Genomic DNA, 57,463 nt, shown 5'->3' with positions numbered 1-57,463 from the left:
TTTTAGGCTACAATATCTTGTTTTCTAGTGCATGTGCTTCTACTAAAATCTAATCAAGTTAGATATACCATGAGTGCTTTTTTTTAGCTTCTACTGTTTTAATGGGGAATAAAAGAATATTCAGTCTGGTTGAGAGGTATCGAGTCCAGTTACTGTTGTGACCAAAAAGTCAAGAACATAAAAGGTTCGCATTAGATTAATTTGAATTTGTCTCGGTGGTTCATAGCTTATGATGACTCAAACTCTAGCTCCTAAACGAATATATCAAAGTCTCTAAAGTTTTTTTCGGTGGTATAACATGCATAGTTTAAATTGAAGGCAAATTTTCAACCAATAACAAATATATCAAAGTCTCTAAAGTTTTTTTTTTCGGTGGTATAACATGCATAGTTTAAATTGAAGGCAAATTTTCACCCAATAACAAATATATCAAAGTCTCTAAAGTTTTTAGAGATCAGTGTAAGAATCTTGGTGAACCATGCCATATCAAATTAGTGAGGAAAATTCGTTGGATTATAGAAATTATAGTCTATTACTTCAAGGCTCACAAAGCAAGTAAAACGAGCATACACCTAGACTATAACTGGAAGAGAAGAAAACATAACAAAAGCTTATTATTTCCATTGGATCAGACATCAGCTTAGAGTAGCCAAAAGATTCAGTTGTATATCTTTACTGTGTCGTTCTATACATCAGGTATCATTCACAGAAGGGGGAAAAAGGGTTGAAAAATGAAAAACTGCATGACTTGCCCTCCTAGACCCTGTAATCTATTTTGACATTGGCCAAAGAGTGCAAATCTACAAACTTGTGAAACATCCTAGAAGATTTGTAATTCTAGGAAATTTTGATGTGGATAAGGTTAGGAAAATATAGGCTGACTATTAAGAACTCACGCCTATTACATCCTCTTAAACTTCAAAGTTTCTAATGCTTCCAACTAAATGACCCGAGTCTATGGCGAGGTGGCTCACAACTGGAAATGCTTCAAGGGTAATGCAAGACCTAGAGCCTGATGGGCAATCCATAGTTGTGGAATGTAACTTCGAGCAAAACAGATTGGCTATCAGTACTATTTCCATCACCACTCAAAACCAAAAATGATTTCCATAACCACCATGAAAACTCCATATATCATGCTTTTGAGAATATGTTCTTCAATTAAATCAGTAGAATAACACATGCTATTTTCTGATTTGTAAGTCATGGACTATTTTGAAAGACAAAAGTACCATCATTAGACATTCTTTCTCATGATCTGAATCATGTCTAATAGGTATTACTGAGATGGACACTGTCTTTTCCGTGTTCTTTTTTTATTTTTTTTAATGATATGCTACAACATGGTGATTTAAATCCTATACTCCATCAATGGAAAGTTGAAACAATAAAAGAAAAACTCATCCTAGCTAGCCAATATGTCAAACACATCATAGGCCAAAATGAAAACCACCCAAAACCCATATCACTTCAACAAATCTTTTGACTATATTGACAACCCATTACTTAGTATACGACAAGGACTCCAAACCCCTAGGTTTTAACAACCAATGAGCCACATTTCCAATGCCCGAAGCCCACACATGGACACAAAAGAGAGAGGAAAGATAGTTGCTGACCTCCAAGAGCGAGATTGAAGATCAAGAAGAAACGCCAAACGGGCTTGTACCGCCTAATGAGCGACTCTGTTGAAGGTAAAGGTGGAGGCGGTGGCGGTGGCTTCGATTCTCTCTCGCACCCAACTCAAACCTCTCTCTCCACAAAATTTCCACCAAACCCAATTTCAGCACAAACCCAACAGAGAAAGCCTGAGAGAGAGATTCGACAGGGACATGAGAGAGAGAGAGAGAGAGACGTGAGAGTGGACGAGAGAGAGAGCTTGAGAGAGACGTCTAAAAATGCTGAAGAAAGGGGAGAAAATGAAAGTGAAGAAAGTGGAGAATATTAATTATTTAGAGAATAGGGAATTAAAAATTTCATTTGAAAAAATTCCATAGCGCCAAGAACACCCGCCTAAATGTTTTTTTATCAAAACGTTGTGGTTTACATATCGACATCAAGAAATTATTAGCGGCCACTTATCTGGCCGCTAAGAGTTTTGTTATTAGTGGCAACTAATGGCGCCGCTAATAGCTTCCCGAAATTTCTCGCGACTTCCCACCAAGTTATTAGTGGTGACCTGAATTTCGACGCTAATATTAATATTTTGTGTATTAGCGTCCATTTTTAGCGGCTACAATTAGGTGGCCGCTAATAGTTTACAAATAGTAGCAACTATTAGCGGCCACTTTTGAAAGTGGCCGCTAATAATTTGATCATTAGCGGCCAGTGCATACTGGCCGCTAATAATGTGGCCGCTAATGATCAAATTTCTTGTAGTGAGATGTTTAGTTGACAAGTATCTCCTGTGCCCCATATAGCAAAATTTCTTTCCGTTCTTCAAATATTTAGAACATGTCGAATGCATACAGCAAGGACATGCCTTCACACCCCTGTTAGGCCAACCAGATAAATCTGCATATACCGGCAAGTCGTTTATTGTCCATATCAACTGAGCTCGCATATTAAAATTTTTCATCTTTGAAGCATCAAATATCTGTATCCCTACATTCCACAGTTCCTGCAACTCATCAATCAATGACTGAAGGTAGACATCGATATCCATACCAGGTGAGCTCGGTCCAGGGAGAACCAGTGACAGGATGAACGACGTCTGTTTCATGCACATCCAATGAGGCAAATTGTACGGTACAAGCATTACGGGCCATATGCTGTTGGATGTGCTCATGTTCCCAAAAGGATTAAATCCATCTACTATCAAACCAAGCCGCACATTCCTATTGTCTACCATAAAATCTGGATGTAGAATGTCGAATGATCTCCATGCCTCACTGTCGGCCGGGTGCCTCAATACGCCATCCTTGGTGCGGCCTTCTGCATGTCATCTCATATAGGGCGCAGTATGCTCCGACATGAATAACCTCTGTAGCCATGGGATGAGCGGAAACCACCTCAACACCTTCGCTGGACGTTTTTTCCCCGATGATATGACATCACCATCTTCATCTAAATGTGCATCAGCCCTCCACTTAGATTCTCCACATACGGTACATGAATCTAAGTCCTTGTTGTCTTTCCAGAATAACATACAGTCATTACGGCATGCCGGAATCTTCTCATACCCGAGACCCATGGAACTAAGGAACTTCTTCGCCTCGTATGTATTAACTGGAAAGGTCTCATTGCAAGGAGGCAACAACTGATTGATAAGCTCGAGAATATCAAAAAAAAATTTGTTACTAATACTTCCAACACACTTTAAGTTATACATGTGGACAGTAACACTCAATTTACTATGCTTAGTACCAGGGTGGAGTGGCTTCTCGGCAGTCTTTAATAGCTCGTGGTACTTCAATGCGTCCCCTTCAGAGGTTCCTTCATTAACTTCTTATGGCTGGCTACTGACGGCTTCACCAACATCGTGCACGCCGAAGGCTTCACGCAACATGGCGCGCATGTCAACACCCTGTTCCAGGCCTCCGCCCTGTTCTGTGCATTCACCCTGTTCAGTGCTACCGGCAGCCGAATCTGTGACATTGGGATGACTCAAACACCGACCAGGAACAGCAGACCCACTCGTGGTCTCACCGTGCATATACCACAAACTGTATCCCGGACCCATTCCTCTACCCCCTGTCAGGTGGGCAAGAACGTAATCTGGGGCGTGGCATTGGTTATTTCGATAGTACTTACATGGATAGTAAATTTTGTCATTGGCGGCCGTACAGTTACTAACAGTAAATTCCACGAACGCTCTACGCCCTTCGTTATATTGTGTCAAACCCCTACGTGCTGACATCTAAGACTTGTCCATATTTTTCTATATAATTTTTAAGAGACCGAAACAAATTAAGATATTTGATTTCAGCAATTAAAGTGCTTAAATTCCTTAGAGTATAAACTTATAAAAAAAATAACGTGGTCGTTGCTCTTATTTTAATTTAATGTTTGTTTTAAACTGTTGATGCCGAGTATTGTTTTAGTATTTTTAGAACCTTTCGACATTAGCCCCGTTTTATTTTTGCCCTTTTTTTTTTTTTTTTTTTTTTTTTTTTTTCCGAATATAGTAAAAGTCATCTATATTCATAGCAAGGTTGAAATTTTTATAATGTTCTCGCATCTAACAATTAAACTTAGATTAAAGGGAAAAAAAAATATTAATAGCGTGACCATTTTTTAAAGTGTTTGAATTTAGCGTTTGTTTCAAACTGTGGACTCCATATTTTTTTTTTTAATTTGCATGGTAAAAAAGAAAATGTTTTTACATTATGGACAGTAAAATTCATATATATTCATAGCACCATGCAATTGTTAGAACATTCGCTCATCTACAGTTAAACTTAAATTAAATAAAAAAAATATTAGTAACATGGCCAATTAAATTGTTTAATAAATAGGGTTTAAGATTTAGGGTTTAGGTTTTGGGGTTTAGGGTTTAGGGTTGTTTAGCGTTTAGGATTTAGGGTTTAGGGTTGTTTAAGGCTTTGGGTTTAGGGTTAGGGTTTTTGTTTTGTTTTAGGTTTAGGATTTATTGTTTAGGGTTAGGGTTTTTGTTTTGTTTTAGGGTTTAGGGTTTAGGGTTGTTTATGGTTGTTTAGGGTTTAAGGTTTATTGTTTAGGGTTGTTTAGGGTTTAGGGTTGTGGGTTGTGGGTTGTTTATGGTTGTTTAGGGTTGTGGGTTTATTGTTTAGGGTTGTTTAGGTTCAGGGTTTAGGGTTTAGGGTTTAGGGTTTTGACCTTTGCTATAATTTGTTTAATAAATTATATTATTGTAAATGGTAGACGGTGGCAAATTTGTTTAAAATTTGTTTCAAAAAATACATAACAATTTATAAATATTAGTAGCACAATATTTATTATTTTTACAGTTTATATATATTCAAACACAAATTATTGATTATAATTATTGATTTTAATTTTGGTTGAAATTGTTGGTTACGATCATTTTATTATAAAGTTAAAATGATGGCGAGTTTGTTTATTCTGTTTTTTTTAAAAAAATTGCCAAAAATGATAATAGCAACACAAATTCGTAGCACAGTAAAATATATCACAAAAGTGCTCATATCAACAATTAAGCTGAAAAAAAAAAAAGCACATAAACAAAATAGCATATTTCCCATGCATAATGACCAACCGCAGAAAACTCAAAAAAATACACAACAATATATATATAAACCCAACAAAATCAGTGGCATTGCATGGAAAAAAACAAAAAATAGTTCATGGTTAATTGCTAAATCCACGTATTGGAAAAGAAAAACAATTAGGAAAATATCTAAACAAATACATTAAAATGTACCAAGTTTATTATAGCCAAAAAATAAAGAAAAAAAAAATGTGAAAATTACTCATAATGAATTTTGTGGTGTAATTTATGCTTCTTATATTTTTTGTACCTGCATTTTTGGGGAGAAAAAAAAAACGTTAGATTACACTGTATGTACAAACCGAGAGAGAGAGAGAGAGAGAGAGAGAGAGAGAGAGAGATACTATAGAGAGAGGGAACTGAACTTCTCTACTGTGCACTACCGGAAAGAGTGGCACCGGCCGGAGTTTACCTCCTTTAGGTTAGAGAGAGAGAGAGAGAGGGAGAGAGAGAGATATTAGAGAGAGAGGGGGATATTAGGCCGAGAGAGCTAGAGAGAGAGTACACCGTGGACGGTGGAGGAAACACGTTGGAGGGAAGGTCGGACGAGTGGTGGTGGGGCTGCTGGCCGGTGGTGCTGTGACGGAGAGAGAGAGAGAGAGAGAGAGAGAGAGAGAGAGAGAGAGAGAGAGAGAGAGAGAGAGAGAGAGAGAGAGAGAGAGAGAGAGAGAGAAGCTCGAAATGGGTAGCTTTCATTTAAGAATTATTATTATTATTTTTTTAAAATGTAATTTTGTTTTTAGTTTTTTTTCTTTGAAATAAGTGGCCAAGTGGCGCGCGAGAATTTTCCCGCGCAACGTACCTGGCCAAATTTTGGCCACGTGGAATAATTCCACGTCCCAATTGGGCGATGTGTAATTGTACTCCACGTCGCCATTTGTTTTAAATTTTTCGGAAAAAAATAAAAATTATATATATATATATATATATATATATATATATATATATATATATATATATATATATATATATATATATATATATATATATATATATATATACACACAAACACAAACACAAACCCTAACCCGACCCTAAGTGTATGTACTATACATAGTGCTAAACCCTAAGCCCTAAAACATATATGTTTTAGGGTTTATATAAACTTTAACCCAAAAACTAACTCATATAACTAAACCCTAAACCCTAACCCTAAAACTAACCCATAAAATTAAACCCTAAACCTAAAACTAAATCTCAAACCCTAACCTAAGTATATATACTGTATATATAAGTTTTTTAACGTGAATACTGTATATATATTATATTTGTATTTAGCCACTTCACAAACTGTATAATATTTTATGTAAATTTAAAGTATTATATATAAATATATATTTTTTGTGTTATTTGTAAAACGCAAATACGAACCCTAACCCAGAGAGTATGTATTATACATAGTACAAATTAAGCCATAAGCCCTAAAGCATAAACCATATATAAGGAACTCAACCTGTAAACCCTACTATTTACATATAGCACATAGCCCTAAAACCAGGGGTGGAGCCAGGAAATTCCTGGAGGGGGGGGGGGGCTGAACTTAAATAATATATATATATATATATATATATATATATATAGTCCCTTTATATGTGCGTTCGCTTGTAAAATAAAAGAAAAAAAATTTAAAACTTAACTTATAATAATTCTTATTAACATTAACAAGCGAAAAAGTAACAAATAATTAACCAAATCAAACCCATCAAATTAGGAAAAAAAAATTCCAATAATCAAAGTAAGTTAATATCTATTAAAAATCTTAATCTAGCAAAAATAGCAAATACAGAAAAATATAAATTACGTGACAAATAAATTATGCACAGTTAATAGGGTCTAATAAAAATGCGTACCTTTCAATGAATCAACGTTATCTTGAGTTTGAGGGATTTCTTGAAAACAAACCAAAGACAATAATGTACTAGATTAATGCTGCAAACCAATAAAAACAAATAATAAATTAGAAAAAAAAAATGATGAACACAATTAAAAAGAAAATGAAAAAGTTATCTTCCAAATTGTCTTCTAAATTGATTACTTATTTTAAAGACAAATATTAATTTAATAGAATAATTTAAAAAAAGAAGAAGTCCAATCTAATTTGGTTGAGATTTTTCCATCTAAAATCAAAGTGTTGCATTTTAATTAGTACTTCTGCTGAAAAAGACATACCTAGTTTCATTTTTTTTTTTTTTGTGTATTTATTTTGTGAGCTTTTTGAGAATTCTATCTAAACTAAATACTGAAAAAATTAAATAATAAATATAAATATAAAAAATTCTATTAATCATATTTGAGGAAGTCTTTCATTTCAATTTTCATTTGTCACCACCCTCAAATATCATTTCTCTCCCTCATCAGCCATGGTCCCACACTCTTGCCCACTCCCAAGTCCCACCACGCCCCCATTCATTTCCATATGCAATCTTCTAATCTCAAGAAAGAGTCAAGAGTCTTGACTCTTTGAGATTCTGAATTTTATGAGAAGATGGGAAACAATCCACTCAATTACATCTATTAAAAAAAAAAAAAAAATCTACTCACTCAATTACTCGAAGCCTCTAGATTCCACTAAAAGCTTCAATTGAAACTATTGCCTATTGAGTCAATTCTTTCTCCCACCCATGGTTCCACGCCCTTACACCCTGGCCCCCTCATCTTTTCATTTCTTTTTTTCTTTTTTTTGAAAAAAAGGATAAAACCGTTCGGTGGTCCTTGTTTCTTGTACTTATCTTTTTATTTCTCTCTTCAACCTCACGCCTCCCTGCCTCTTTCTGTGCTTCAAGTCTTTCATGAATCTTCCTTTTCTAGTTGTCTTCAACCCATCTCAAAGAAATCACATAATCAAAGACAGACTATACAGTGAACACTCAAATTTTTCTTTTAGAAAAGCCCAAATTTCAAAGAAAAATCATATTAAAGATTTAGAGCTTGCAGAAAAATAAGAGCAAATAACTCACTGTGATGAGTGTTTTTTGCTGGTGGTGGTGCTTGAGCTGGTGGACAGACGGCCGATGGTGGATGCACAGCCAGATCTCAGTCTCTCAGACTCAGTTCTCTCGCCTCTCAGTATTTTCAAGCTCTACGTTTTTTTTTTTTCTTTTTTTTCTTTTTTTTTTTTTTTTTTTTTTCTTGGATTTGAATGTGAGATTGAGGGTTTGAGGGAAGTTTAAAAGGTATTGTAAAGTAAATTTTGTCTCCTTTTTTTTCCTTATGCAATGTGATTTTTTTATTGACATTGGGTTGCCGTGTTGAAGAGGATTTGCTGCTGATTATTATTATTATTATTTTTTTATCTGCTGCGTCTGGTTTTTTCTTATTCTTTTTTTCTTTTGTTCTTTCTAGTTTAATATCCGCTGCCTTGCTGGGTTTTTAATATTATTTTTTTTATGGAAGAGAAAAAATATTATAGTAGTAGAGAGTAGATTAAATTTTTTTGGGGGGGCCTGAATTTTATTTTTGCCGGGGCCATAGGTGCCTAACCTAAATAAAAAAAAAAATAAAATAAAATTAGAAGGCTTTGAAAATTTTGGAGGGGGCCATGGACCCCCCAAGCTTGTACGTGCCTCTGCCCCTGCCTAAAACCTAACCCTAAGTGTATATACTATATATAGTCATAAATCCTAACTATATATATATATATATATATATATATATATATATATATATATATATAGCACAAATCTATATACGAGTCATTATGCATGTATATAGTATTAATCATAGGTTTTTTAATTTTTATTTTTAATTTTTAATTTTTATATTTTTTTATTTATACAAGGATTGTTAAGGCGATAGTGTACAAAACTAAAACTAATTGGGTCCTATATATACATATAGCACCAAATTATGGTTTAGTTTTGTATAATATGCATGTAGCACTAAACTAGGGTTATGGTTCTATTAGTAAAATATATCATTAACACTTGTATGTGTATATATATATAAAGGACTTAAATGAGATTTGACTAAATGAGGAGAGTTGAAATAAATTAGTACTAAATTGTTAAAGAATAAAATAAAGCAAAATTTATTTGTAATACGTCCACAAATGTAAACACTAACCCTAATTAGGGTTAGAGTTTACTTATAAATATACCATATATAAGGAATTCAACCCGTAAACCCTAAGTATACTATTTACATATAACACATAGTCCTAAAACCTAACCCTAAGTGTATATACTATATATAGCCATAAACCCTATATATATATATTGCACAAATCTAAGGTTATGGTATATACGAGTTATTATGCATGTATATGGTTTTTAAACCGCTTACGTGAATTATGCATGTATATAGTATTAATTATAGGTTTTATATATATTTTTTTTTATATATTTTTCCTTTATAAAAGGATTGTTAAGGCGATAGTGTACAAAACTAAAACTAATTGGGTGCTATATATATATAGTAATATATAGTATATATATAGCACCAAATTAGGGTTTAGTTTTGTAGAATATAATATGCATATAGCACTAAACTAGGGTTAGGGTTCTATTAGTAAAGTATACCATTAACACTTGTATATATACATGTATTATATATACACACACACACACACACAAGGACTTATACGAGATTTGACTAAATGACGTGAGTTGAAATAAATTAGTTATAAATTGTTAAAGTATAAAATAAAGCAAAATTTATTTGTAATACGTCCACAAATGTAAACGCTAACCCTAATTAGAGTTAGGATTTACTTATAAGTATACCATATGTAAGGAACTCAACACATAAACCCTAAGTATACTATTTACATATAGCACATAGCCCATAAACCCTAACCCTATGTGTATATACTATATATAGCCATAAACCTTAACCTTAAGTGTATATACTATACATAACCATAAACCCTAATCCTAAGTGTATATATTATATATAGTTATAAACCCTAACTACATATATATACACACATACTATATATAGTACAAATCTAAGGTTAGGATATATACGAGTCATTATTCATGTATATAGTAATAATAATAAGATTTTATTTTATTTTTTTTAAAAAAAAAAATTAAATACAAGAATTTATATGCATAGTGTACAAAACGAGTCATTATGCATGTATATAGTAATATTATTATGCATAGTGTACAAAATCCTAACTATATATATATATATATATATATATATATAAATTTTGGAAAAAAAAAGAAAGAAGTTGGCCACGTGGCATATTGACACGTGGCGCACATATGGCCATGTGCCCAAATTCTAAGTACAAGTGGCCACATGGCCGCGTGTCAATAATCCACGTGGCTATGTGGGCACATGTAATAAATACACGTGTCCGAACGTCTTCCAGCTGCATGCCGCCACGTTGTCAGTAAGACACGTGGCTATCTGGCCATCTGGCTACAGTAACCGCTATTGTAGCCACGTGGCGAATAGCAACTTTTTTTGTAGTAACAGAATGCTGCAAATCTGCTCAACTCATCTTTCACAAAGATAGGCTCAATAAGGGAGTAATTCCATCACCCCGACTCTATATCAATAAGCAAACTGACCTTTGCATCAAGTTGAAGGACACTGATAGGGGAAATTACCAGATGAGGGGAGGGGGAGAGCAGCCATTTATCTCCCCATATACAAATCTGTTCACCATTCCCAAGTCTCCATCCCATCCCTAGCTCAACAAATTCCTTGGACTTGAAGATACTCCTCCATGCATAGGATGGGTGATGTCCCAGTTGAGATTGCATAAAGGAGCTGTGAGGGCAATACTTTTCTTTTAAAAATTTTGCAGCTAACGATTTTGGATTCTGAATGAGGCACCAATCTTGCTTGGCCAAAAGGGCTAGGTTGAAAATGTGCAAATCTCTAAAGCCCAACCCCCCGTTCCTTTTTTATGTCCCCAAACTAGTCCAACTTTTCCATAAAATTCCTTTATTGCTTGACTGATTCCCCCACCAATATTGATTCATCATCACATTCAACTCACGGCAAAGTGATCTAGGTAATAGAAATACACTCATGCAGTACGAGGGTATAGCATGAGCCACTACTTTAATAAGAACTTCCTTGCCTGCTTGGGACAACAGTTTTTCTTTCCAACCATCTAGTTTGTGCAGTACTTGGCTCTTGATAGCATCAAAAGTTTAGACTTTGGAGCGGCCGACCATAGTCGGCAACCCCAAGTACTTGTCAAAACTTTGAGAAGCAGCAATGCTCGACGAGGAGGTGATGAAGTCTATGAAACCCGACCCTATGTTACGACTGTAGAAAATGGAGGTCTTCTGAGAGTTTAATTTTTGCCCTGAAGCAAACTCATACTTCTTTAGGATACACACCACATTCCCCTATTCCGTAAAGTTGGCACGACAAAACAGGAGGCTGTCGTCTACAAAGAATAGGTGGCTTAATTGAGAGCCCCGAGCAGCAATAGGAACACCCGTAAGAGCCCCGTCAATCTCAGCCCTCTTCAGCATACAACTTAAACCCTCGACACACAAGAGGAACAAGTAAGAGGAGAGAGGACCCCCTTGCCTAATTCCTCTCGCTGGGGTGAAGTGTCCATAAGGGGTTCCATTCACCAAGATGGAGTAGGAGACGGTCTTCACACAGGACAAACCCAAGCCTATCTAATGCTCTGCAAAACCCAGCTTCCTCATCATTGCTTCAAGGAAATCTCACTTAACCCTATCATATGCCTTAGACATATCAAGTTTTAAAGCCATATATCCCTTCTTCTCCTGCATCCTTGGGTTCATGGTGTGAAGAGTCTCATCAGCCAGGAGGACATTGTCCGAGATTAGTCTCCCAGGTACGAAAGCACTTTGATGCTGTGAAATAATTCGAGGAAGGACTTTCTTGACGCCGGACAGAATAACGATTATTCTGCAGGCTATTCAACAAGCAGTTTGCAAGGAAGAAGACAGATAAATTATCCCAAAACACAGAAAGAAACTCTGAGAAAATATCAATATTCAATTCATTCATTGTTCCATTACAAACGTTTCCTATTTATAATAAAGCCCTAATGGCTACTAAAGAAAATAAAATTTCCTAAGACTTGAAATAAATACAAATAAGCATATTATAGAAATACTTGGTGCCAAAGAATATCTCCAAATTAATGGGAAATACTTGGTGCCAAAGAATTACCATATTAGGGAAAATATATATAATAACTATAATATTACTTGACGACAATGTAAATATAAATATGGGAAAGATGAATGAAGAGATTTGTCGATAGTCTCTTCTTTCCTTCTTGGTCTTTCCCTTGATGGATGTTGACAACTCGGTAGAGAATATCTTTTAAATCATAATTTGCCAAAGGTCTCTTTTTTCCTTCTTAAGTAGTTGACCATTTCCTTTCTTGCTTAAGTCAAATCAATCTCATCGCCACATCATAGACCAATTAATTCTATATTTGTGTTTGATTTTCTCCTGCATCAGTCTCATCGGGTTGGAAAGAATTCGTCCTCGAATTCAAATCTTCTTTACCTCGATCTTTTGGATCGCCGATCAATTCATTCCATCCCGTATTTTTCCATACCAAAGTAACTTGAAACCAGAAGATAAGCAAGTTGCAACCCATCACAACGACTAGCCTCACACTAAATTGAAATAAATTAATCTTCTCATGTCTTTCATTTATTTTCTCCAATTCACGCTCCATAAAAGTCTTCAAAGAATTATCAATTCTTTCTTCACCACAAAAATTAAAATTGTCAGCTAACACGCCGAAACCAACTTCCAACTTATTACTAGGTGAATTTGATAGAAATCTTTCAATCCTAATGAAATCAACATAACTAATTTCCTCATTACTCAACTGAAATCCCTCGTTATGTGGACTTTCATCAAACACATGGTAATCATTATTTTCTTCAATAAATTTTATTGCATCAACCAGAAAACTTACCTCATTCAATAAATCCTCTTCGTCAGGATAGATGTCGTCATAAATTGTTGGAGAGACCCAATCTAATTCTACTATAGATTTTTTTTTTCTTGATTATATGACAAAGAATCTGCCACAAGATCTTCATCCTTGATATCAATATTATAAATTGGTGGAGAATTCCAATTCACGAATCCTTATGCAGGATCTTCAATATATTCATGTTCAATATCATCATGAACATCTCAATGTATGAACTCCTCATCAACGAACTCTTCTTCTTGGACCTCTTCATCAAGAAATTCTTTATCCCGACCACGCTGTTCCCGGTATGGAGCAGGATTGTGATACGGGTTGTCGAAGGTGGAATCGGAATCGGAATCGGAGTTCTCCATCTCACGATTGCCGACTTCCTGCGCCGCTAGGCGCTGAGTTAACTCTGCAACTTGCCTCTGCAAATCCTCAATCATCACATCCTGAACGTTACGATCACGGTGCAGAGCTTCCTCATTCGGAACCTACCCACGACGACCACCACGACCACGACTACCAGCCATCGAAATTGATGAAGAACTCGTCTTAAGAAAGTGCTGAAGCTTTGATACCAATTGACGCTGGACAGAATAGCGATTATTCTGCAGGCTATTCAACAGACAGTTTGCAAGGAAGAAGACAAATCAATTATCCCAAAACACAAAGAGAAACTCTGAGAAAATATCAATATTCAATTCATTCATTGTTCCATTACAAACGTTTCCTATTTATAATAAAGCCCTAATGGCTATTAAAGGAAATAAAATTTCCTAAGACTTGAAATAAATACAAATAAGCATATTATAGAAATACTTGGTGCCGAAGAATATCTCCAAATTAATGGGAAATACTTGGTGCCAAAGAATTACCATATTAGGGAAAATATATATAATAACTATAATATTACTTGACGACAACGTAAATATAAATATGGGAAAGATGAATAAAGAGATTTGTCGATAGTCTCTTCTTTTCTTCTTGGTCTTTCCCTTGATGGATGTTGACAACTCGGTATAGAATATCTTCTAAATCACAATTTGCCAAAGGTCTCTTCTTTCCTTCTTGAATAGTTGACCATTTCCTTTCTTGATTAAGCCAAATCAATCTCATCGCCACATCATAGACCAATTAATTATATATTTGTGCATGTCTGATTTTCTCCTGCATCACTTCTTGAGCCTGTTTGCAAGAACTTTTGCCACTATTTTGTAGAGCACATTACAAAGACTTATGAGCTTATAATCAGTAACATAACAAGCAGGGAAAGCCTTTGGTATAAGTACAGAATTCAGAAACTCTAGGGCTGCCTCCTTGACCGAATCTCCCACAATGTGCCAATGCTTCTGAAAAACAGACACCATAACCATTAGGTCCTGGTACTTTCATAGGGTGCATATGACTAAGTGCTGTGTCGATTTCTTCAGGGAGGAATGGTTTCAAGAGCCCATCATTCATTTCCCAGAAAACTCTTTGTTGCACTGCTTCCAGGACCTCCTCCATGCCCACAGACCCTTCTGTTGTGAACAAATTATGGAAATAAGCAGAGAAAGCATTACCTACGTCCACTGGGGCAGTTCACTTATTACCCTCCAAATCCTGCACCTGGGAAATGGCGTTATGCCTTCTTCTCTGAGACACCCATGCATGAAAAAAATTCTGTATTCCTGTCCCCATTAACATATCAGTTACGTTTGGCCCTCTGCCTCCATTTAATGTCTTCCATCTCCAGTAAATAATCAATCTCGTCTTGTACATGTGCATTTACATGATCAAATAGCAAGAGGAGTATTTGAATATTTATATGACCTTAATTTGTCACCACGCTCCTGGGGTGTTGCATGGGTGGAGCTAGCATTGCTCTGGGGAGTTTTTGGCAATTTCATTTTTTTTTTTTAAAAAAAAATGCTTATAAAAATATTATTTTTATACTATGGTCCAAGTCCCATATGATATAAATAATTTTAGATTGTAATATCGAAAGTAATGTTCAATAGTTCCATAGTTAAACCCCTTTTTTACTGAAATTGGGGGAATGGGTTCCAAAAATTCGGAGGGTAAGTTTATTTGTTACTTGAGCAAAATTCAAGGATTTTTATGGAAATTTCCTCCTTTTTTTTTTTTTTTTTTTTTTCCTAGTCCGTTAATTTATCTCTATACTTCAATATTTATTATTAGTTGTGTAGTTTACATTATTAACAATAATATAATAGTAATAACATAATAATAATTAGTTTAATTGCAATAACATAATAGGCTACAATCCTTGTGGTTATGAGATTGAGGGGAATGGATGGAGCCTAGCCGCTGGGACACAAATCAAGGGATGAGCCCTTGGGAGGGTTAGCCCAGGTCCTTCCTCCATGTCAACGGCACCATCTTCCCCAACAACATTCCATTCAAAGCACTGAATCATAGTAGCAAGAGTTGTCTGAACAACCTGTAGCGCGAGTGAGGTTCCAGGGCACCCTCTTCTTCCACTCCCAAACGGCAGCAGATGAAAATGCTGTCCTCTCACATCCAACTGGCTCTTTCCACTCTCCTCTGATTCGCTAATAATAAACCTCTCTGGTCGGAACTCCAGCGGGTTCTCCCAGTGCTTGGGGTCTCTTCCGATAGCCCACACATTAACAAACAGTCTGGTCTTTGCCGGAATCTCGTAACCACCAACAGTGCAGTGTTCAGATGACTCCCTCACAATTATTGGGCCGGTCGGGTGAAGCCTTAATGTCTCTTTTACTATAGCTTGGAGGTACGGAAGGTTCGTAATATCGGATTCTTCTACTAGTCTGCTCTTTCCAACTACAGAATCGATTTCTTGTCTTGCTCTATTCATCACCCTTGGGTGGTTGATTAGCTCTGCCAGTGCCCATTCCGTAGTAATAGCAGATGTATCGGTCCCAGCTGCAAATATATCCTATGAAAATTTGAAGATAAATGTTGGTTTCTTCGATCTATATATGGTATAGTTGTTACGTCATTCAGTGTTATCATCATCAATATATATATTAACATGTTATAAACATCTATTTGTGTGTAGTGGGTATTTTTGGGCACTAGAAGGAGGGTCACCAAACTGGGCTGCGGCAGATTTCTTAGACCCCAATAACAATTTGACTTGTAAGATTTTAAGTCACATATATAGCTTCTTGCTTTCTAGTAAAATGGCAATCATGTGGATCCAGATCCCTACAATTGGATCCCGACAATTCTCTCTACCTCTATAATAAAGCAGGAGAAGTCTTATGGTCTTCTTGACCGAGCAAGGGCCTATCTATTTAAGCAGGAGACCCGGCCACCTGTCTGAATAGGTGTTTGAACAACTCAAGCACAATTGTTCGAATATACAAGTCTCATTGGAAGCCTCTTACAATCCCCTATAATCCTTGCACTTCGAACTCAGGACAGAGGATTATAAGGAATCTTGATACATAATTATATATGAGTTTTTAAATTGTGCAGAATAAGTTAAAAGTTCACAGGATATGCTTTTAGCACAGTCCAATGTCATTTGACAATGTAATGCTTTAACTAGACTTTTAAAGCAATGAAAATCAATTAGGATTTTGAATAAGTCATACTAAACAAGCTAACACTCAACCTTTGAGGCAGGCAGAACAAGCCTCCTAGTCAGTGCCATATTAACAAAGATGAGTATGTTCAAAATATATATTTTATAGCACTTAAGAAACAGGGATTTTTTAAGCATCTATTGTTTGGAACTCTACGAATTATGATGATTTGGTTGATTTTATCATCAAATATCCATACAGAACCCATTAATATGGCTGCAATGTTCAGCCAAAGACTCCTCAAGAGTGTTAGTAAATGAGCAAGAAATACTTGATCGTGGGGAAAAGTGAATGCTGTGTCAAAACTCAAAAAGACTCATTTACCAGGATGAAGGCCTTTATGTTTTCTCTTGTCAATCTCATCTCTGAACTCTTGTCTTCATATATATCAAGCAGAATATGAAGCAAATCCTTCACTGCATAACCTCCGTCCATATCTTTCTCTTTCTTCCTGGCCTCTTCGTGCTCCTTTATAATCCTTTCAATCATACGGTCAAAGTTACCGCGAACTTCCTTGACCCTTTTCCCAAATCCCTGTAAATCTAAATTTTTACAGAACCAAATAAAGTCCGATAAGTTAAACTTCCCTGAAAGCTCAGCCATGGCTTTCACCAGCTTTGCCATTTCGTCGGCTTCATGTTCATTTTTGGAACACCTAACGCTCATGACCATTCTCGATATGACATTATTCGTTACCCTCATAAGCTGTCCTCCAACATCAACAGCCTCGCCGGCTTCCGCCTTTTGTAATATGAATTGCATGAACTTGTTTATCTCTTCACGCCTGACTGGAAGGAGCTGATCCAGTGTTCGGCCACCGAGAAGTTCCGACATGCAAAGTTTCTTCATGAATTTCCAGTAAGGCCCATAAGGTGCAAAAGAAAAGTCAGCGTAGCCATAAGTAAGGTAATCAACAGCAGCCGTGTGGGGCCGGTTAGAAAAAGAAGTTTCGTGAGTTTTGAGGAACTCTTTTGCCATTTCTGGGGAGGAAGCAACGACGCATGGGACAGAGCCAAGGAAGATGTGAATTAAGGGTCCATGGCGATTTGAGAGCTTGTGAAGAGCTTGGTGAGGTAATGGGGCTAGATGGTGGAGGTGTCCAATGATTGGCAGGGCCATTGGGCTCGGTGGAAGACGAACCTTGGTCTTGGTTATGTGGAATATGGCTCGGACCAGGATGGTGGAGACTAGCCATATGAGGAAAAGTATGATGTATCCTTGCAAATCAGCCATGGTTGAATCTTAGTTATACAATTTAGAAAGATGTTGGTTTCATGGGTGCTTTTATAAGGGGAAACAATTCTTTTTTCAAATAAAATTTACCCACTTGGGCGGAAGAACAAATTAAGAATGCACAAGTTGTGGAACTTCTTTATGTCTTTAACGTTAAGGAGATTTGAATATTTTGGGTGAATGCTTATTTTATAACTCATATATGATATTAATAATGTAGAACCCGCCCATTACTTTATAACTCATACAATACATGATAAATTCTATAAACAAAATTTACTTTTTCTTATTAGTTTAAGTTTTTTAGATAAGTGGTGATTTAACATAGTATAAGAGCCAAATGTCTTGAGTTCAAATCTTGACTACTTCATTTACTTCCCATTTCAATTTAATATTTCAATGTGTTGAGACGCACCTATTAAAAATGAGTTTAAGTCTACACGTGAAAGGGAATGTTGAAGTATTAATTAAATAATTAAATTTATCTCTTCTTATTCGCTTAAATTTTTAAGACAATTAATGATTTAACAATGTAATAAAATATAGTATATAATATTTTTCAAAATACATATGTGATTGCAAGTTGTGACAAGATAAGAAGGCTGACGTGAAATTTTTGGCACAGAAGTGGGCAATATATATATATATATATATAAAAGAAAAAAGAAAAAAGAAAAAATAAAGAGGAAGAATATTGTTAACTTGATTTCATCGTTAATGTTGGGTTATTTCCTTTTGCTTTTACTTGGGCTTGATTGGGATAGCCCCAAGACTGGGCCTTTGGCCGTCCATGATGCACCACGGGATTGAAAAGAACTTGAAAAACGTAGCAATCTATGTGATGATTGCAGCTTATTGTTAATCAATTTTTTAGTCAAAGCCTGCAATTTTTATTTATTGTTTTGACTCATTCTCGCATCATGTTCCGGATTTTGACGCAAGCATTTGGCTTTTCTTAGTATAAATTAAGCCGTTGATTGGGGTTAATCACCCTCCCCAGTTTCCTAGATCTGAACCACATTGACCTGATCCTCAAAGATGAATAAAAACACCATGTTTTGAAATTCCCTCAAAGATTCGAGAGGCGAGGGATGTGTTGTATTTACAGATGTTGAATACAAAGATTAGATTAGAATTCTTTTCTATTCTTTTCTATTTTTTTTAAAAAATAAATAATATTTTATTCAACTTTTTTAAATTTTTTTATATTTTATTTCATAAAGTTAAACTACGAAATTCACACAATAAATTAAAATTAAATTCAAATTTTAAAAAATTCAATTTCCAAACAAATCAAGCCATGTAAGAACGCACCGAGGCCGTACTAGTATTAATTAACATTCATCAGGAAAGTACGTACTACATTAACAGATGTTTTAGTATTTTATGTGTCCATGCTATTTTAGATTATCATTTTGTGTTAATTAATGGAAGCTTCTCTTGAAAAGTTGATAGGTAGACATATGGGTAACCAAAGAAATTAGATAATAATACAACAGTTCTTGTAATTGTGAAACTTACTTACATCACTTTAAAAAAAAAAAAAAAAAGAAAAAAAAGAGTACGGCAACTAAAAGAGTACTCATGGCATGCACCTAGACCTAAGAATATTTACAGTCAACGGGAATTTTCAATAATTTGAATAGTCAAAGTGAGAGGTTTTTTTTTTTTTTTAACATTGAAATTCTTCTTGACCAAATTACAGTCTAGAGACCAAAAAATCTCTATAAGAAATATCAGAAATAAAAAGAAGCATCTCCTCAATCCAACTATTAGACAAACATTTAGAAGAAGCCTCTCTAGCTAAAATATGGACAACATCATTTGCTTCTCTATAATAATGAATTCAAGAGCATAAAGTAAACCCAGAAGCATCCTTTCAAATAACATCCACAAAGTGTCCAATTCGAACATAATGGGAGCCTGGATCACAAATTGCTTTAATCACTTGTAGAGAATCACCTTCACACAATTTTAGAAAAGCCCATATCTTTACAAAAATTTAAAGTTAAATGGGCAGCCATTGCTTTTGCCAGTAGAGGATCCACTTCAACCATGCAAGCACAACATTTAGCACCCACAATCAATCCTTCATCATTTCAAATGACACAACTCAAACCAATAACTCCATTTCTAGAATTAAGAGAGGCATCCCAATTCACCTTTACACACCTCAAATCTAGGCTTGTCCATAATTTACTACTATTAAAGGTGTTAGTATTTAACTGCCTTACCATTTTCTCATTCATATGAGCTAACCAAAAATCCTCATAATGCCTAGAAGCATCATTGAAGACTGTCAAAGGGGAAGAAAATTGCTCCTCAAAAACCATTTTGTTCCTACTTAGCCATATACTAGGAAAAACAGTCACCATTAAACTTAATAAATCATCATTCAATCTATTAAACAAGAATGAAACAAGCCCAACCATACCTGGAAATGTAGAAGGACATTTCTAAAAAACAATAGAGTCACTTCCCCAAACATCTTGAGCACTAGGACAAGTCCATAAAACATGAATAATGGTCTCCTCCTGAATTTTACAGCAAGGGCATAAATCATCCTCCACCACACCTTTCTTCAATAAATTTTGTTTAGTAGGAAGCAAATTTTGACAAGCTCTCCAAAGAAAAATTTTAGAAGAATTAGGAACTTTAATAGCCCAAAGTTTTTTCCAAAAATCAACACTACTCAGCCTGGAAGAAAATTCCCCATTTTGTTTCCTCAACAATTCCAGCCCCAAATGATAAGCACTTCTCACAGAAAACATACCATTCAAAGTACCACTCCAAATAATTTTATCCGGAGGCAGGGAAGGATATAAAGGAATGCTTTTGATGATCTTTGCCACATTAGCTGGAAACATATTATCAATAATAGAGCAATTCCAACTTGGAATAGAAGAATCAATGAGATCCGCCACCAAAGCATCACAAGAAAGACCAGACTCCGGGAACACATTCAAAGAACCAACATTTGGCAACCAGTTATCTCCCCATATTTTAATTGATTGCCCATCATCGATTCTCCAAAGAATTCCATTAGAAAGAAGCTCTTTAGCTGCTATAAAACTTCTTCAAATAAAAGAGGGTCTTCTCCCTAATTCTAACTCCAGAAAAGAGGAATGAGGGTAATATTTGGCTCTAATAATCTGGTCAATCAAAGAGTCCGGATTTTGAATTAATCTCCAACATTGTTTAGCTAAGGGAGCCTTATTAAACATAATCAAGTCTCCAAAACCTAGTCCCCCAGCAGTTTTAGATCTTCCCAATTTAGACCAACTCATCCAATGAATTTTAGAGTCATTGCTTAAGTACCAAAAGGATTGCATTAGCCTATTTAAGTCTCTACAAAGGCTAATAGGAAGGAGAAAAACACTCATGGAATTGGTGGGGATGGCCTGAACAACATCTTTTAATAGGATTTCTTTACCCTCCAAAGTCAACAATTTGGTCTTCCAATTAATAAGCTTTCGGATTACCTTCTCCTTAATTTCTTTAAAAGCATTAATCCGATTTTTACCCACCAAAGTAGGAAGACCCAAATAAGAATCATACCTATTAGCTTCAAAAAGACCCGACAAAGCCAAAATCTTCTGTCTTCTTGAGAGGCATGTATTACGGCTAAAAAAAAACAACAGTCTTGTTCAAATTAATTTTCTGCCCAAACCCTCTTTCATAAATATCAAGAATATTCAGAAGTCTTCTCCATTCCACTTGATTAGCCTTGCAAAAAACCAAACTATCATCAGCAAAAAATAGGTGAGTGATCTTAGGGCCGTTTTTAGAAGTGGGGACACCAGAAATAGTTCCTTTTATATGAGCATGCTGTAAAGAGAACTAAAAGCTTCAGCACAAAGAATAAATAAATAAGGGGAAATAGGATCCCTTTGTTTAATTCCTCTGGACGGGATAATTTTCCCCACCACGTACATTTCCATTAACCACCAAAGAGTAATTGACAGATTTCACACAATTCATGATTAATTTTATCCAAGCATCATCAAAACCCATATTACACATAACAGCCTCTAGAAAAGACCACTCAACCCTATCATAAGCTTTACTCATATCAAGCTTTATACCCATATAACCAGTTTTGCTCCACATTCTGGTTTGCATAGTATGCATAGTCTCATACGCGGCTATAATATTATCAATGATAAGCTGCCCAGAAATAAAAGCACTTTGAGAACCATAAATAATATCAGGCAAAATAATCTTTAGCCTATTAGCTAAAACTTTAGATAAAATCTTATAAACCACATTACATAAACTAATAGGCCGAAATTCAGTCACAGATTTAGGATTCTTCATTTTAGGAATAAGAGCAATCACAGTAGAATTTATATGGGAATCCAAATTACCAGTATCAAAAAAATATTTTATTGCATCACATACCTCTTGGTGCAAAATTTCCCAATTTTGTTGGAAGAAAAAAGCTGGAAATCCATCTGGCCCAGGGGCTTTAAGGGGAGCCAGTTGATTAAGTGTTATCTGAATTTCTTCCATAGAAACAAGAGCTAGCAAATTTTGATTCATTTGAGGTATAACATTAGGGATAATTGTTCTTGTACAACAGTCCACTTCCTTATAATTTTCAGCTCTATACAACCATTGGACGTAATCAATAAAGCCCATTCAATATCCTTTTGAGAAGTCCATTTCTTACCCTTTAAATCAGCAATCTCCATAATCAACTTCCTGCGATTCTTTTGAGAAGCACAAGCATAAAAATATTTAGTATTTCTATCTCCATACTTCAATCAATCTTCTTTGGCTCTTTGTCTCCATTTAAGGTCTTCAACCTCAAGCATATTATCCAGTTCTTCCTTTAAAAGCTTCTCAATTTCTAATTTCCTCAGGTCCCCTTCCTTTTGCACCTCTTGTAAAGATTCCTCCAATTTTTGAATATCCACATTCTTCTTGCCATCATACATTCTAGCCCAACATTTTAAATCTTTTTTGCAACTCTCTAACTTTCTCCTTAAAACAGCCCACATATCAACAGATCTATCTTTAATTCTCCGTACTTTATTCAAATTTTTTTTTTTTTATGATCCTTATGTTTCACCCAACCTGCTTCAAAATGGAATCTTTTGTTTTTTCTCCAATGGACTCTGCTAGAATGATCAAAAGAAATAAGTAAAGGACTATGATCAGAGAAGTATCTTGGAAGAACATCCACTTCAACCACATCAAACACCCCACACTACTTCGGATTTGTGATCGCCTTATCCAATCTTTCCAAAATAAGAGCTCTTCCATCCTTACCATTTGTCCAGGTGTATTTTTGGCCCTTATAGCCTAAATCCCACAAATTACATTCCTTTAAGGTGGATTGAAACGAAGCCATTTGCTTTTTTGATCTTCTAGAAGAACTAGATTTTTCAGATAGGGAAATAATTTCATTAAAATCACCTCAAACCAACCAAGGAGAAGGACTTAAACTTGCTAGAGTCCTCAATAACCACCAAGACTCTTCTCTTTTAGTTGGATCTGGGTTACCATAAAACCCTATAAACTTCCAAGAAAATCCAAGATCAGGAGAATTGATAACATCATTAATATGTCATTGGCTAAATTTTTTGACCTCCAAATCCAAATATGAATTCCAAAGTAACATCAGACCACCACTAAGACCTCTGCAATCAACTATAAACATATTATCAAAGCCAAGTTTGAATTTAAAAAATTCTTCCTTTCTCTGAACAACTTTAGTTTCCATAAGAAAAACTAAAGTGGGTTTCTTAGTCTTCACCAAACGACAAAGTCTACAAACTGTCTGGGGGTTCCCAAGCCCCCGGCAGTTCCAACATAGAAAAATCATGGTAAATGGCGGGGCTGCACAGTAGCCTCCGCCAACTCAGTTTTGTTCTTCTTAGCGCAACCTTCATCTTCAACACAACCCAAAAAAGGAAAGGAGGAGGAAGAGTCTTCATCTTCAAGAAATAACTCTCCAACAGATTGCAACTGACCCCTGGCTCTTTTCTTCCATGTTTTCCTACCACTTTTATAAATAGTAGAAGGTCTTTTATGAGCAGCCAACAGATCCTGATTAGAGTTCCTATTTCCCTGATTTGCCTCCAAACCTGTCTGGTTTTCTTCAATATCCACAGATGAGTTCTTTGAAAAAAAAACTCATCCACCTGACCACTAAAATCTTCAACCAGTTCAGTCCATTCCATACACTCCTTCTGTGAATTCCAACAACCGAGATATTTAGTACGAGTAAGGTCTTTTTTCTCCCTACTTTTCAGATCATTGTTAAGGGCAAATTTGGAAACATCAGAAATTGTGGTGAGGCGAGAATGCTCGTCTGTCATCACACACGTTTTTAGAGAGTTTTTAATTTCTCCTAGTCTCATTTTAGACTGCAGAGCCAGCTGACTTTCCATCAGCACATCGAGATTCAAAACCCCATCCACACAGCCGTCCACTTCCACCAACTCTCCCCCCTTTTTCCTGACATCTTGATCAGACTTTTTTGCACAAATCATCTCAATATCCTCTCCAGATCTTATCTCAATGGCATAAGCAGACTTTTTTTGAAAAAAGACTTTCATTTTCATATTTAAAGTGCTCCTCAAATCTTATAAAAAGTTTCCCTCCTCAAACTCTCTAACTAGTCCTCTATTTTAACTATATATTATTTTTTATTGGTTTTCACAACAACCACTTTGACTGCCATGCATGATAATCAAATGTATACATTGATGAGCACCAAGACCACTGAAGCCTTAATCAAATTCTAAATCTTCGAAGATGAAGCAAATAAAATCAATCCCAAACAGCAACAATCACGAATTCGGCAGATCTGAAACGAATTCAAGTATTCAACAAAAAACAACATTCAATGGCCGCCCAAAAGAGAGCCTTATCTAGATCCTTATTTACCAACCGCTCAAACAAAAAATGGAAAAAAGAGGAACAACCCAATAATCCGAAAACAAGAGAGAGAAAATACAATTTACCAACCCAGAAACAAAAGAGCCAAGAAAAGAGAAAAAAAGAAAAAGAATGGAGTTTCTAACAATTTGAAGACAACCCAGAACCAAATCAGCAAATAAAATAAATGCCCATCAAAGAACACGAATCAAAGCAAGAAAAATACGATTTGAAGAGCTCGATAATCAAAGGGGAAACCACTAAAGCCCAAATCAAATTCTAATATTCGGAGATGAAGCAAAGAAAATCAAATCCCACAGCGGAACAATCACGAATTCGGCAGATCTGAAGCTGTAATACCCCATATTTTAATATATTGAATAAAATATATTAAAATATGATCTAAGACCTAGTAATATGATAAAAGAATATATATGAATATTTATGAAAATAAATGTTCATTTAGAAGCATTTATAGTTTTAATTTGATAAAAACTCAAACGGACTTTAAACTTTGAAATAACGGAAACAGGGTCAAACAAACTCTGTTTTGGTCGATTCAAAATCCAGAACGCTCGTCTCGAAGTCCTCTAACTACCCTCTGAATTTCATAATTTTTGGACTCCGTTTAATACCCGAAAACATCCGCGAAAAATTATACCTCTGAATAGGACGAAAATTTAATAATGATTTGTGGGCCCATTGTTATTTATTAAGACCCGTAGCCCACATGTTTTACAAACCCAGCCAACCTCAACGTGATGCCCAATCCATTTGCTATAAGAGAAAGGCAAAGGAAAATTTAGTTAGCAAAAGATTACAATTCCGTTAGAACCTAAGTACTAATTTGTTGATAAAAAGAGATATTTGTTGGTTTTTATTCCTTCAACCTGCACCGGACATCTGCCCTTATTTCAGCCTTGGATGGGTTTAATCCAAGTGGATCCTGACCGTCCAAGCTTCTCCAAGGTCAGGTGCATCTCCTCTTCCACGTTTTCTCCTTCGTTCTTCTATTAAGATAATTATTCCTTGCAACAGACCAACTTGCTGAGCACGTTTACACCCCAGCCGTCGATCACAAGGCACTTGGGTTAAATCCAGCCATCAAAAATCCTATAAATAGGAAGCTTGCATTGTGATCATCCTACACACCTCAAAGAAAACCGAAACTCTCATTCTCTGCAACTCTCTCCTTCCTTCTTCTTTCTTCTCTGTTCTCCTTCTTTCCCGTTCTTCCCTTTACCCTCTCTTCCCGAGGGACACAGGGAGTCTGAACGAGAGAGTGAGAGACCGTGAGATGGAGAGAAGAAATTGAGTTGGAGACCCATAAACCGATTCTCCTCTTCCCTCTGTCGTTTTACCCGTAAACCAGCAGCACTTCTCTTTGCTGCAGAAAAAAAAAAAAAAAAAAAAAAAAAAAAAAAAAAAAACAGTAGCTCTTTCTCTTTAACGAAACTGCAGAAATCTCCCTATTCTTTGTCTCTGTTTTGGCCAAAAGCTCTCCTCTCTTCCTCTGTCTTTGTCTCAGCCTAACAGTGGGTTTAATCCACTTTTACCGCAGAAGAAAAGTCCCTCTCACTCTCGGTCAACATCCAGCAAACAAGAAAGACAAATTCTAGCTTATTCTAGAAACACTTGGTAAGTAAAGTTGTATGCAGATGTGAGTGTGTGTAAGTGAAAGACGTGTGTATTTGATTAAAAAGTGGGTGTGTGGTTGTTAATCATGGGTGAAGCGTGATGTGTGTGTATGTATTTAATGATGGCTATATATATATATATATATATATATATATATATAAAGTATATTTTAAAAATGATATATTTTATGATATATCTTAATTATTATGATTTTTAAGATAAAATATTATAATGTCGTAAGTTGTATTTTAATAGGGTATTTCAAGTGGCGTATTTAATTAATAAATTACGCTGTTGTGATGTCCAAATAAAAATGAGATATTTTATAAAAGCGTCGTTACGCAACCCAAATACTTTTGAAGTATTTTTAGGCATTAGTAACACTAATGCTGTTATTTCACCTAAATTTTATAAGATTAAAATAAGGATTATTTATATTGTACCGCTTGTGAACTTTCAAAATATAAAACCCCTTAATTATATTAATCGAGTCACTATGTTGATTTGGTACAAAAACAGATAAGCTTTTATAATACCGTTTTACTTAAAAGGATATTGTGGATATTAATTAATAAATGCCGTAATAATGTCCGCATAAAATATGTGGTAATATAATTAACCTATTTTATGCCGTTATAATTGGGATTAGTGATTTGTAAGTCGAAAGTGATAAAATGTTCAAATAGGTTCTTAGTATTTTATACTAATATATTATCAAATGTATATAACTGTGTAGTCTTTATTCCGTGGATCTCTCTTTGTAGCAGAGAACAGTAAGTATCTCTATACTTACTGAGGACGAAGTTGGTGGATTTTTCCATGATATTGTGTTTACTGCTTTATTTATTTGTTTGCGCATGTGTTCTTACATGTTTTCTATTTTTAACTAAAATGGTTAATAACAAAGCTGGTATGCAGCGGGGGGGTGATGGCTGCCAGTGGAACCTTTGGCTTCCGTGACACTTAATAAATAAACGGGTTATGACCTTTGGCTCATAGTCTGCTGGGACCTTTGGATTCCAGTAACAAACTAATAAATGTGAGAGTTGGCTAATATAGCTGGGGTGTTGATGGTATTGCCAACTGGGACCGTTGGCTCCCGTGACACGCTAATCCGGACCGTTGGTTCCTTCACGAGAGGAGTGCATAAAATTAATAATTAAGCCTTGCATTTAAAACTGTCATATTACTGTTTTATGGTTAGGTATACATTTAATATATGACTGTGATTAGCTACCACGGATTATATATTGCATATATACGTGACTATAAAACCATATTTGCATTATGTGGCATTTATTAGTAAATCAGCATTCATATTATTATGGGAAACAGTGGACTCACTTAGGTTGTTTTGTGTTTTTATTTCTATATATATATACACATTGGTGCAGGTCTATAGACAAAGATTAGAGCTCGAGTGGTCTTCAAGTTAAAGATACATAGTTCGTATTTTGTTTGTAGTCTTCTGTGTTTACAGCATTTTATGTTGACAAGATTGCTAATAATTTTCATGTATATTCTTGTGTCACTATGGACACATGTTTCCATGTATTTGTTCTAAGTATTTTCTAATGAATGTCTAGAGGTATTTAATTTAAAAGCTCTGATGTGTTATTTAATCCAAGTCTGTTGGATAAATTATATTCCGCTACCAATTTATAACTCTGATGTTGTAGTAATGTCACGTGAAAATCGAAAAATTTTCACTTACGCCTTTTTGTAAAAGGCGGGGCGTTACAGAAGCTAAGAAAAATACGATTTTCAACCAATTTGAGGAAAGCATAGAAGCTTGCCTGGACGTTCTTGGTGCTGACTTACAGACTATCGCCAACTGGGACCTTGTGGGTCACGTGGAAGGAATCATAACAAGTTCTTGAAACCCCAAGAGTGTTATGGGCATGATTGTTATGAGCTTTGTGCAGAAGACATGTGTGGAAGACGTGGCAGTGGCTATGCTGGTGCAAGACAGTAGTGTAATGTAGTAGTTATTATGCAGATGTTGTCTACATAGGTAGTGTAATGTTAGTGGGTCAGTTACGTGGTAGTGGGTAGTTTAATTAGTAGTTATTATGTAATGGGTTTAGTGGGTAGTTAGTTTAGTAGTTATGTAGTTATTATGTAATGGGTAGTTATTATCCTATGTTGTGGGTAGTTATTTCCAGCACTCTTATGGGTAGTTATTTTAATCATTGTATTTAAATTCAGCATCATTAATGGAATAGATATCAAGAAGATTATCTTGAGAAAACCCGCGAGGTTAAACATAGAGCCGTGTGCTTATGTGTGTGGAGGAATAACCCCTCGAAGTGCTATATCTTTATTTTATTGTCTTTTATCATGGTATCCTTAGAAATTACTTTCTCAAATATCTAGGATCATAACAAGTGGTATCAGACCCGTGTTCCTGCGACCATGAACCACGTTCCTGCAACCACAAACAGTCGAAATTATGAAGAAATCAGGAAACTAGTGCTCCAACTTCAAAAAGATTTGAAGAGGTATACGGATAATGTTGCGGTTAATGTTGCAAAATTACAGGAGAGTACGGAGTGAATGAAGGAGGGTGTGGAGCGAACGGCCATTCGTTACAGGCGGATGGAGATTGTGCTCACCGAAGTGGAAGACGCACTTAAAGAGGAAGAAGTACAAGAGCAACTACAAATTGAAGTCCCAAAGTTAGAAGCAACCTTTGCAACCAATGTACCATCAGATTTTCATCCCAAAGAAGTTGTTGAAGTGTGTCGAGCAAAAGCCCAGCAAATTAAAGAGTTCCAGCTTGTTACGACAAGTGAAGAAAATGCAATTATAAGGATTAAAGAGGAGATCGGAGCACCGAATGAACTCATCCACGAGTAACAACAGAACTTTTTTGTTTATGTGCAGGCCGAACACAAGCAAGCCAAGTGTATGGTGAAAAGGAGGTCTAAGAAGAATAAGAAAGGAAAGGAAGAACTCGATCCGGAGGACCAATTAGAGCAAAATGAACATCTGTGCCCCTTCGCAAGCATGTTTGCAGCGTCGAAGTTGATGCAGTTTTTCAGAGTCTCAAAGCACAGATGGCGTTGGAAAATTGCGCTCGTGGCAATGTGCCTAGAAGGGCTTGAGAGCATTGTGAAGGTGGGTGAGGCCAAAGAAATGGGAATGCTTGACGGAATAAATGTTTATGCGCAACTAATTGATGAAGGTGATGGGTTGGATAAGATTGAGAATCTGCAAAGCCACGACAACAATGAAATTTATGAGGAAGCTGAAAGAAGCTTGCACAGGTGGGCTTTTGGAGACCTTCAGAGAATTCATGTTGCCGAGGAAGCTTCCAGACGAGAAAAAGGAAAGGATCCATCATCCAATACCGAAGATATACCTACTGTACACGTGTTGGGTTTGAGAAGAAAAAGTAAGGATGCTCATTTTATGTTTCTTGCAATGGGTCACGTGTCTTCTTGGTCTAATCTGGGCAACATGGGTGTCCTTATTACTTTGGACAGGTCAAAAGCCTATTTGTCCTTTATTATGGGTGATCATGGAAGCTACTCAAACGAACCCCTTCTAAAGAAGAGACTTCTCAAGCCATTAAAGACAAATGGTAATCCCAGAACATTAAAGTCTCTCTCTGGTGGGGCACTTAATTTCATTGACAATAAGACCCATTCATATTTTCGAATTCTTGTGAAGGAAATCAGATTCCTTTTTGCTTGGGTTGCATTATTACTACAAAAATTCAATCTCTTCGCTCTCGTCATGTATAGTCAACTGCAGTTTTCTGAGGAAGTGATGGTGCAATGGTACGAGTGTGGGATTTTTTTTTTTTTTTCACAAGAAGTGTGTTGCAAATTTTAATTTTCTGACCTTGTGGGCAAGGTCTTCTGAAGAATGGGAGTATGTTATGGGCATGATTGTTATGAGCTTTGTGTAGAAGACGTGTGTGGAAGACATGGCAGTGGCTAGGCTGGTGCAAGACAGTAGTATAATGTAGTAGTTATTATACAGATGTTGTCTACGTAGGTAGTGTAATGTTAGTGAGTCAGTTATGTGGTAGTGGGTAGTTTAATTAGTTTAGTAGTTATGTAGTTATTATATAATGGGTAGTTATTATCCTATGTTGTGGGTAGTTATTTCCAACACTCTTATGGGTAGTTATTTTAATCATTATATTTAAATTCAGCATCATTAATGGAAGGGGAGTGATTCTTGCACTCACAGTGCACAACAGGTGCACAACAGCAAGACACAATGAAGTGGGGGCCCAATGTGTAGGCCCTACTTCATTGTGTTTTGTTGTTGTACACTTGTTGTGCACTGTGAGTATTTCTATCATTTTTCTTAAGGGAATAAATATCAAGAAGATTATCTTGAGAAAACCCGCGAGGTTAAACATAAGAGCCGTGTGCTTATGTGTGTGGAGGAATAGCCCCTCGAAGTGCTATATCTTTATTTTATTGTCTTTTATCATGGTATCCTTAAAAATTACTTTCTCAAATACCCAGATCATAACAAAGAGGCTTGGTGCTGGTGAGGAAGGATCGGCAGTTCACGGGCTTTTCCAGGGGGAGTGTTGGGGTTTCAAGATATCTTGTAGCATTTTAGGTTTTGGGCTTGAAGAAGAGGACGACGGCCCCAGAGGGAGATGGAAGTGAAGAGGGGAAGAAGGCGCGAGGATGAAATAATTCGGGGTAAAATACAGATGCTCTTCGTGTTTCAGTTTTTGAAAAAGCAGAGTGAGGGCAAAAATATTTCAGGGTAAAATGGAAAAACCGAGTGCCAGACGCTCCATCAATACAGTCAAAAAGCCTGCATTAGTACAGTACTAGGTGGGGGAAAATCGGGGGGGGGGGGGGGGGGGGGGGGGGGGGGGGGGTTGGGGGAAAGGTTTTCAAACAGGCCGGCCTAAGTGAAATTTTTCCTAACTTTTAACATATTGTATGTTACTCAAGTCCAGGAATTATCATCTCTAAAGATCATTTCTCATTCTCTAATCAATTAATAAAATATTAAGACATCTTTTCGAGATTAATTATCATGAAAAAAAATGAGGCAGAAATTCATCTTTTCCCCCCTCCATTCTCCGAGTTGGTATTTTCTTCTCATATCACAATACAAACTAAAGACTCGTTAAAGATGTATAGGGTTTCTCTGTGTGATCCCATAGTTAGAGATTCTTGCAATATTCAGATTTAGCTCATATGAAAATTTGAGTCTTGATATTAAAAGATTATTGGGACTTGACCTATAGGCATAATCTATCGAAGACTACAAAATCATTGGGTTGCGGCAAACTCCTTAGCGTAGTTAGCTTGCAATTGAATCAAGTACTCATTTTGTGTAAAATCAGTGTGGTGGACTACAAAAATACATGCCTTTTGTGACTGATTTTTAGTGGCTTGCCAGGATGGCTGAAAGGTCACTAAACATCAATGACTTTTTTAAAAGGTCACTAATCAATAGGTCAGTATTTAGACATTAGTGGCTTGTCGCAGGTTGACACAACACTAATTAATGGTGTTTCTAAACGACACGCCACTATTATCCTTATCTCTGTCACTCGCATTCTTCAATCAAACCCACCTAATTCTTGCTCTTCTTGTTCTTTCTTCTTATCAAAGATTTCTAATATGGCTCTATAAACTTTGCTAATTAAGGTAAAGGTGGCGATATCTAGCAGTTTTGATGTGGTGTGACCGTCAGCATGGAAGCCAACACTACTAAAGAACATGAACAATTAGAGAGATTTTTTATTTATTTTTTTTCTTTTTTCGAAATTCTACAAAATAATCACTATGACGATTTTGGCGGCCCTCACCACCAGATTCTCCCGAGCGATGGCCTCGCGTCCGGTGGGCTTGTAGTCGTAGCTGCAGATGTGTCGGTCGTTGTACCGATGCTCGGAGCGAAACAACTCGCCACACCGGCAACGAAATCCGGTCAACCTGACCTTCCTCCTGCACCTGGCCCATCGGTTTACCTCCGATCTCGGCCAATCCAAAGCCCCTGATGTTGATAACGCTGTTTTTGCCACCTTGCGTGTCTCCGCCGATCGTGACGAGCTGGATTTGTGAATAATCTTCGGTGACGACTTGCTAGCCGCTGAAGAAGTCGAAGAAGACGACGTCGTTGTGCCGGAGAAGCACTTCTGGCACATGTCGTTCAGGGACTTATTTGGTTTGGCCATGCTGTCCAAAGAAATGGACGGGCTTTCTGTTATGGAAAGTGGATTAACTTAGACTATATATGTGACCCTCGCACGGTGGCACAGCCCCCTAGAAAATGTTAGTGGTGTGTTGGACTTACACGCCACTAAATTTGTGGCATTTCAGTCAGACATGCCACAAACTTAGTGGCGTACCAGTCCAACACGCCATTAATTATTTTAGTGGGGTGTTACTTTTTAACACATCACTAATTAGTGAGGTGTCAAAAAGTACATTACCGTAGACACGCAACTAAATGCAGAGTTTTTTGTAGTGCGGTTTAATAGCTTCAAAGAAATCTTTAAAGTGGTTGGGCATGTACTAGGACAAGAGTTCGACTCGTGAAATGGAAAACCTCAATCCTATAAGTATTAGTCATTTTGGATTCTACTAATGTTCTAATAGAATTAGGTCAAGTTAGGACTCAGTCGAACTTGTAGACAAGTACTACTATCGTCACGCAGAGATGTACTAAAAATAGTATTTCTCTTGTATGAAATTCAATCTGCTGTAACTCATCAATTATATATTGGATGCAACTCTCGAATGCAAGAAAAGAGGTGAAAAATATTTCACAAAACCTAAACACTTTGTTCTATAAAGTAGGGGTGTACAAGCGGTTACAGTTAGCGGTTATTGGTTAACTAATTGCATCCGCCTAAGGCGGTTATTGAATTTTAACAACCGTATCCGCCTCTGCCTATGCGGTTAGTGGTTATTATGTTTATAATCGGTGGTTTGAAAACCACCTTTTAATTTGGGCTTTGGGCAAATACCAACAAATTCAAAAGCAAAACATTACAAATCCAAATAACCAAATACAAACAAATTTTTAATATATATATATATAAGGGTAGGCGATTAGTAGTTATTAACCGCCTCCGCCTACAGCTAAAATTACTAACCGCCTCTATCTAAGCGGTTAGCGGTTATTTATAACCGCTTTTAAAAGTAATTTTGGGGTTAACGGTTAGCGGTTGCGGAATGGTTATAACCACTTCGTTTGTACAGGCCTACTATAAAGTCCAAACCATAAGGTATAAATTTCAATATTTGCTTGGTGTCCAAGTTTTACTTTCATCACAAGGCACATCTATAGAACACTTTGTCCCATAAGTAGCGAGAAAAAACCATAATTGCCTGTAATATCTCTTCCTTTAGTTGTACGTGATTTGGATTGGATTCTTTGTGGTTCTGATTTATGAGATTGAGGGAAATGGTTGGAGCCTAGCCGCTGGGACACAAATCAAGGGATGAGCCCTTGGGAGGGTTAGCCCAGGTCCTTCCTCCATGTTAACAGCACCATCTTCCCCAACAACCTTCCATTCAAAGCATTGAATCATAGTAGCAAGAGTTGTCGGAACAACCTGTAGCGCGAGTGAGGCTCCAGGGCACCCTCTTCTTCCACTTCCAAACGGCAGCAGATGAAAATGCTGTCCTCTCACATCCAACTGGCTCTTAACACTACCCTCTGATTCGCTAATAATAAACCTCTCTGGTCGGAACTCCAGCGGGTCCTCCCAGTGCTTGGGGTCTCTTCCGATGGCCCACACATTAACAAACAGTCTGGTCTTTGCCGGAATCTCGTAACCACCAACAGTGCAGTGTTCAGATGACTCTCTCACAATTATTGGGCCGGGCGGGTGAAGCCTTAATGTCTCTTTTACTATAGCTTGGAGGTACGGAAGGTTCGTAATATCTGATTCTTCTACTAGTCTGCTCTTTCCAACTACAGAATCGATTTCTTGTCTTGCTCTATTCATCCCACTTGGGTGGTTGATTAGCTCTGCCAGTGCCCATTCCGTAGTAATAGCAGATGTATCGGTCCCAGCTACAAATATATCCTATGAAAATTTGAAGATAAATGTTAGTTTCTTCGATCTATATATGGTATAGTTGTTACGTCATTCAGTGTTATCATCATCAATATATATATTAACATGTTATAAACATCTATTTGTGTGTAGTAGGTATTTTTGGGCACTAGAAGGAGGTTCACCAAACTGGGCTGCGGCAGATTTCTTAGACCGTACCCCAATAACAATTTGACTTGTAAGATTTTAAGTCACATATATAGCTTCTTGCTTTCTAGTAAAATGGCAATCATGTGGATTCAGATCCCTACAATTGGATCCCGATAATTCTCTCTACCTCTATAATCAAGCAGGAGAAGTCTTATGGGTCTTTTCGCCCGAGCAAGGGCCGATCTATTTAAGTAGGAGACCCATCTGTTTGAATAAGTGCTTGAACAACTCAAGCATAATTGTTCGAACGCACAAGTCTCATTGGAAGCCTCTTACAATCCCCTATAATCCTTGCACTTCGGACTCAGGACAGAGGATTATTTGAAATCTTGATACGTAATCATATATGAGTTTTAAAATTGTGCAGAAGAAGTTTAAAGTTCACAGGATATGCTTTTAGCACAGTCCAATGTCATTTGACAATGTAATGCTTTAACTAGACTTTTAAAGCAATGAAAATCAATTAGGATTTTGAATAAGTCATACTAAACAAACTAACACTCAACCTTTGAGGCAGGCAGAACAAGCCTCCTAGTCAATGCCATATTAACAATGATGAGTATGTTCAAAATATATATTTTATAGCACTTAAGAAACAGGGATTTTTTAAGCATCTATTGTTTGGAACTCTACGAATTATGATGATTTGGTTGATTTTATCATAAAATATCCATACAGAACCCATTACTATGGCTGCAATGTTCATCCAAAGACTCCTCAAGAGTGTTAGTAAATGAGCAAGAAATATTTGATCGTGGAAAAGTGAATGCTGTGTCAAAACTCAAAAAGACTCATTTACCAGGATGAATGCCTTTATGTTTTCTCTTGTCAATCTCATCTCTGAACTCTTGTCTTCATATATATCAAGCAGAATATGAAGCAAATCCTTCACTGCATAACCTCCGTCCATATCTTTCTCTTTCTTCCTTGCCTCTTCGTGCTCCTTCATAATCCTTTCCATCATACTGTCAAAGTTGCCGCGAACTTCCTGGAGCCTTTTCCCAAATCCCTGTAAATCTAAATTCTTACAGAACCAAATAAAGTCCGACAAGTTAAACTTCCCTGAAAGCTCAGCCGTGGCTTTCACCACCTTTGCCACTTCGTCGGCTTCATGTTCAGTTTCCGAACACCTTACGCTCATGACCATTCTCGATATGACATTATTCGTTACCCTCATAAGCTGTCCTCCAACATCAACAGCCTCGCCTGCTTCCGCCTTTTGTAATATGAATTGCACGAACCTTTTTATCTCTTCACGCCTGGCTGGAAGGAGCTGATCCAGTTTTCGGCCGCTGAGAAGTTCCGACATGCAAATTTTCTTCATGAATTTCCAGTAAGGCCCATAAGGTACAAATGCAAAGTTAGCGGAGCCGTAAGTAAGGTAATCCAAAGCGGCTATGTGGGGCCGGTTAGAAAAAGAAGCTTCATGAGTTTTGAGGAACTCTTTTGCCATTTCAGGGGAGGAAGCAACAACGCAAGGGACAGAGCCAAGGAAAATATGAATTAAGGGTCCATGGCGATTTGAGAGCTTGTAAAGAGCTTGGTGAGGTAATGAGGCTAGATGGTGGAGGTGTCCAATGATTGGCAGGGCCATTGGGCTCGGTGGAAGACGAACCTTGCTCTTGGTTCTTTGGAATATGGCTCGGACCAGGATGACGGAGACTAGCCATATGAGGAAAGGTATGATGTAGCCTTGCAAATCATGAGCCATGGTTGGATCTTAGTAATACAATTTAGAAAGATGTTGGTTTCGTGGGTGCTTTTATAAGGGGAAACAATTCTTTTTTCAAATAAAATTTACCCACTAGGGCGGAAGAACAAATTTTTTTTTTTTTTTTTTGGACATGTCCACACAAGAAGGGAAGAAGTGATTCGAACTAGTGACCTCCGCTTCATGAGGCGAGGTCCCTAACTGATTAAGCTATCCCTTGGGGACGGTGGAAGAAGAAATTAAGAATGCACAAGTTGTGGAACTTCTTTATGTCTTTTAACTATAAGGAGATTTGAATATTTTGGTTGAAAGCTTATTTTATAACTCATATATTATATTAATAATGTAGAACCCGCCTATTATTTTATAACTCATAAAATACATGAGAAATTGTATAAGCTAAATTTTTATTTTACAATTATTTTACAATGCTGACGTGAAAGCTCAATCAACTGTTGGATCAGACGTCATTATTAAAAGAACAAAAAAGTTCAAAGATTGATTTTGACTATTAAAGTATTGATTAAAAAATTAAATTTACTTCTATATATCAGCTTAAGTTTTTGAGACAAGTGGTGATTTAATATGGTATAAGAATCAAATGTTTTGAGTTTAAACATTGACTTTGTCATTTACTTCACACTTCAATTTAATATTTCATATGTTGAGACTCACCTATTAAAAAGGAGTTTGAGCCTACACATAAAAGGGAATGTTAAAGTATTAATTAAATAATTAAATTTACTTCTTCTTATTAGTTTAAGCTTTTGTGACGATTGATGATTTAACAATGTGATAAAAATGTAAGTATATAACATTTTCTAAAGTTGTGGCAAGATAAAGAAGGCTGATGTGAAATTTTTGGCACAAAAGTGGGCAAACAAAAAAGAAAAAAAAAATGAAGAAGAAGAAGAGAAGAGACTGTAAATTAACTTGATTTCATCGTTAATATATGTTGGGTTAATTATTTCCTTTTGCTTTTAATTATTACTTGGGCTTGATTGGGATAGCCAAGACTGGGCCTTTGGATCGTCCGTGATGCATCGCGGGATTGAAAAGGACTTCAAAAACGTAGCAATCTATGTGATGATTGCAGCTTATTGTTAATCAATTTTTTTGTCCCGACTTAATTGTTTGGTATTAGTTACAGCCTGCAATTTTATTTATTTATTTATTTATTTATTTTTTTGACATGACATGAAGCCTGCAATTTTCATTTATTGTTTTGAGTCATTCTCGCATCATGTTCCGGATTTTAACGCAAGCATTTGGCTTTTCTTGGTACAAATTAAGCAGTTGACTGAATAATCACCCTCCCCAGTTTCCTATATAGACCTGAACCACATTGACCTGATCCTCAAATTTGAAACTCCCTCAAAGATTCGAGAGGAATGTGTTGTATTTATTTGCTATGGATGAGAAAAATTGTTACAGTTGTTGAATACAAAGATTAGATATATATGCAACAGACACGGGAAGAACATAACAAATAAAGCTCAAATTCTACGTTAATTCAGAGTTTTGTTAAATAACAATGGGAACAGTATAAGAAAAAAGAATTTGAAAAAAGTTTAATGTCCGAGATATTATTTAATAATTAAAGTATAAAATTTGAGTAAATGATTAATTAAAGTTAATTACGGGAATTTAAAATGTAAAAGAATATTTTAAAGTCTAGAAAAATAAAATAGAAATAGAAAAAGATAAAAAAAAAAATGATAAATAATAATAATAGAAAAGAAATTAGAAAAGAGATTTGAAAATAGAAAAAGTAGAAATGAAAGGAATAAAAAAAAAATAGAAAAGAAAGAAAATGAAAAATAGAAAAAGAAAAAGAAATAGAAAAAAAAAAAAGAGAAAAAAAAAAAGAAGAAAAGAAAAGTCAAAGGAAGAAAGAAGTAAAAAATAATAATAATAAAAAAAAAAATATATATATATATATATATATATATATATATATATATATATATATATGATACATGTGGGGCGACCTAGCATGCTTAATGTGAAGGGTCATGCCGCTTTTCAAGAGGAAAAGAAAGGAAGGTCAAGATGGCCCTTCCCAAAGAAAAAAAAAATTAATAATAATAATAATAATAAATAAATAAAAAAAGAAGGCATGAGGCGCCCAGCCCCCTTATGTACAAAAAGTTCCTTTTTTCTTTTTTTTTTTTGAGGAAAACGTGTAAACATTTCATTAAAAACACTCAAAGGGTAACGGAAGTATAGATTACAAGGAATCAGGGACTCAACATAATTCAGGAGCCAAATAACAGTTACCCAAATCACAAAATATATCAACAGTTGCTACTAATAAGCCTAATCAACAGAAATGTGCATCTGCGTTGAGATATGAACCTCTACTTGCACTATGGAGTCGGTCACAAAGCTGTGCTTACAAGCAAAGACCAGGCTAAATTAAACCCAAAGCAAAACTGTTAAATACACTCTGTAGAAGCAAAAAAACACCCAAAGCAGGAGCTGCCGACGGAGGAAACACCCACTGGAGACGGCGCGTGCAGCACACGCGCCGCCTCGGGGCCAACCCCAGCAACCACCTAAAGCAAGAAAACCCCTGGGAAACCACCCTGCACGACAAAGACACGAAACGTGCCCATACGCGCGGCCAAATTGTGAAGAGCACCCTGGCGCGTGGAAACCACGCGCCGGTCACCACTGAGCACCCCGGCCGTAGAAGGCAGCGTCTGAACCAGAGGACGACGATGAGCATGGAAAGGGGGCGTGTGTCGCCCAGGGGGCTGTGGAACAGCGCAGATCTAGCTTCAAAAGATGAAAAGATTGAGACCCAACCAAAAACTTCCGCTAGCCACAGAAACGGCGGAATCTCCCCCTCCGACGCCTCTCTAGGATGTTTTCCTGTCAACCAAAGGAAACAAAAAAAACTAAAAAACTACACAAACCTCCGTAGTCCAAACGGACTAAGGAGGGCTAAACTCCACCACCGGAACAAGTCCGGGGGAGACTCAAAACTCCAAACAGCCCTAGTGGCTGGGAGACTCTAACCTCCATTGGAGAAAATCAGGGAGGAACAAAACCTCTCTAGCCCGAAAAGGGTTAAGAGAAGAAACAAAAAGCCGGGAGGAGGGAGACTTGAAGCCTCCCTCCCCCAGCAAGCAGCAAGACCAAATGGTGGGAAGAAGTTTCTGGAGAGGGGAGAAAAAGAGAGAGAAAAAGAGAAAAGAAGTTAATCATCATTATGTACAAAAGGTTCCTGAGAGCATTTTTTATTTGAGAGAGAAACAATAAAAATAAAAAACAAGGAAAAGAGAGAGGGTTTTTCATTTCTTTTCTTCGGAAAATCACATTCTATGAAGATCTAATGGCCCGATCTTTAATCCGTCTTTGGAAACATGATCTTTACACTCGGATCTATGTTTTCACCGATTATTTTGAGGTAAAACTTTAAACTCATGATTTCATAATTTTAAGTTAAAATATTGAAATGTGGGTTTAACCTAGTATTTTTTTTACGTAATGGGTTACTTGAAACTTGCTTGAGACTACTCAAACCATGGGTTTTGGTTTGATGAATTTTTGGTAAGTTTTCTCAAACCCTAACTTTTGGGTTATGTATTTTAATTGCGATTTCTTGTGCCTAATCCTAAGTAAACTTTATGGGTTGGTGTTGTTGGTGTTTAAATATCAATATTATGTTATGGGTTAGTAAAATAAATTATGGGTTTAAGTTTGGAAACTCTAATTTGATAGGTTAAATTAATTTAGGGTTTTTAAGTGTTTAAAACCTAGATTGTTAATTTGTAGATTAATTGTGGTTATAGTGATGATTAATCCCAAATTAGCTATGAGTTTTGTAAAAATAAGTATTTATGGGTTATGTTCTAATGTTAGTAAAAATAAATAATTATGGGTATTTAGTTTAAATAGTATTTGTGAAGTTAACCCTAAGACTTTCTTATGGGTTAATGTTATTTTAAATGTGTTAATAAATTATGTTAATAAGTTAACAATTATTGTAAAAGATTAATGAAAATAATTTTAGAGTTAATAATATTGAGAAAATATCAGTGAAAATAATTTATAGATTAGTGAATATAATTTGGGATTAATATTTGATGTTATAGGTAATTATTTTAGATGGTGATTTTAATGTCTAACCCCAAGTAAATACTTTGGGTTAGTGTTAATTGAGTTTAGGTAGTGTCTAGATTTATGGGTGTGTAATTGGGACTCTTAAAATATTATGGGTTTTCTAAAGGTTAGCTCTTGAGCAATTTAAGAGCTAAATGTCGGTCTAATGTTAGAAATGTCAAATAATGTGCAATGTGTATTTTCACAGTGACGCATTGCAAGGTGGTGTCTAGGAGACCTAGTGATTAAATCCGCGTAGTCAAGGTGAGTATTCTACTCACTGAGAAAAGATACTTTTTACGTATTTTATTGAAATACAAATAATATATGATTTTCTTACCAAACCGACGATATGTTAAAATATATGTTTTGGATGATTTGAGTAGTTTCGAGTATGTTGAAATTATGCCAACAATATTATAGCAAATTGTAATGTGTGTGAAGTATGACTTGAATTATGTTTTAAATGTTTGACAAAGGATATATGATTTATGTATTTGATGTCTGCTACAGTTAGAGATTTAAGTTATGCAAGTTGTTTAAGAAATGACATGTTGAATTGTTAATGTTTTATAAAGAAAGCACGTGTTAAAGCATGATTCATGAAATGAAATGTATAGTATTTAAGCATGAGTATTGAGCATGAAACATGAACGCATAAACAAACTATTGGGGGACCTACGTCCCATATGAACATACACATGAACTAGTATTAGGGAACCTACTCCTCATAGAAATACAAACTAAAACTTACATGAGCATGTATAGCATTGTTTTAATGAGTGTGATATTTTTATATTATGAGTAGTTTTGATAGACGTATTAGTATGCATAAGAGTCTCAATGAGAACGAACTTATGTATATTTCTATCAGATTGTTGCATGATTTAAATGCCATTGTTTTCTAAGTTTCACTTAATCAAAAGTAATATAGTAAGGTGAGGATGTATGTAGTTGTTTCCAACAATGGAACTTCTATGTATAAGTCTCAGCTGCATATCTTGTTGTAATTAACTGTTACGTATTAGATATATTTTCGCTTATGATATGTGCTTCGCTGCACATTGATTATTATATTCTGCTGTTAGATGTAACTCTGATTATCAGGTGCATGTTATGGACCATGTGCCATATGTTGGCTGAGCGACATGTAGTCGTGCCACTGTGAAGATCCGTTTGTATGTGAAAGAACGAAAGCATTTCATGATAAACACATCTGGCCGAAGACTTTCGTTCCAGATCAAAAAGTATGGCTTTACAATTCTAGACTTAGCCTGTTTCCTGGTAAACTCCGTTCGAGATGGGATGGGCCCTTTATAGTCACATATGTATCCCCTCACGGAGCGGTTGAGTTAAAGGATCTCAAAACTAGCAATTTTTTTAAGGTTAACGGTCAAAGATTAAAACCCTACATTCAGGGCATTGAACATACCGAAGATGTGGAATCCATTGATCTAACGGATCCCATCTACTTTTGATAATTAGAGCTTCATGTTGTACATTATTTACCTAAGTATATTCGGTTGTATTTTTGGTTCGTTGTGCATACGTTTCATCACTCTTTATTTTCTTTTGTATCATTTCTTTTTACTTTTCTTGTTTCTCTCATTTCTAAGTGTCTGTACAAAAAAAAGAAAAAAGAAAAAAAGGGGGGGGCGGGGTTGGAAATTTTCGATCGATCTCTTTTGATTTCGATCGATTGAAATCGCCCAGTAGCCACGTCACAGGGTTTTTAAAACACTCGAGCCCCCTCATTTCTTCATTTTTCCCCCCAGCTACCGAGAGCCGTCCCTCACACCTCTCAGCACCTTCTTCCCAACTCCTCCATTTTCTTCATTTTCCATTTTTTTTCTTTATTTCTTTTTCATTAGAATCTCTTCCTCTTCCCTTTTATTCCATTTCCCACCAATTCAATGTTCAAAAATTTGCATTCCTTGGCAATTTTATTTTGACCCACCAAGTGTTCGTAAAAAGTCCCGAAAGAAGATTGCTAATGGAAACTGCCTCTCCTCCCTCTCCCGATAGTCCTGGCCACCCCGCGGAGTTCATACGAAGGGAATGGCAGCGACGCACGTTCAATATCGAAACCCGTTTTGACAATGTCGGTGCCTTCCGAGAAAAAGAAGAAGTGAAGTGGGCGTATCACTAATTTCGGAAGCACAATCTAGCTTACTTGTCTTCCGTCGTCTTGGGCCAACAAGTGTACGTGAGCATTGACGATATTGCTAGAGCACTTGATTGCCCTACTACTGAGAGGCCGCTTTGGTGAGTACCCTCCACACTGTGATTTGCATTTCATTATTCGTGACATGTTTGGAGGGGCTTACGGCGATATTCGACGCACTTGTGCGAAGAGAGCACAATTGCCACCTCACTTATTACTCGTCGACTCGGTCTTAAAGAAGAATGTGTGTCCATTAGGGCATAAGACACGGAGGATAGGTGACATTTTAGTTGCTCTTTATGCTTTTGAGAAGAAGTATTGGGTGAGCATCCCAGAGCTGATTTGGAGGCACAAGTCCTGGGAAGATATGGTCGAGAAGAGGCTGCCGAGTGCTGCACAGAGACCACTTCCCTTTCCATGCCTCGTTACCAAGCTTATCATAGATAGTGGCATTCCTCTTCCAGAGCGGGCCAACTTAGATAGGAATATCCCCGTATTTGGACTAGCTCAATGGACGCAGAGTATTTTCTACATGCTCCAGTTGGGCGAGCCACAAGTCGACATGGAGGTCGATGATGCACGTGCATATGAGACGCACGAGGGTGAGCAGTCATCTCCTGGGTAGGCTTCAGTTCCGTCCTCTGTCACCGATTTCTCATTACTGCAGAGTCAGTTGGACACTTTAGCTGGAGAGATGCGCGAAACCCGTACTGAGATGTGAAAGACTCGCACGGAGCTCCTGGCTCGGCAGAGTGCTATGGAGGACATGTTACGTCAGATTCTAGGACGTCTTCCCCCACCTCCGGATGCCGCGCCATGAGTGCTGTTGGGCACCTATCTTTCTTTGTTTTGTTTTGATTATGACATGTATTTTTGATAGACATTGTGTTTTGTTTTGGATATTTTATGTTTTGCACAATGTAATTTTAATATGTCATTTTGATGTAACGGACATCGTTTTTGTTTTAATACTGCCATTCAGAATGTGAAATGTTTCTTTCTTGTTTCTTTTTCTTTTGTATATTACTCTTGTTTTTAGTTTTGCTTTTCAGGTTAAATGTTTCCACCCTCTAAGTTTGGGAGTATACTTTGAGCCATACCTTCCCCAATAAGGTTTTCTTCTATACCTGATCTTGTGCTTACCTTTGATATACACATTGAGGACCATGTGTCCTTTAAGTTTGGGGGTATAGAGACACTTTTTCAGATTTTGTCCATAATTTTTGTTTTAACATGTACATATTTTTATATTACTCCTTAGAATACGGTTGATTTATAATTGTGAATTGCGTTTCATTTGCAAATTTAAACTTTTGAACACATAAACACAAGTAGAGACTCTAATTTTGTTCACTCACCTTTGGCTATGAGAATGCATGTGTTGAAAAATTTGAAAATCACGAAATACATTGACATTTTGCTTGTAGGGTATGATTTTATTTTATAAATCATACATAATTGTTTTGAGTGTCTTAGATGGAATTTGAATGTCTTGTGGGATGGATGACTTGGGCATTATAATGGCATAGTTAAAAAAAAAAAAAAAAAAAAAAGAAAAAAAAAAAAAAAGAAAAAAAATAAATAATGTGCAATTTAAGAGCTAAATGTCGGTCTAATGTTAGAAATGTCAAATAATGTGCAATGTGTATTTTCACAGTGATGCATTGCAAGGTGGTGTCTAAGAGACCTAGTGATTAAATCCGCGTAGTCAAGGTGAGTATTCTACTCACTGAGAAAAGATACTTTTTACGTATTTTATAGAAATACAAATAATATATGATTTTCTTACCAAACCGACGATATGTTAAAATATATGTTTTGGATGATTTGAGTAGTTTCGAGTATGTTGAAATTATGCCAACGATATTATACTTGAATTATGTTTTAAATGTTTGACAAAGGATATATGATTTATGTATTTGATGTCTGCTACAGTTAGAGATTTAAGTTATGCAAGTTGTTTAAGAAATGACATGTTGAACTGTTAATGTTTTATAAAGAAAGCACGTGTTAAAGCATGATTCATGAAATGAAATGTATAGTATTTAAGAATGAGTATTGAGCATAAAACATGAACGCATAAACAAACTATTGGGGGACCTACGCCCCATATGAACATACGCATGAACTAGTATTAGAGAACCTACACCCCATAGGAATACAAACAAAAACTTACATGAGCATGTATAGCATTGTTTTGATGAGTGTGATGTTTTTATATTATAAGTAGTTTTGTTAGACGTATTAGTATGTATAAGAGTCTTAATGGGAAAGAACTTATGTATATTTCTATCGGATGGTTGCATGATTTAAATGCCAATGTTTTCTAAGTCTTACTGAATCAAAAGTAATATAGTAGGTGAGGATGTATGTAGTTGTTTCCAACAATGGAACTTCTACGTATAAGTTTCAGCTGCATATCTTGTTGTAATTAACTGTTATGTATTAGATATATTTTCGCTTATGATATGTGTTTCGCTGCACATTGATTATTATATTCTGTTGTAAGATGTAACTCTAATTATCAGGTGTATGTTATGGGACATGTGCCATATGTTGGCTGAGCGACATGTAGTCGTGCCACTGCGAAGATTCGTTTGTATGTTTTCAAAAAAAAAAAAAAAAAAAAAAAAAAAAAAAAAAAAAAAAAAAGGTCATCATAAAAAGAACCAAAAAGAAAAAGGAAAATAAAATAGGGATTGAGTCTCACAATCCAAAGAGAAGGTGAATTTAGTGGAGTCACACGTCAAGCAACATTTGTTTAATTATTCATCAATTTTGTCTCCATTGGAACAACTGGCAAAAGTTTTGTGATCGTGTAAAAATAGTACTATTTAAACTCGTTTGTTAATGATTTTTAAATAGTGTTTAGAATTTTTTTTTTTTTTTTTTTTTTTTTGTTTAAAAAAGCATTGTAATATAATTTAAAGTTGAAAGTACTAGTTTTAAGTGTTTTTTACGTGCTTTATATTTTAGGTTGTTTGTTAATATTTTTGTTTTGGAAACAAAAGAACAAAAAGGAGGGCTTAAAAATCACAAAAATACCCTTTCTTGTTTTGCAATTTCACCCATTTATTAAGATTTCCTTAAATCATAACTGAGGGCTTAAAAATCTCAAAAATACCCTCTTTTTTTTTTTTCAAAAAAAATGTATCGTCTGGTGGGCTGGTAATTTTATAAAGTTTTTAGGGGTATAAGAGACATGTCCCCCTTTGACCATCTAATTTAACCTCAAATTCTAATGGGATGTGTGAGATTGTAAAAAATTGAAAATTTAATATACTAAATTGAGAGTTTTTAAACTTTAGAGAGGTGATTGCAAATGTGATGAAAATTCAAGAAGATTAAGTGAACTTTTTCCTAACTTTTAACATATTGTACGTTACTCTACTCTAGGAATTATCATCTCGATCTAAAGATGATTTCTCATTCTCTAATCAGTTAATAAAATATTAAGACATCTTTCCGAGATTAATTATCATGAAAAAAATGAGGCAGGAATTCATCTTTTCCCCCTCCATTCTCTGAGTTGGTATTTTCTTCTCATATCACAATACAAACTAAAGACTGGTAAAAGATATATAGGGTTTCTCTGTGTGATCCCATAGTTAGAGATTCTTGAAGTATTCAGATTTCGCTTATATGAAAATTTGAATCTTTATATTAAAAGATTTTTGGGACCTAAGCTACAGGTTAGCATAATCTATCGAAGACTACAAAATGATCGAGTGGGTTTCTGGTGAACCCCTTAGCGTGGTTAGTTTGCAATTGAATCAAATACCCATTTTGTGTATCATCAGAGTTCGACTTGTGAAATGGAAAACCTTAATCCTATAAGTATTAGTCATTTTGGATTTCACTAATCTTCTGATAGAGTTAAGTCAACTTAGGACTCGGTCGGACTTGCGGTTAAGTACTACTTTAGTCACGCAGGGATGTACTAAAAAAAGCATTTCTCTTGTATGAAATTCAATCTGCTGTAACTCATCAATTATATATTGGATGCAATTCTCAAATGTAAGAAAAGAGGTGAAAAATATTTTACAAAACCTAACACTATGTTATATTAAGTAGGGGTGTACAAGCAGTTACGGTTAGTGATTATTGGCTAAAACCGCTAACTGCAACCGCCTAAGCCGGTTATTAAACTGCATCTGCCTAAGCGGTTAGCGGTTATTATGTTTATAACCAGCGGTTTGAAAATCACTTTTTAATTTGAGCTTTGGGCCGATTTTTGGGCAGGTTTTAATTTTTTCAAAAAAAAAAATAAATAAATAATTTTTGTGCCTTTTGGTACAAAATTAACAAATCTAAATACAAATCCAAAACACTACAATTCTTAATAACCAAATATAAACAATATATATATATATATAGGCAATTAGCGGTTATTAGTCGCCTTCGCCTACCCCTAAAATTGATAACCGCCTCCGCCTAGGTGGTTAACAGTTATTTATAATTGCTTTTGAAAGTGGTTATGCAGTTAACGGTTACTGGTTGCAGAGTGGTTATAGCCGCCCCGTTTGTACAGGCCTACTACCATGTCCGAACCATAAGGTATAAATTTCAATATTTGCTTGGTGTCCAAGTTTTACTTTCATCACAAGGCACATCTATAGAACATTTTGTCCCATAAGTAGCGAGAAAAAACCACAATTGCCTGTAATTCCTTTAGTTGTACGTGATTTTGGATTGGATTCTTTGTGGTTATGATTTATGAGATTGAGGGAAAAGGATGGAGCCTAGCCGCTGGGACACAAATCAAGGGATGAGCCCTTGGGAGGGTTAGCCCAGGTCCTTCCTCCATGTTAATAGCACCATCTTCCCCAACAACCTTCCATTCAAAGCTCTGAATCATAGTAGCAAGAGTTGTCGGAACAACTTGTAGCGCTAGTGAGGCTCCAGGGCACCCTCTTCTTCCACTTCCAAATGGCAGCAGATGAAAATGTTGTCCTGTCACGTCCAACTGGCTCTTTTCACTCCCCTCTGATTCGCTAATATTAAACCTCTCTGGTCGGAACTCCAGCGGGTTCTCCCAGTGCTTGGGGTCTCTTCCGATAGCCCACACATTAACAAATAGTCTGGTCTTTGCCGGAATCTCGTAACCACCAACAGTGCAGTGTTCAGATGACTCTCTCACAATTATCGGGCCGGTTGGGTGAAGCCTTAATGTCTCTTTTACTATAGCTTGGAGGTACGGAAGGTTTGTAATATCTGATTCTTCTACTAGTCTGCTCTTTCCAACTACAGAATCGATTTCTTGTCGTGCTCTGTTCATCACAATTGGGTGGTTGATTAGCTCTGCCAGTGCCCATTCTGTAGTAATAGCAGATGTATCGGTCCCAGCTCCAAATATATCCTGTGAAATTTTGAAGATAAATGTTAGTTTCTTCTTGTTAGAGTATATCAGGAGTTCAAGAATCCAAACTACAATTGAGACTATTACAGCTGAAGAGACCTACCTACAATTGAAGTCTATTACATAGCCAAAGTTGAAAACTATCACCTAATTGTAATTAAAGTCTACATGTATTATCTGATTATCCTATTAATAGGACTATGCTATATTGTAAGAGATATGATACGTTTACAGTTTTCGTACAATTCTTGTAAAACTCTAATAACTTTTTTTAAAATTAATCATTAGATGTGTAGGACCCACATGCAAGAAAATAGATTCAAGGGTTAATTTGAAAAAAAGTTGTTGGAGTTGTAGGAGAATTGTGTCAAGAGTTGTACAACAATTATTTCTCATATTGTAAACATTACTCAAAGAAATAAGATAAAATGTAGCCTTTTGAGCGTTATCTTGTGGACGTAGATTATAGACCGCACCTCATAATTCTTTTTCTATTTTTATATTCTGCGTTATATTATCTTTCACTTCGATCTCTGGTATATTTGTTACGACATTCACTGTTATCATCATCTATACATATTAGAGTAATGTTTCTTACCCAATAAATTTACACACTTTGTATAATAATGCTGACATAGAAATGAGTATTTTCACAATAATAAAAAAAAAAAAAATGAGCAATGTTTCTTGCACAACAAATCTACACACTTTGTATAACAATGCTAACGTGGAAATGATTTTTACAATAAAAACAGAGTAATGTTTCCTGCACGTATAACAAAAAAATAAACTGAAAATCATTTCCATGTCAACATTGTTGTACAAAGTATGCACATTTATTATGTAGGAAACATTATTCTATATATTAACATATTATAAACATCTATTTTTGTAGGGGGTATTTTTGTGCACTAGAGGGAGGGTCACCAACCTGGCTGTGGCAGATTTCTTACACCCCAATAACGATTTGGCTTGTAAGATTTTAAGTCACATGGCTTCTTGCTTTCTAGTAAAATGTCAATCATGTGGATCGAGATGCCTACAATTGGATCCCTACAATTCTCTCTACTGCTGTAATCAGGCAAGAAAAGTCTCTTATGGGTCTCTTGCCCAAGCAAGGGCCTATTTATTTAAGCAGGAGACTCACCTGTCTGAATAGATGCATGAACAGGTCAAGCACTTGTTCAAACAAATGAGTCTCATTGAAAGCCTCTTACAACCCCCTATAATCCTTGCACTTTGGCATGAGGACAGAGGATTATAGAGGATCTTGATATGTAATCATGAGTGTTTAAATTGTGCAGAGCAAATTAAAAGTTAACAGGATATGCTTTTAGCACAGTCCAATGTCATTTGACAATGTGATGCTTAAACTAGACTTTTAAAGCAATGAAAATCAATTAGGATTTTAATTGAGTCATATATACTAAACAAGCTAACACTCAATCTTTGAGGCCGGCAGACCAAGCCTACTAGTCAATGCCATATTAACAATGAGTATGCTCAAAATATTTTATAGCACTTAATAAACAGGGATTTTTTTTAAGCATCGATCTATTGATTTGGAAGGCAACGAATTATGATGATTTGGTTGATTTTATCATCAAATATCCATATAGAACCCATTAATATGGCTGCAATGTTCATCCAAAGACTCCTAAAGAGTGTTAGTAAATGAGCAAGAAATATTTGATCGTGAAAAAGTGAATGCTGTGTCAAAACTCGAAAAGACTCATTTACCAGGATGAAGGCCTTTATGTTTTCTCTTGTCAATCTCATCTCTGAACTCTTGTCTTCATATATATCAAGCAGAATATGAAGCAAATCCTTCACTGCATAACCTCCGTCCATATCTTTCTCTTTCTTCCTTGCCTCTTCGTGCTCCTTTATAATCCTTTCCATCATACTGTCAAAGTTGCCGCGAACTTCCTTGAGCCTTTTGCCAAATCCCTGTAAATCTAAATTCTTACAGAACCAAATAAAGTCCGACAAGTTAAACTTCCCTGAAAGCTCAGCCGTGGCTTTCACCACCTTTGCCACTTCGTCGGCTTCATGTTCATTTTCCGAACACCTTACGCTCATGACCATTCTCGATATGACATTATTCGTTACCCTCATAAGCTGTCCTCCAACATCAACAGCCTCGCCTGCTTCCGCCTTTTGTAATATGAATTGCACGAACCTGTTTATCTCTTCACGCCTGACTGGAAGGAGCTGGTCCAGTTTTCGGCCGCTGAGAAGTTCCGACATGCAAAGTTTCTTCATGAATTTCCAGTAAGGCCCATAAGGTGCAAAAGAAAAGTTAGCGGAACCGTAAGTAAGGTAATCAAAAGCGGCAATGTGGGGCCGGTTAGAAAAAGAAACTTCATGAGTTTTGAGGAACTCTTTTGCCATTTCTGGGGAGGAAGCAACGACGCAAGGGACAGAGCCAAGGAAGATGTGAATTAAGGGTCCATGGCGATTTGCGAGCTTGTGAAGAGCTTGGTGAGGTAATGAGGTTAGATGGTGGAGGTGTCCAATGATTGGCAGGGCCACTGGGCTCGGTGGAAGACGAACCTTGGTCTTGATTCTGTGGAATATAGCTCGGACCAGGATGATGGAGACTAGCCATATGAGGAAAAGTATGATGTAGCCTTGCAAATCGTGAGGCATGCTTGGATCTTAGTAATACAATTTAGAAAGATGTTGGTTTCATGGGAGCTTTTATAAGGGGAAACAATTCTTTTTACCCACTTGGGCGGAAGAACAAATTAATTAAGAATGCACAAGTAGTGGAACTTCTTTATATATGTATTTAAGGAGATTTGAATATTTTGGTTGAAAGCTTAATTATTATATATTTGTTCGGCTCAATCACACGAACATATATTATATTAATAATGTAGAACCTGCCCATTATTGTATAACTCATAAAATATATGAGAAATTCAATAAAATAAATTTTTATTTTATAATTATTTCACAATATGACCTGAAAGCTAAATCAACTGTTGGATCAGTCCGTGAATCGTGAATCGTGATGCACCAGGGGATTGAAAAGAACTTCAAAAACGTAGCAATCTATGTGATGATTGCAGCTTATTGTTAATCAATTTTTTAGTCAAAGCCTCCAATTTTCATTTGTTGTTTTGATGTATTCTCGCATCATGTTTCTGATTTAATATCAGAAATGGCGAAAAAACGAAACCAGAATATGAAAATGTAGAGGAACCATTTTTGTTTTATTCCGTGCAATATATATAGACTTTACAAAAGGAATAAAAATAAGAACAGAAGGAATTAATATATATATATATACAATTCAGCTCAGCTAACAAACTAACCAACAAAAAGAATAGAAAAATCAAGCTAAAGCTAGCTAGCTACGTACGTGTCGAGCTTATTTGTCAAGTCTGTGCGAGTAAAATGCTCGAGCTCATCTCTTGTGCTCGAGCTCCATAGACGCTCGAGCTCTTTAACTTGTGTGCTCGAGTGCTGTTTGTACTCGAGTTCTTTAACTTGTGCCCAAGCGCTATTTGCGCTCGAGCTGTTTCTTTGTTCGCTCGATCGCTTGATGCTTGATACTCCCCCTCAAGAGGGATATTATCTATATATATTCATCTTGGAAAGTAGAAAATCAAATAGAACCCGGCCAAGAGGCATGGTGAAAATGTCAACAAGTTGATGCTGAGAAATAATATGCATAGTACGAATAATACCTTGCTGAATTTCATTGTGAACAAAATGACGGTCGATGTCGATGTGCTTAGTCCGTTCATAAAAAACTGAATTGGTAGCAATATGTAAAGCAACCTTGCTATCGTGGAAAAGGAGAGCAGGCTGAGGTCCTGAGGATGAAGTATAGTGAAATCCCGAAGTAAATGGTTGTATACATTATAGGGAATTAGTGTATTGCGAGAACAACACTTCTTATACGGGCACTTAAATTTTTCAAGTATTTTTTTTTGTTTTTAAGTGCAAACTCAATAAAGTCCAAAACAGCATTCCTCATTGAGATCCAACGCTTGTCCATATGGCTTAACTACATTCCACAACTCCATCACAACCCTACACCATTGTGAGTGAGGGTTGTGAGGGAGTTGTGATGGGGTTGTGGTTTTATCATTTTTCATTTTTAGGGGTAATAGAAAACGTGAAGGCAAATCTGATTGGTTTTGTTAGTTACAATCACTTAATTGATGGATCCTAAACGAACTAGAAATTTATGGAAAAGACAAAAGCATGATTCCATAGGACCCTATAGCATATTCTGGATAAAAAAGGAGACAAAAAACTTCTGGAATCCCAAGTCATTCAAATTCAACAGCAATAATCTTTTCAATATCAGGAAAAAAAAAAAACCATTCAAGCCTCCATGCAAATTAATATTGACACATTTTAAATAAAAAATTAAATTATATAAAATTATATACACTATTTAAATAAATAAATAAAAAATCTAACTATGAAACAAATACCATTCATCTCATTTGAAATGAAGCCATGGGTGACAATTGACATGGAGCCATAAAGCCACGGAACAACGCACCGCTATTACGTATACTATAAGATATACAATATGATACGTGGTTCAACTTTAACCCAATTAAGGAAGATAAATATATATATATATATATATATATATATATATATATATATATATATATATATATATATATATATATATATATATATATATATATCTCAAATTAAATAATAAAAATTATTATTATTATTTGATGTGGGTTGGGGTGTTTGGTGGTTTTTGTTGCATGATGGGTGCATGCATGACGGTCTTCTAGAACAAAGTTGATCAAATATATCCTCCATGCGACTGTTGCAGTAGCATAACTGGTTCGCCGCATGACAGAGCAAATCTCCTTGTTAAGTATAATGGTCAGCTCTGTACTACTCTTGCAATTTGAATTTCATCTCTTCCCATTCAGAGATGGGTGGTAGAAGAAGACGATGATGATATTCTTCGACACTCTACCACCAAATATATGCTTGCCCTTTGAGTTTCATCTTTACAACACGCACATTTCGGTCTGGCGAGAGATCGACCAATCCATTCAAGATAGTCCTCCAAGGCAGTGAGCCATTCTTGAAACGCATATGGATTCCGTTCGTTATTAAAATCGGACACATCCATTCGTACCCGTGTCGGGATGTCATACTGTTGCTGCTGCGTAAGGAAGCTGCTCCTATATTGCCTCGTGCTTCTTGTGTTCATGGTGGGATAATCATAATGATACACATATGATGAGATTTGAGAATTGGGTTTTGGACTGAAGCTTAAGGTTGTGGGTTGGGTTGGGATGGTTGTGCAAGAGAAGAGAAGATTATGCGATGATGGGTTTTTACGTTGTTGTGTGGGATGGATTTTGTGTGTCTGTGCGGCAGATATGTAAGGGATATAATATAGTGGGCTTTAATGGGTTAATTAGGTTAATTAGGTTAGTGAGCCTTTTATTTAATGGGCTTTTATTTGTAAATAAGTTAGCTTTGCTGAGCCATTTACTAGTTAAGGTATTGGGCCTTATTGTAAGTAAGAGAGAGATTAAAGTAGGGATAAACAAGTGATGATGTGGCAAAAGACTCTAGAAGATGGATAAGTGATGAGGTGGTAGAAGGCTCTATAAGACATTCTGTTGTTGTAAGAATCCAACGGGTAGAGAAGGAAGGCATGAAAGAGAATGTTGATGATGAACCGTTTTATGGAGAGTTTTGACCTCTTGAAGTGCCATTGTTGAAGAGTTCAGGCCTCTTCAAGTGCCTTTATCAAGTAAATCCATAACAAGATCATCAATTATTTGAGAAAACAATTGATTCTTGTGCTCTGATACCAAAATTGACGCAGGACGAAAAAGAAAACTACATAAAATAAATATAAATCTTATATTAATTTAGAGTCTCACCAAATTAAAATAATGATAAAAATGAATTGAATCAGAGTTTCACTGGCCTTGACAGAGTCTCACCACCAAATTAAAGAGCAGAGGAATCACACCTCCAAGAAACAAACATCTTTTTCATAAATCATCATCTGTCTATTACAATAGAACATTATGCTTAAATAGTCTCATAGACTAAACTCTAATCCTAACCCTAATGTACGTGACTAACTTTGGGCAAAGCCCATTATTAAATTACAAATAACTTAAAACTTTAAGTCAAACCCATCATTGAATTTCAAATAAAATTAATAATCTAAATAAAACTAAATGGCTAATTTATTCTTGTCTCATTCTGCATCACCATGTTTTGAAACTCCCTCAAAGATTCGAGAGGGACATGGTTGATTTATATACTAGGGATGAGTACAATTGTTACGGTTGCTGAATACAAAGATTAGATATGGAACATATTAGATATTATAGGTGTTATCATGGTCTCGTCCAAATAGAATTGTCCCGGGCCTTTTTAATTAGGACAGAAAAAAAAAAAAAAAAAAAAAAAAAAAAAAAAAAAAAGGTAAAATATTTCTCTGATATATTATGGTGATCAAGGAAGTCATTAAGCCATGCATGTAGGAACGCTTTGAGGGTAGTATATATTAATTAACATCCATCAGGAAGGTACCATATATACATCTATAGATGTTTTAGTATTTTATGTGTCCATGCTATTTTAGATAATCATGTTCAGTGCAAATGGAAGCTTCTCTTGAAAAGTCGGTAGGTAGACATATGGGTAACCAAAAAATAAGATAACAATGCAACAATTCTTACAATTGTGAAACTTACTATCATACATCATTTACAATCAACGGGAAACTTATTATTTTTTATAATAATAAATAAAATAAAATAAGAAAACGTACGGAAAATAAAAGAGTACTCACAGCATGCACCTAGACCTAGGAATATTTACAATCAAAGGGAATTTTCGATAATTTAAACAGTAAACGTGAGACAGTTTATATAGGAAGCATATAGGCGATTAATTAATTGATGGAAATGCAGTGAGCCTAGCCACAGGGATACAAACCAGCGGATGAGCGCGGGGAAGGGATATTCCTGGCCCCTCTTCCATGTCCACACTATACTGATCTCCATCCCCAACCTTCCATTCAAAGCACTGAACCATAGAAGCTAGGGTTGTTTGAACAACTTGCATTGCCAGCGTTGCTCCAGGGCAACTTCTTCTTCCACTTCCAAACGGCAGCAGATGGAAGTGTTGCCCCCTCACATCTAACTGGCTTTTTCCATCCCCCTCTTTGTCAAGAAACCTCTCTGGCCAGAACTCCAGCGGGTTCTCCCAGTGGTTCGGGTCCCTTCCAATAGCCCACACATTAACAAACAGTCGGGTTTTTGCCAGAATTTCGTAACCGGCAACCATACAATCTTCTGTACACTCTCTTACAACTAATGGGCCAGTTGGGTGAAGCCTCAGTGTTTCCTTCACTATAGCTTGGATGTAGGGAAGGTTAGCAATATCCGACTCCTCTACTACTCTCTTCTTTCCGATTACTATATCGATCTCTTTCCTCGCTTTAGCCATCACATGTGGGTGATTAATTAGCTCAGAAATTGCCCATTCCGTTGTCACAGCGGATGTGTCTGTCCCAGCTCCAAACATATTCTACATGATACATTTCGATATTATATATATATATATATATATATATGATCTAGGCACTACAAAAAATAAATAAAGGGTTTAGAGTCGTTTATGACCGAATAAACGACACTTTTCAATTAGTGTTATTTGAATAGTATCGGTTACGAAATGACACTAAACATAGGGTCAGGAAACAGCGCTAATTAAATTCGTTACTGTTCAAACGACTAACAGTTTAGTGTCATTTGAACAGTGAAAAATGACACTAAACTATAATTTGGAAAAAAAAAATTAAAATTAAAATTTAGTGCCGTTTAAAGTCCCAAATGAAATTATATTAAATTTTTTTTTTTAATGTCCTTTAATATTCAAAAGATGTTATTTAGTGTCGTTTGGTACAAGCAACACTAACCCTAACAACACGTACTAAACATCGTTTTTTTGGTAGCGAAGATACGGGAAGAACATAACAAATAATTTAAAGCTCAAATTCTACGTTAGTTCAGCGTCTTGCTAAATAACAATGGGAATTGTATAAGAAAAAGAAATTTGGAAAAAGAACTAAAAAAATATAGAAAATGGAATGAGCTAGTCACACAACCTAAAGAGAAGATGAATTTAGGGGAGTCACACATCAAACAAAATTTGTTTAATTATTCATCAATTTTGTCTCCATTGGAGTACAATAGTACTTTACTTAAATAGACTCAATGACTAACCCCTATTAAGAGTCTCTTTGGAATTGTGTTAAGGGTCTAAAAAGTATTTTTAGTACATAAAAAGTTATGCCAAGTAAAAATGAGTCAATTTGGTAAAAAAAAACTTAAAAGGCACATTTTATTTTTTTAAGATTTTTTTTTTTCGGCTTGATTGAAAAATAAAAATAAAAATAAATAAATAAATAAATAAAAAAAGGCCAAAACTACCTTTTGCAAGCTTAAAAATGAGTTTTTTTTTTTTTTTTTTGTTAGGACAAAGTTCGATTTTTCAACACAATTCCATACAAACTCTATACCCTAAACATAACCTTAATTTGACTAATTTTAGGCCATGCTCATTATTACTAATTTGATTAATCCCTAATTGAATTTAGGCAAAAATTAAATACTAATACCCTAAATAAAAAAAAATAAAAAAATAAAAAACTCAATTATTTATTTCTCATCATGCATCAAAACATTATTATAATTACTAGTGTTATTATTTAAAAAAATGTTGACTATATATCGTCATTTTCTTAAGAAACTCTTAGGCAGATGCGCGCAGGCCGGGGAGCAAATTAAGATAAATCAATTTTATTGTTATGATAAAAATAAACATGCGTTTTTATTTTGTTTCTGTTCGTGCGTTCGTGTGAGAAGATAGAGAAGTTTATACCATAATGAAGCCCTTGATGTTTTCTCTGGTCATTCTTATCTCCGAGCTTTCATCTTCGTATATATCAAGTAAAATATCAAGCACATCTTTTATCCCATCACCTCCATCACCCATCTCCTTCTTCTTCTTCCTCGCCTCTTCGTGTTCCTTCATTATCCTCTCCATCAGAGCGTCATACCTACCGCGAACATCCTTAAGCCGTTTTCCAAATCCTTGCAAGTCAAGATTCTTACAAAACCAAATCATTTCCGACACATTAGCTTTGCCAGCAAGCTCACACATCTCTTTCACCAACTTCCCCACCTCCTCGGCTTCATCTTCCTTCTCCGAACACCTTGTTCTCAGCGCCATCCTCGATATTATGTTATTCGTTAACCTTATAAGCTCTGCTCCGACATCGACTGCCTCATTGGCGTTGGCTTTGTCGAGTAATAGCTGTAAGAACTGCTTTATTTCTTCCCCCCTAACCGAGATATTCTGCTCAAGTGTCCGACCGCCGAGAAGTTCGGTCATGCAAAGCTTTTTCATGAACTTCCAGTATTGTCCATAAGGTG

General features: G+C 36.0%; 5 protein-coding genes across 5 annotated transcripts in view; all 5 read right to left on the bottom strand.

The window, feature by feature from the left end:
- Positions 1 to 15,319: 15,319 nt before the first annotated feature.
- Positions 15,320 to 17,915, bottom strand: LOC133872404 (cytochrome P450 93A3-like). The gene is made up of 2 exons (XM_062309913.1): positions 17,000 to 17,915; positions 15,320 to 16,020 (listed from the first exon to the last, which is right to left on the bottom strand). The coding sequence occupies exons 1-2, from the start codon at positions 17,906 to 17,908 to the stop codon at positions 15,376 to 15,378; spliced, it is 1,554 nt and encodes a 517-aa protein (XP_062165897.1). The 5' UTR covers positions 17,909 to 17,915; the 3' UTR covers positions 15,320 to 15,375.
- A 14,280-nt stretch (positions 17,916 to 32,195) lies between these two features.
- LOC133873193 (zinc finger A20 and AN1 domain-containing stress-associated protein 5-like) lies at positions 32,196 to 32,603 on the bottom strand. Its single transcript, XM_062310924.1, has one exon. The coding sequence runs from the start codon at positions 32,601 to 32,603 to the stop codon at positions 32,196 to 32,198; it is 408 nt and encodes a 135-aa protein (XP_062166908.1).
- An 818-nt stretch (positions 32,604 to 33,421) lies between these two features.
- On the bottom strand, positions 33,422 to 36,389 carry LOC133872376 (cytochrome P450 93A3-like). The gene is made up of 2 exons (XM_062309876.1): positions 35,446 to 36,389; positions 33,422 to 34,466 (listed from the first exon to the last, which is right to left on the bottom strand). The coding sequence occupies exons 1-2, from the start codon at positions 36,355 to 36,357 to the stop codon at positions 33,822 to 33,824; spliced, it is 1,557 nt and encodes a 518-aa protein (XP_062165860.1). The 5' UTR covers positions 36,358 to 36,389; the 3' UTR covers positions 33,422 to 33,821.
- Positions 36,390 to 47,013: 10,624 nt separating this feature from the next.
- Positions 47,014 to 50,728, bottom strand: LOC133873618 (cytochrome P450 93A3-like). Its single transcript, XM_062311347.1, has 2 exons — positions 49,731 to 50,728; positions 47,014 to 47,990 (listed from the first exon to the last, which is right to left on the bottom strand). Exons 1-2 carry the CDS (start codon positions 50,640 to 50,642, stop codon positions 47,346 to 47,348), a joined length of 1,557 nt encoding a protein of 518 aa, XP_062167331.1. The 5' UTR covers positions 50,643 to 50,728; the 3' UTR covers positions 47,014 to 47,345.
- Positions 50,729 to 54,727: 3,999 nt separating this feature from the next.
- The window catches only part of LOC133874220 (cytochrome P450 93A2), a 3,137-nt gene continuing 401 nt past the window's right edge, over positions 54,728 to 57,463 (bottom strand). The window contains exons 1-2 of the mRNA XM_062312088.1: positions 56,910 to 57,463; positions 54,728 to 55,553 (exon numbers count right to left, since the gene is read on the bottom strand). The exon at positions 56,910 to 57,463 is cut by the window's right edge and continues 401 nt beyond it. Of these exons, the coding sequence (XP_062168072.1) occupies positions 54,912 to 55,553; positions 56,910 to 57,463 (1,196 nt within the window). The 3' untranslated portion in view covers positions 54,728 to 54,911. The remainder of the gene's footprint in view (positions 55,554 to 56,909) is intronic.

The sequence above is a fragment of the Alnus glutinosa genome, chromosome 7 (assembly GCF_958979055.1).
Source record: "Alnus glutinosa chromosome 7, dhAlnGlut1.1, whole genome shotgun sequence".
NCBI classification, from domain to species: domain Eukaryota; kingdom Viridiplantae; phylum Streptophyta; class Magnoliopsida; order Fagales; family Betulaceae; genus Alnus; species Alnus glutinosa.
Note: the sequence above shows the minus strand (reverse complement) of the source record. Positions and strands in the feature narration are given on the sequence as shown.

Excerpts from the sequence above, each read along its gene's own strand:
- LOC133873193 (XM_062310924.1), bottom strand. The coding sequence starts at position 32,603 with ATGGCCAAACCAAATAAGTCCCTGAACGACATGTGCCAGAAGTGCTTC.
- LOC133872376 (XM_062309876.1), bottom strand. The coding sequence starts at position 36,357 with ATGGCTCATGATTTGCAAGGCTACATCATACCTTTCCTCATATGGCTA. Across the intron at positions 34,467-35,445 it reads ACATAAAGGCATTCATCCTG|GATATATTTGTAGCTGGGAC; the intron begins GTAAATGAGTCT and ends AAATTTTCATAG.
- LOC133873618 (XM_062311347.1), bottom strand. The coding sequence starts at position 50,642 with ATGCCTCACGATTTGCAAGGCTACATCATACTTTTCCTCATATGGCTA. Across the intron at positions 47,991-49,730 it reads ACATAAAGGCCTTCATCCTG|GATATATTTGGAGCTGGGAC; the intron begins GTAAATGAGTCT and ends AAAATTTCACAG.
- LOC133872404 (XM_062309913.1), bottom strand. The coding sequence starts at position 17,908 with ATGGCTGATTTGCAAGGATACATCATACTTTTCCTCATATGGCTAGTC. Across the intron at positions 16,021-16,999 it reads ACATAAAGGCCTTCATCCTG|GATATATTTGCAGCTGGGAC; the intron begins GTAAATGAGTCT and ends AAATTTTCATAG.